The sequence below is a fragment of the Medicago sativa genome, chromosome 6, assembly GCF_051527215.1.
Source record: "Medicago sativa cultivar Bolivia chromosome 6, Bolivia_mono, whole genome shotgun sequence".
Classification (NCBI taxonomy): Eukaryota; Viridiplantae; Streptophyta; class Magnoliopsida; order Fabales; family Fabaceae; genus Medicago; species Medicago sativa.
In genome coordinates, this window is record NC_140754.1 from 7,915,114 (window position 1) to 7,986,556 (window position 71,443).

The 71,443-nt window shown below is 36.2% G+C and overlaps 5 protein-coding genes, 2 long non-coding RNA genes, 2 other non-coding genes and 1 pseudogene across 17 annotated transcripts; 4 read left to right on the forward strand and 6 right to left on the reverse strand.

The window, feature by feature from the left end:
• Positions 1-7,063: 7,063 nt before the first annotated feature.
• LOC146912502 (uncharacterized) lies at positions 7,064-16,878 on the reverse strand. The gene is made up of 4 exons (XM_085720737.1): positions 16,229-16,878; positions 14,977-16,120; positions 9,699-10,323; positions 7,064-9,518 (listed from the first exon to the last, which is right to left on the reverse strand). The coding sequence occupies exons 1-4, from the start codon at positions 16,876-16,878 to the stop codon at positions 7,174-7,176; spliced, it is 4,764 nt and encodes a 1,587-aa protein (XP_085576863.1). The 3' UTR covers positions 7,064-7,173.
• Positions 10,363-14,419, forward strand: LOC146912503 (uncharacterized). Of its 2 annotated transcripts, XR_015016524.1 has the most exons (3): positions 10,548-11,041; positions 12,187-12,272; positions 14,204-14,419. It is a non-coding gene; the product is annotated as an uncharacterized LOC146912503 (long non-coding RNA). The 2 variants fall into 2 exon arrangements; XR_015016523.1 differs by having other exon boundaries at positions 10,363-12,272.
• Positions 16,406-16,511, forward strand: LOC146912504 (small nucleolar RNA R71). The gene has a single exon (XR_015017222.1). It is a non-coding gene; the product is annotated as a small nucleolar RNA R71 (small nucleolar RNA).
• A 3,581-nt stretch (positions 16,879-20,459) lies between the features above and the next one.
• On the reverse strand, positions 20,460-20,565 carry LOC146912505 (small nucleolar RNA R71). Its single transcript, XR_015017253.1, has one exon. It is a non-coding gene; the product is annotated as a small nucleolar RNA R71 (small nucleolar RNA).
• A 3,492-nt stretch (positions 20,566-24,057) lies between these two features.
• On the forward strand, positions 24,058-25,362 carry LOC146912506 (uncharacterized). The gene is made up of 3 exons (XM_085720738.1): positions 24,058-24,109; positions 24,815-25,094; positions 25,164-25,362. The coding sequence occupies exons 1-3, from the start codon at positions 24,058-24,060 to the stop codon at positions 25,360-25,362; spliced, it is 531 nt and encodes a 176-aa protein (XP_085576864.1).
• A 17,696-nt stretch (positions 25,363-43,058) lies between these two features.
• On the reverse strand, positions 43,059-44,493 carry LOC146912507 (uncharacterized). The gene is made up of 2 exons (XM_085720739.1): positions 43,388-44,493; positions 43,059-43,341 (listed from the first exon to the last, which is right to left on the reverse strand). Exons 1-2 carry the CDS (start codon positions 44,491-44,493, stop codon positions 43,059-43,061), a joined length of 1,389 nt encoding a protein of 462 aa, XP_085576865.1.
• A 40-nt stretch (positions 44,494-44,533) lies between these two features.
• Positions 44,534-46,037, reverse strand: LOC146912508 (uncharacterized). Its single transcript, XM_085720741.1, has 2 exons — positions 45,761-46,037; positions 44,534-45,585 (listed from the first exon to the last, which is right to left on the reverse strand). Exons 1-2 carry the CDS (start codon positions 46,035-46,037, stop codon positions 44,534-44,536), a joined length of 1,329 nt encoding a protein of 442 aa, XP_085576867.1.
• Positions 46,038-48,892: 2,855 nt separating this feature from the next.
• LOC146912509 (uncharacterized) lies at positions 48,893-52,169 on the reverse strand. 2 transcript variants are annotated; one of them, XR_015016526.1, is made up of 4 exons: positions 51,662-52,169; positions 49,523-50,610; positions 49,349-49,432; positions 48,893-49,246 (listed from the first exon to the last, which is right to left on the reverse strand). It is a non-coding gene; the product is annotated as an uncharacterized LOC146912509 (long non-coding RNA). The 2 variants fall into 2 exon arrangements; XR_015016525.1 differs by having other exon boundaries at positions 49,523-52,169.
• A 9,275-nt stretch (positions 52,170-61,444) lies between these two features.
• LOC146912510 (putative serine/threonine-protein kinase WNK11 pseudogene) lies at positions 61,445-63,212 on the forward strand (annotated as a pseudogene).
• Positions 63,213-64,833: 1,621 nt separating this feature from the next.
• LOC146912511 (uncharacterized) lies at positions 64,834-69,125 on the reverse strand. 7 transcript variants are annotated; one of them, XM_085720672.1, is made up of 8 exons: positions 68,652-69,125; positions 68,342-68,368; positions 67,305-67,568; positions 67,181-67,213; positions 66,942-67,026; positions 66,708-66,843; positions 66,500-66,596; positions 64,834-64,914 (listed from the first exon to the last, which is right to left on the reverse strand). In XM_085720672.1, the coding sequence occupies exons 3-7, from the start codon at positions 67,474-67,476 to the stop codon at positions 66,561-66,563; spliced, it is 462 nt and encodes a 153-aa protein (XP_085576798.1). In that variant the 5' UTR covers positions 67,477-67,568; positions 68,342-68,368; positions 68,652-69,125; the 3' UTR covers positions 64,834-64,914; positions 66,500-66,560. The 7 variants fall into 7 exon arrangements, with proteins under 7 accessions (XP_085576798.1, XP_085576794.1, XP_085576800.1 ...); XM_085720668.1 differs by lacking the exon at positions 68,342-68,368 and having other exon boundaries at positions 68,665-69,125; XM_085720674.1 differs by lacking the exon at positions 68,342-68,368 and having other exon boundaries at positions 67,305-67,542.
• Between the last annotated feature and the right edge of the window lie 2,318 nt (positions 69,126-71,443).

Sequence of the window (71,443 nt, forward strand, 5' to 3'; positions counted from 1 at the left end):
CTTGTCGTACATCATAAGTGTCATGGCGGTCAAGGGAACCTAAGACCGCTATATCAAGATACGCTAAACGCATCAAGACCTAAACATAACTCATTCATGACACGATCCTAAACTGGACGAACGGGAAGATCCTAAGATCCTCAACGGTGTAACTTCATAGCCTTATCTTGATACATAATCTTACACGTGTCTCATAACATATCATAATAGTAACCATGTTCATTCATTATGTTAGGGGTTAGCGTGTAACAAACAATATTACCTGAGTTCATTTTACGGAGTGTATCGGGTGGAGTAACCTCGAGTACAATCCCATACATGACCGATTAAAACCTAGTTAAGGTACACCGGACTCCCCCAGTGTCGTGCGGGCCCACCTTGCGGAGCTTTTCCCGTTCCCCTGGCGTTAACCTCTTGTATCCCCCTGGCGTGGATAACAAGAGACATGACACCTACATCTTGCTTAAAATCGTGTTCATACATGATAACATATACTATTACTTGCTTACTTATTTACCACGGGTCCGCGATCTACCCGATTAACGGTAAATATACTTACATGGTCATAATCATATACATATCATATTCATGTTACGCTAGAGGCATGCTATCTTACATGAATGATCACCACGAATCCGTGATCTACTCGTTTAGCTGTGAGTCATTGCTTGCTTGCATAGTCATTCTTGTTCATGGTAAAAAGCTTATACTCATCAATTCATGTCTTGACATACTTAGGGATTCATGCTAACATTCTAGTTCTCGACGAACTACGTTGAGGCTCTATAGTCTTCCCATTCTTAGATTCATCGCTACCCGATAATGTTCGTATGCAAACTCTCATAAGCCTTCCTCATTGCACATGTTAAGATTAGCCATGGTTTTCATATTCAAGAATCGTTCAATGTAATGTGCATTGCTTAGATGATGTTTAGATGTTCTATCGTTGGAAAACATTGCGAGAAAAAGCATCGGACGGCACTACAGGCCCCAAGACAAGCCAACAAGTCAATGAAAAGTGGGAGATGGAAGAGCCAACTTGCCATAGGCGTGTTGCTTCTGGGGAAACTCGCTATAAGCGAGTTATTTCGCTTATGGCGAGTTTCTTCGGGTCTGTAGTGCAGAAATTGGGGTTTACTCCAAATTCGTCCAATTTTGATCCTGCAATGCACACTACATGTCCAACAACTTGTATAAACAATAAAACACATCTTGCATGACAATTTTAACACAACACAACAAGAAATAGCATTTGAGTACTAAAATCACATTATTCTAAACTTAACACATTTCATGGTTTTCTCACTAGGTTTGCAAAACCCAAGGAAGGAAATCTATCTATATAACTCACCAAGCATGATTCTTGCACTTGCTTCAAGCTCTAATCTTCAATCCATCTTCGCTCAAATCCAAACCCTAATCCTTGATCTTGCTCTAAGCACCAATTCCAAGCTAACATCCTCCTTAGATAAGCACCAATTCCACTTTGATCTTGCTTAACCATGATTTGCCAAAAAAGAAGGATGAATCCATGAAGAGAGATGGGGGGGGGGGGGGGGGGGGGGGGGGGGCTATGTGCTAGAGAGAGGAGGGAGCAAAATCTGAATTCTATTCTAGAGAGAGGATGTTCCAACAAGAATGAAGTGTTTTGAGACAAAATACACTTCTATACTCCTTACGTGTTATTACAATATTGCCCTTCGCCTTAGTCGTGTTTAGTCTGATACCGATAACTCAACCTGTGTTTAACTGACAATGCGTAAAAGTATCTTCCGTCTTACGATAACCTTTCTAGACATGCTCCTTCCGATACATCGACTGTTAAATTCTCGGACTTGGCAAGCGGGATATTACAAATGACATATATTATAAGATAGAAGAAGTAATATAAGTGGCATTCACAATCACTAAACAATATACGTGCTAACGATAAGTCTCCTGAAATGGCTTTTGTTTTGCATGGGTTCCAAAACAATTATCTTTGTTTAATTGAAATTTGTTACCACCGCCACATTGTTTCATGATAATACTACAACAAAAATAATCAAGTTTTATCCTATTAACTGAGATCGATTATATAGATGAAATTAGTACATAATGTTCAATTAAAAACTATATTTCGATCTAACTTGTTAATCTTTAAAAAAAAAAATTAAAGTGTTTTTAAGTCTTCTCTATATCTTTAGAAAAATATTATCATTTAGTTTCTCCGAATCTTTCTTAATTATTACATGATAATAAAAGGATAGATAGTTTAAGTGTGTGGAAACATTTGTTTCCCTAAGAAAAACTACCCAATCTCTGCCACCTCAAAAGTTTTCAAAAATGATAAATAAATATAGAAACACATAAACACTTTTCCTTTTTCTCTGAGGAGAAAACCATTTTGCCTTTTGTTGTGTGAAATTACATTCAATAAATTTCATCTAATGGTTCCTTACAATAATAAGCGAAAATTGCTTTTTTGACATAAAAAACTTCACAATGACACAAGTAAGATATCCCAAAGTTGCGATTTTAGGCCTCTAAATATCCCAAAGTTGCGATTTTGACCCCCTAAGAAAAAAAATACAAAACTGCCCCCTAAGTTTTGCATCTGTGGCAGTTTTGGCCCCCAAGGCCAATTTTGACTCGGTCTACGCTGACGTGGTTATTTCTTTTAACCAAAAATTGGTCTTGGGGGGCCAAAACTGCTACAGTTGCAAAACTTAGGGGGCGGTTTTGTAGTTTTTTTTCTTAGGGGGTCAAAATCGCAACTTCATGAAAGTTAAGGGCGAAAACTGCTATTAAGCCTATATTTAACCCATGATAGTATGATGAGGAATATGATGCTTTACAAATGGTAAATATTTGTTGTTAAAAAAAAGGTAAATATTTGAGATTTTTTTAACAAGCCAAAATGACATATATTACCAAAAAAAGAAGTGAATCACCCGGCACAAAGCGTACTGAAAGCGAAACACCCAAAGATAGTTACAAAGTCACTGGTGACAATATCTAAATGGCACCATCAAAACAAATAGTCAAGATGAATTACACATGAACACCCATACAAAGAAGCAGATATCGCCATCACTCATGATAACAATACGAAAACGTAACCTGGTTTGTTTTCATCCACAAAATGGAATTAAGCTTCACTTTGTCAAGGAGTGCGTAAGGTGAATATTTGAGTTACTTTATCATATGGGTAAAGGATTAATCCATAAAGCTTGTGTATGAAAAAAAAACATATACTCCCTCCGGTCCTTATTATAAAAAAAAAAAAATTTGCTCCTAATTATAATAAAATGTTACTACCTCCGTCCCGGTATAATTGACCTACTTTGGTTTTTCACACAGATTAAGAAAAGTGTATAAATAAAGGGGAAAGTGGAATATATTGTATTGGGAATGATAAAAGTAGTATTATTTAGTGTTATATTGTATTGGGAATGATGAAAGTTGTATTGAAAATTGAAATGGGTCAGTTATTTTGGGACACTTTTTTTTAGAAAATGGGTCAGTTATTCCGGGACGGAGGGAGTACAACTTTTAAGGTGTAGTTATTGTTTAAAAGTCTTTTCTACCCTTACTTAAGGTTTCTCTTTTTAATATTAGTGAGTGTATTTAATGTTTAACAATTTTTATGAGGATATATTTGTAAAAATATTCAAAAAGTTATATTAATTAATGATTGCATTAGTTTTTAAGTTTTTATTTTTATTTTGTTTCTTATATAAGGACGGATAGAGTATTAAAGAAGTTGATTTTTTAAAACGAACCTCAATCACATCCAATAATTAGCCTCTGTTGCTACACTCGAAGTATGGTGTGTAACATCCCAGACGACTTTCAAGATTGCTGACTGACCCTACAAACCAACACGACTCTTTTCAGCGTGCTTTATCCTCACTCGCACGCTTTCCGGGAAACATCCGGGAAGGTCACCTATCCTAAGACTGCTCCAAGTCAAGCACACTTAACTGTGGAGTTCTTATAGAACGGGCTACTGAAAAGAAGATACATCTTATCGGTATATGTAATACCAAACATGTAATATCCCGCCTGACGGTATCGGTATATTACATGTGGACCGTGTCAGATGAATTTAATTCATGGAAAGTAAGTTATTGGAAATATTTTATGACATGTCAGCTATTTACGGGAAAAGTATCAATGTCGGATTTAACCCGTTTAAAGGCAAGGGCATAATGGTAATTTCACGGAAAAAGGATATTTATATGTTTTTGGGTGGAAAATATCTCATTTTCCCTTATTCTTTCTCTCTCTAGGTTTTGGCATAAGCTTCTCTTCCTTCTCACCTCTCCATCGGCCTTATCTCTTCTTTCTCCACTTCACAAATTTATCAAATCTTCTTCCCTCAAGGCAAGGCTTTAACCTAAGTTCTTTAAGATCATGGAGAAGTATGCAAGCTAGGATTTTGTTGGAATCCCTCCTTTCCTCTCATCTTTCACGCCACTCTGATAGAGCCAAACCGCAAGCGCACGGCCTATCGAAGTAATAGTAGTAAGTAGAGTATCGTTCCGCTAGGGAGTTGGTCAATTTAATTAACTTTTAATGAATGATTAGAGGAGAGAAAGTTGATTAGAAAGGGTTTGATTGCTGAAGGTAAAAACAATAATAATAAAGGGGCCTTAGGATCATTGGTTCATCTTAATAACTAATCCTTCACTTGACAAAACCTAAACTTCTAATTTCATGGTTTACACACTAATTTCTAAAGACCGGTTTCCCTTAGCCCCTCACCTTTCCGATGAAAGTCCGGTGAGAGTTTACTTCTAGCAACCAAGCCTATTTCACTGACATGATTACTAGAAGATGCATAGAGGATTGAAACTACTCTTTGTCTCAATAGTTGCAAAGACTATTTCACTGTTTTGCAACTATTGTCTAGATTCACTTGTTCCAACATCAAAGCTCCGCTCTCGCTTTATGAATTGATGTTTGGGATGATGGATTAACGATTATCAAACCCTCCGCTTTCGCTTCCACAGTTTGATAATTGTTAATCCACGTTAAGACGGTGAATCTAGATTAGAAATTAGGGTTACATGGAAATTAGGGTTTAGACATGTTTTGTTTAGGATTGAGTCATTAGACTCCCCAATAATCCTAAGACTAAGAAGTCTACTCACTCATGTTCATCGTAGACATGGAGGAAGAAGAGAGAAATACGGTAAAATAAATTGCAAGGAAAGTAAAAGGAAAATAAAGACTTTTATTAAAATAATACTTGAAATAAACAAAGTAAAGGATGATTGTTCATGGTGGAGAGCTACTCTATTTATAGCTTTACAATCGACTTAGAAACTAAGCAACTAAAAGGGTAAAACAGTAAAGCTGCAACAGGGTAACTTGGCCTTGAAGAAAAAGCAGCAAAAGTGGCTCTGGAGGGTGGCACGGCCGTGCCACATGTTGGCACTGGCCGTGCCAAGCTTCTGACTTGGTGGGAACATATTTTTGTCCCGTATCTTCGTATTCTTGCGCTGTATTTGCTCCAGTCCTCTTTCTTTTGCTCCAAGACACCTTCCACCATATATTTATTCCTAAAATAAAATAAAACACAATTTGAAGTAAAATATTCTAAACTAAAATAAAATGCAATAAAATAAAATCAAATCTAAAATAAAACTAAACTAAATAAGGCAATAATTAATACTATCTATGACTCATCAAACTCCCCCACACTTGAATCTTTGCTTGTCCTCAAGCAAAAGGCAGCAAACATAGCAGCAACAAAGACTGATTTATGGCAATATTAAGAACATAAGTCTCTAGAGAAAGGCCTTGCCTCAAGTACACTAATTACAATTTCAAATACTTCTCATGAACCTATTCTACCCAACATCAAGTCTCAAGTGAGTGTGTGTGTGCAGTCCAACCCTTTTCTTGCTCCTGTATAAGACAGATATTATGAGGAATAGGTTCTATCCTTAGTGCTAAAGTAACCGAGAAAAGTCCTTTCTTCATTTCATATAAGAGTGATGGGAATTTGAGTTAAACATTAAATTAGATATAACAATTAAGCACAAGGGGCTGCATATGCTTAGGGGCTATCTATCCTCGTAGGGAGTCTTCTCGGATGTAATTGTCCTTTCCCCCTAGATTCAAAATCACCCTAAGTAGTGCTGCAAATTTATTGTTTGTTTCATCTCCGCGTAGGAAGTCTTTTTGGATGTAATTGTCCTTTCCCCCTAGCATTGATGAATTTGTTTCACTTTAGGTTCAAATTAGGGAGTCACCACCACAATTAGGAAGTTAGGGATTGTCCTTTCCCCCACATGTTGGTGCCATTCTCCCGCCCCATTTAACATTAACAAATTAATAAGAATATAACAATTAAGAACAATTTGATTAATTTTCCCACACAAACTTATACTACTTTTACTCTTAAGACTTTAAAGGGTCTAAGTTAACACTAAAGATAGAACGTGTTCCTTAAAATACCTATTCATACATTTACTCAAGGATTGCAACCGGGTGCTTTTCTCATTGGAGATTTTCACAATAAAACATGATATGGGTATAGCAAGAACATAAGAAACACAAGAAACTATTTTCATGTACCAGAGACAACCTTTAGAGAAGAGACAAAACAAAAATTTTATGCCATATTTACATTAAAAACAAGCTACTTAATCATGCCTCTTGCTATAAAAACAAAACAAAAGAATAAAGTTCAAGGGAGTTTGGGAACACTACGACTCTAGACACTTTATTAGGCCCCCCCCACACTTAGGAGAAGCATTGTCCTCAATGATTCAAAAGAAAAAGAAATTAAAAGAAGAAGAAGAAATAGAATGGAAGAAAGGGGTGCAGAAAGCTCACAATGTGCTTTAAATAGCAAAAATTGATGATTTTTGAGACCTGTAAGCTGGCACGGCCGTGCCAACCTCAGCACGGGCCGTGCCATCATTCTGTTTCCTTGCCCCCATTTTGTGTGAAAAACATGGCACGGCCGTGCCAATCTTAGCACGGGCCGTGCCAACCTTCTGATAAGGAGGCTTCAAAAATTTTCAATTTCTTGAATTCTTGTCGAATCATACTTGGACAATTACCTACAAAACAACTTAAAACAAAGAAAAACAAAACAAAAGCAGTTAAAGGCGTGGGTTGCCTCCCACGAAGCGCTCTTTTACCGTCATTAGCTTGACAAAAAGGAAAACAACTTTAAGGCGGGTCAATAAGTCTCCAAGCAGCCACTACTTCAGTCCCTTCCCCTACATTATAAACCTTTAGCCTATGTCCGTTAACTTTGAATGGTCCGGTTTTTTCAGAAAAGATTTCAATGGCCCCATAGGGATAGACTTTGCGGACTTGAAACGGACCAGACCACCTAGACCTTAGTTTTCCTGGAAAGAGCTTCATCCTAGAATTAAAGAGTAGTACAAGGTCACCTATTTTGAAGTCCTTTTTAAGGATATGTTTATCATGCCATTTTTTTGTTCTTTCTTTGTAAATGCGAGCATTCTCATAGGCATCTAACCTAAGTTCCTCTAACTCACTCAGTTGAAGTTTCCTTTTTTGACCGGCTAGTTTTGGGTCCAAGTTAAGGTTCCTAATTGCCCAATAAGCTTTGTGCTCAAGTTCAACCGGGAGGTGACAAGATTTCCCATAAATTAGCTTAAAAGGAGTCATTCCAATGGGAGTTTTGTAAGCTGTTCTATAGGCCCAAAGAGCATCATCAAGCTTACTTGACCAATCTTTCCTAGAGATAGAGACTGTCTTTTCAAGAATGGCCTTTATTTGTCTATTGGAGACCTCAACTTGTCCACTAGTTTGCGGGTGATAGGGTGTTGCGACTTTATGTTTCACTCCATATTTTTGTAAAAGTTTTTCAAAGTGTTTAGAAATGAAGTGAGACCCTCCATCGCTTATGACAACCCTTGGCACCCCAAACCTTGGAAAGATGACCTTTTTGAACAATTTCATAACTACATGTGCATCGTTGGTGGGGGAAGCAATGGCCTCAACCCATTTGGACACATAGTCAACAGCCACCAAGATGTATTGATTACCAAAAGAAGAAGGAAATGGCCCCATGAAATCAATACCCCATACATCGAAAATTTCAACTTCAAGGATGTTGTTTAAGGGCATTTCATTCCTTTTAGTAATATTACCGGTGCGTTGACAATTGTCACATTTAGAAACAAAGAGATGCACATCCTTAAAAAGTGATGGCCACCAGAAACCAGATTGAAGTATTTTAAAAGAAGTTTTTTGACTACTGGCGTGGCCACCATAGGAGGAGGAATGACAATGGTGAAGAATACTACTTACCTCGCTTTCAGGGATGCATCTTCTAAAAACTCCATCCGAGCCTCTTTTGAAGAGGTAAGGCTCATCCCAATAGTAGTGCTTGAGATCATGGAAGAATTTTTTCTTTTGCTGGTAGTTCAAGTTAGGTGGTAGTACTCCTGCTGCAAGAAAATTAACAAAATCTGCATACCACGGTGTGTTAGTTTGTGCCAATAAGAAGAGTTGGTCATCCGGGAAGGAATCATCCAAAGGCAACTCATCCTCATTGGGTTCCCTAAGGCGGGACAGGTGATCAGCTACAACATTTTCAGTACCCTTTTTATCTCTTATTTCAATGTCAAATTCTTGGAGGAGCAAAATCCATCGGATCAATCTAGGTTTGGCATCTTTCTTGTTTAGCAAATATTTTATTGCCGAGTGATCTGTGTAAATAATGATTTTTGATCCCACCAAGTATGGCCTGAATCTGTCAATAGCATAGACTACTGCTAATAGTTCCTTCTCAGTTGTAGCATAATTTACCTGTGCCTCATCAAGGGTCTTACTTGCATAATAAATGGCGTGCATCTTCTTATCTTTTCTTTGTCCCAACACGGCCCCAACTGCATAGTCACTTGCATCACACATTATTTCAAAGGGTAAGTTCCAATCTGGCGGTTGTATGATTGGGGCAGTGACCAAAGCTTCTTTTAACCTGCAAAATGCTTTTAGGCATGCATCATCAAACACAAAATCTGCATCCTTAAGGAGCAAACTGGTTAGTGGCTTAGTGATTGAAGAAAAGTCTTTGATGAAACGGCGGTAGAATCCGGCATGTCCTAGGAAACTTCTTACTTCCCTTACTGAGGTGGGAGGAGACATTTTTTCAATAATTTCGATTTTTGCTTTGTCTACCTCTATACCTCGTTCAGAAACTAAGTGTCCTAGGACGATTCCTTCTCTTACCATGAAGTGGCATTTCTCCCAATTCAGCACCAAGTTCACCTGTTCACATCTTTCTAAAACTTTTTCCAGGTTAGTTAAGCAATTATCAAAACTAGATCCATGCACAGAAAAGTCATCCATAAAAACTTCCATTATATCTTCAATAAAATCAGAAAAGATAGACATCATGCATCTTTGAAAAGTAGCGGGAGCATTGCAAAGACCAAAGGGCATTCTCCTATAGGCAAAAGTACCAAAAGGGCAAGTGAAGGTGGTTTTCTCTTGGTCATTAGGGTGGATGGGTATTTGGAAAAATCCGGAATAGCCATCTAAGTAACAAAAGTGTGAATGCTTTGCTAACCTTTCTAACATTTGGTCTATAAAAGGGAGTGGGAAGTGATCTTTACGGGTTGCTTTGTTAAGCTTCCTATAGTCAATACACATCCTCCAACCGGTGACGGTTCTAGTTGCAATGGATTCATTTTTATCATTTTTAATAACAGTGAGACCACCCTTTTTAGGTACAACTTGAACTGGACTAACCCATTTAGAATCAGAAATTGGATAAATAACACCTGCATCTAGGAGTTTTAAGACTTCCTTTTTCACAACTTCTTTCATGTTAGGATTTATCCTTCTTTGGTGCTCAACGGAGGGCTTATAGTCCTCTTCAAGTAGTATCCTATGTGTACACAATGAGGGGTTTATTCCCTTGATGTCATCAATGGTATAACCTATAGCCTTAGGGTATTTCTTGAGGACATAGAGTAATTTTTCAGTTTCTACCTCATTCAAGTTTGCATTCACAATAACAGGGTAGGTTGAGTTAGGGCCCAAGAATTCATACCTTAAGCTTGGTGGGAGTGGTTTGAGTTCCACCTTCGGTGCCTCTTTTGGTAGAGGGGCTGCTTCTTCTTTCATTAATTCTTCCATGCCCAAACCTCCCATGGGAGGGTTTTCATTCAATAACTCCTCGTAGGCTTTGGCATCTCCTTCTAACTTTGTACCTGCATCACTAACCAAGCATACCTCCAAACCATCATGTGTAGTTGATGCTAAGGAGCATTCTTTCACACAACGGTCAATTATATCTAACATGCAACAAGAGTCTTTAATGGAGGCACTACAAGAAAACTGCAGTTTAGCTTCAGAAATTTTAGCATCATACCATTTTGGATGCTAATAGCGTCTATTTAGCATCCACAAATTTTGATGCAAATGCATATTTTTCAATTCATTGTTTATATGCAATTTAGCTTCAGTCAGTTAGACACTATTTATTGATGCTAATATTTTTTAATTTAATTATTCAATTAGCATCCACAAATTTAGATGCTATTTTTTTTAATTTTTAATTTTACTACTAGTTCCCAAATGTTAACCTAATTTTCCACAACACCAATCGTTTCACAAAACACATTCAGTTTCTAAAGTATAAACTCGAATGCTTCATTATCATATCGATCCTAAAATTCTTCACATAATCATTCAAGGCAAATCCTCCACAAAATTGTTCCCTTCCGGTGTTAACCTAATAGATCTCGAAATCGTTCCAGCCAAATCATAAACATTCACAAATTTTCCCAAAATCTCAATGGTTCCCAATCATAACACAATCGATCCAAAACTATCAAGGTTCCCATCGTTCCCAATCTGTGAAGGTTTGCTGCTTCGCTCTCCCTCAAGATGGATCCCAAATTCAGTTCTCAATCATTTACTGATTCGTTCAAAATCTGTGAAGGTTTTGTGCTCGATCTCGCTCAAGATCGTTTTATGATTGCGGCTTCGCTATCGTTCGGTTATTGCAGTTCCAATCGTCTCAGATCTCGCCGTTTGCAGCTTCGCTTGTTCTGTTTAGTATCTCCCTTTTCTCCCTCAACTCCTCTGTTCTCTTCTATTATGGTTTTTAATAGTTTATTATGTTTCTTTTCGTTAGATCTTAGTGTTTGTTGTTTCTGAAGATCTTTGATTTTTTAGGACATTTTGTTTGCTGTGTATGGTTTATGATGGTATCTTATGGTTTCTAGGAATGGGGTTGGGTTTGTGGTTTGTGATTTTTTAGGGGATTTTGTGGTTTGGTTTCTGATGTGATATGGTAGGATGTTGTGTTAAGGATAGTATGCTATGTATATTTGTTTAACAATATGCTATGTTTTAGAAAATCATTTGTGCATCCAAAGAGAAGAACCAGCTAAAGATAATAATCTAAACTAGCTAATGAATGGTAGAAAAGAACAAGAAGTTAAAGAATTAACTAAGTACCTCCTCCTAGCATGATAATAAAAAAGATCGGAATGGAGCCAATCAAGTATTCGAACATCGTGGTGAGATTGCTAGCAATTGTGATATCAGAAACTAAATGGTGATAATGTTAAGCAAATTAGGAGGCACATTATATATAGCATGAACGTGTATGGAATTTAAAAAATTCCATAGAGTTTATCACTTTTCTTAATTATATGGAATTGGTATATTAAGAAAATTGCTGATGTCTTTCCTTGGGGGAAGCGTGTATCACTAATACGAGACAAATTAGTATAATGAGTCAAGATGACATGACTTTCTTAAACACTCAATTTGGCAGTCTACCATGTCCCGCATGTGAATGCTGCAATGAATAATGGATAATTTTTACTGAGTTTGGTTGTGATAATGCTAATGAGTTTAATTGTGATGATTGATTGTGTTTTTTGGTTGTGAGTGTAACTTTGATGACCTGGCTTCTACGAGTAAAGTGAAATACTATATGAATTATGGAGATTTTGACGGTTCCATTCGACATAGTATGTTACTTGTTATTGGAGATTATAAGTTGTAATGTTGTTGAAAATTTGAGTTATGTGTTATGACTTATGAGCATGTTGGAACACTTCATGATTAAATAACAGTTAAAATAAAATATTTGTAATTCCTTTTACATAGGCCTGACACCTTGACTTTTTGAATTTTTATCTTTCCTTTGGATAGTGTATCTTAATCCTATTTCATTTTACATAGGCCTGTGATACCTTTACTTATGGAGGCTCCACTTCACTGATCAATGCTTATTCAATAGACCAGTTCAGTCGTGCTCTCTGTTAAAGGTATGTTTATGTTTCTTGACCTGAATTGTTCTTTCATCTGATTCTGATTAAAATACAACTTTGTTGTACTCTTCCCATTTTCTTTTGGCTTGATGTATACACATGATTATGCCTTACCGCGGTTAGTGTGGATGGTAGTGGAGTTATGTGAGAGAATTAACCATAATAGGCGATAACCTTGCGGCCATATATGAATTAACTATATTTGTATCTTCTAGTAGTAATATTTAAGTTTTTTTTTGTTGTTGAACAATTCATGCTTTTACATTTTCAAATTACTATTGAAGAATGGTCATGGTTGTTCTTAAACAAGGATTTTCAGATTGCGGAGGTCAGTTTATTTTTGTTTATTTCCAAATATACATTTGTACGTTCTGCCTATAATTTTGAATCTGGACAGTTTATTCTTCTTGCAATTTTGGATATAGTTTTGACAGTCTTGCCTATAGTTTTGAATCTGGACAGGTTTTCCTATATCAAATAGATATTTGAACTTTAAGTTTATGCTATAAAACATTATTTATTTACAGTTTTTAGATACAGCATTCAACTATGTGAACCTATCATTGTTTTACTTATCTGAATGAAGTTTACACTATTTGCTTGGCTTATCTTTTCCCATTAGAAGTCTGTGAATTCATAACTTAATTTTGAACTCACTGTTATTACTATGCAGCTTAGTAGCTTCCTAATTAGTTTGTTATAATTTTGACTTTACTGTTATGACTAAGCAGATTACATCTCTCTGTCTCTGAAAGTAATATCAATCAAATTTTGCAATCCTTGTACCTATTTAAAGGGGCATATATATGCTAGTGTAATTGATAAAAACTCCACTAGCGCTAGAAAACTATTACTGCCATGGCTTGCAACAAGCTTTAATGAAATGGAAGAAGATGTTAAATTATCCTAGGATTTCTAGAATATATTTCTTTCTTAGTTCACCCATGGATTTACTTCTCATTGATACTTTCTGGAAAGATCACTACTAGAATAATTACTTTGTGCAATGCCTTTGCTATTTCAGTTTCCGTTCAATTAAATTGATAGTTTCTGGACAGTTCCCCAATAGAATAAATATTTTGTAGGATAACCTAATTCTGTATAGAGCTTTAATTGTTCATCTTGCTTGAATTGTTCTTTTAATTTTTCATATTGTGGGTGTGATTAAAAATGTTGGAGTTATCATCTTGAAACTTATCTATATGGTGGATTATTAAATGATGATTTGAACTTTTGGCAGCACATTGTATAACTAGAAAAATGGCAAGAATAAACTTGTTAATGTAATTATGATCAGGAATTCGTGTCAAGGAGTTGGTTTATTTTAAGTTATGTAATGATGCATACCCTCGTGTTACAAACACATGTTATATGACCATTCACTTATATGGTTTACTCACTTCCATATTGAGAGGTTCATTTAATTAGTCATGAGTTTATTTCTTTTCTTACTTAACTAATGAAACAAATTGTGAGAAATCTACATAATATTTTCCATAAAATTTGGGACATAATGGCATTGGAAGAATAATTGGTCGTTCACTCTTATTCTCATATGCTCCTCTTCACGAATATTCTTCTTTCTGGTTTTGAATTGGAACTGGCTCACCTGAAGAAACGATAATGTCCATGGTCCTATTCACGAATATTCTTGTTCAAGGATTTTACCCGTTTTTCTTTTTCTTGTACTGATTATTGAGTAAAAAATGCATTAATTTTCTGTGAAATGAAATACCATGGTACATAATTTAAGATTATGAAAATCTGCTGACCCTCGATATCTGCAAATTTACCATGTCACATTCTGGTATTTGCATCCTGCATTGTAATTTGAGACTACGCATGTTGCTTTTTGGAATAGGCATGAAAACTGCATTATACATGTGCTTGGTGATTTGTTTCTATAAAAAGTTGTGTTTTTTTACCAGGATAACTATCAAGAGCGTCTGACTAAGCTAACAAAGATTGATAAGCACTCTGCTGGTGATACGCAAGAGGTGGCTGGAGAGACAAGACTTCGATTATGGGTAGATGTTCTTTATACTAAGTTGATGGATTATGTTTAGTTTCTACTAATTTAACTCTTGGATTATGTTTAGTTTCTACTAATTTTATGGTTAAGACTTCATTATGTGAGTTATTTATAATTGGATGTCGTAGTTTCATGTCTTATTTTAATTTCTATAATATTATATTATTAAGTCATAAATATTATTTTGCAAGTCTGATTAGGGGTAGTTAACCAACAAAAAATAGTCAGTCATATGTATCCAGGATAATTAGTGTACGTGAACTAAATTTATATGCATACACTAATTTTAGCATCCACAATTTCGAACTCTAATTTTGAAAGAATTTAGTTTTTTCAATTTGATCTTAGCATCCACATATGCTAATGCTAAATTTTACCCAACTTTTAGCGTCCACTTCTATAGATGCTAAGTAGCGTCTGCGTAATATGCACTTGTAAAATGCCTTTAGCTTCAATTTTAGCGTCCATTTTTGTAGATGCTATTTTAGCGTCAGTTGGATGCTAGTGTTTAGCATCCAAGCTTTTACTGTCGTCAATTTTTTGGACTCTATACTGATGCTAAAAGGTTGTTAGCATCCACAATTAGCCTTTTAGCATCCATTTTTCTGCTGAATCTAAAACACCATTTTCTTGTAGTGAGGGATTTTTCATAAGTTTAGCAAGTTCAAATTCAACAGTATTTTCACCAACATTAAATTCCAATTTCCCATGTTTAACATCAATTATAGCCCCAGCGGTAGCAAGGAAGGGCCTTCCCAAAAGTATGGGTACTTGGTTATCCTCCTCTATTTCCATCACAACAAAGTCCGTAGGGACATAGATCTCTCCTACCTTGACAGGGACATCTTCTATGATTCCAGCCGGATACTTAAGGGAACGGTCTGCTAATTGTAGGGTCATCCTAGTTGACTTAAGCTCCCCCAATCCCAATCTCTCGTAAAGAGATAAAGGCATCAAACTGACACTAGCTCCTAAGTCACACATTGCCCTCTTTACTATTTCAGACCCTATGACACAAGGTATTGAGAAACTTCCTGGATCCTTAAGCTTGGGTGGCAACTTATTTTGGATAATGGCACTACATTCCTCCGTAAGGTTCACCGTTTCACTTTCCTCAATTTTTCTTTTTTTTGAAAGAATTTCTTTTAAAAATTTAGCATAGGTGGGCATTTGAGTTAGGACATCGGTGAAGGGAACGTCAATGTAGATTTTATTCATCATTTCAATGAACTTTTTAAATTGCTCATCAAGCTTAGACTTGGCAAATCTTTGAGGGAAAGGAATCTTTGGTTTGAAGGGAGGTGGTGCAACTTCCTCACTTTGTGGTTTCTCACTCTCTTCTTTATCCATCTCACCTTGCGGTTCACTAGTCTCTTCCTCACTAGGCTTGACTCTTAAGGGGTCTTCTAATTGCTTACCACTCCTAAGTGTAACGGCGTTCATCCTAGGTTGGCAAAATTGAACAACTAGAGAGAGCTGAGCCTCTAAGACCTTATTGTGAGAGGAGATAGAGTCAACTTTTGATGTAAGTGAAACCAAAGAGTCATTCAAAAGTCTAGTTTGATTTGCAAGCTCTTTGAGCTGCTCGGATTGGTTAAGAAGATAATTTTCCATTAAAAGTTCAAGATTAGACTTTTGAATAACCTTTTGGTTATTAGCATAACTTGGTGGTGTTGTTCTTTGAACCAAGGGATTTTCATTAGGGCTTTGGTCAAAACTTACCCCTTGGTTGTTTTGAATAAAGTTTATTTGTTCAACACTACCTAGTTTGCATTCACTACATGTTTTACAAGGGGATGTAGGAGTAGTAGCACTAACATTAAGTTTTTCAAATTTGTGGGTTAGTGCATCAATCCTAGAAGCAAGGTGGTCATAATTAGAGACTTCGTACATACCTGCCCTCTTTTTGGAGGGTGAAGACTTTATAGCGAGTTCTTCATCAGTCCATAGAAAGAGATTTCGAGCCATGTCTTCAATCAATGCATAGGCTGTTTCGAAGTCTTTGTTCATTAGAGCACCACCTGCAGCTGTATCAACAAAGATTTTAGTACCATGAGATAAACCATTGTAAAAAGTGTGAATGATTAACCACTCCTCTAGTCCATGGAGGGGGCAAAGTTTAAGCATATCCTTAAAACGTCCCCATGAATCGTGAAGAGATTCCCCCTCTTTTTGAGTAAATTGAAAAAGCTTTGTCCTTAATTGGCCAATTCTTGATGGGGGAAGGAAACGGATGAGAAATTCACGCTTCAATTGGTCCCATGAGGTGATGGAACCAACTCTTAGGGAATGGAACCAATTGAGAGCTTTATCTTTTAGAGAAAAAGGGAAGAGATGTAGTCTCAAGGTTTCTTGGTTTTTCTTATATGTTACGGTGAGCCGCCAAAAAGTTGAGATATGGAGATTGGGATCCTCATCGGGGGATCCCGAAAAATAATTTTGTTGCACCATTTTAAGTTGGGCAGGCTTAATTTCAAAATCTTCATCTTCAACCGTTGGATACACAATAATAGCATATGGCTCTTCCATTGAAGGAGTCACGTATTCTTTAAGAGCACGTCTTTCAGCCATGTTTGGTATTATTTTTATGCTTTCCAAGAAGTTAATGATGAAGGAAAAGAAAAAGGTAAAAATAAAAATAAAAAGAAAAGAGAAAGAAGAAGAGAGAATTCTAATCACTAAGAAAAAGCTAATCAAATTAGTTAACTCCCCGGCAACGGCGCCAAAAACTTGATAGAGCCAAACCGCAAGCGCACGGCCTATCGAAGTAATAGTAGTAAGTAGAGTATCGTTCCGCTAGGGAGTTGGTCAATTTAATTAACTTTTAATGAATGATTAGAGGAGAGAAAGTTGATTAGAAAGGGTTTGATTGCTGAAGGTAAAAACAATAATAATAAAGGGGCCTTAGGATCATTGGTTCATCTTAATAACTAATCCTTCACTTGACAAAACCTAAACTTCTAATTTCATGGTTTACACACTAATTTCTAAAGACCGGTTTCCCTTAGCCCCTCACCTTTCCGATGAAAGTCCGGTGAGAGTTTACTTCTAGCAACCAAGCCTATTTCACTGACATGATTACTAGAAGATGCATAGAGGATTGAAACTACTCTTTGTCTCAATAGTTGCAAAGACTATTTCACTGTTTTGCAACTATTGTCTAGATTCACTTGTTCCAACATCAAAGCTCCGCTCTCGCTTTATGAATTGATGTTTGGGATGATGGATTAACGATTATCAAACCCTCCGCTTTCGCTTCCACAGTTTGATAATTGTTAATCCACGTTAAGACGGTGAATCTAGATTAGAAATTAGGGTTACATGGAAATTAGGGTTTAGACATGTTTTGTTTAGGATTGAGTCATTAGACTCCCCAATAATCCTAAGACTAAGAAGTCTACTCACTCATGTTCATCGTAGACATGGAGGAAGAAGAGAGAAATACGGTAAAATAAATTGCAAGGAAAGTAAAAGGAAAATAAAGACTTTTATTAAAATAATACTTGAAATAAACAAAGTAAAGGATGATTGTTCATGGTGGAGAGCTACTCTATTTATAGCTTTACAATCGACTTAGAAACTAAGCAACTAAAAGGGTAAAACAGTAAAGCTGCAACAGGGTAACTTGGCCTTGAAGAAAAAGCAGCAAAAGTGGCTCTGGAGGGTGGCACGGCCGTGCCACATGTTGGCACTGGCCGTGCCAAGCTTCTGACTTGGTGGGAACATATTTTTGTCCCGTATCTTCGTATTCTTGCGCTGTATTTGCTCCAGTCCTCTTTCTTTTGCTCCAAGACACCTTCCACCATATATTTATTCCTAAAATAAAATAAAACACAATTTGAAGTAAAATATTCTAAACTAAAATAAAATGCAATAAAATAAAATCAAATCTAAAATAAAACTAAACTAAATAAGGCAATAATTAATACTATCTATGACTCATCACACTCTCTCTCTTTTTCTCTTCACCAATCTTTCATGACATTCCATCCTCTTATGGTAAGCTTCCAAATTTGTTCCTTTATGGTCACTTAAGATTAAGGAAGTATGTATTATGTTTGATTCTTCTATTTTCTCCTCTTGAAGAAGTGATTGGGAAACTAGGGTTTGGTGTATGGTGAAGATGGATTCTAAATTGGTACAAGGAATGGTCTCTACATGATCAAGGTAAGAATATTGATGACAGTGCATCAACACTAGTTATTTAGTCATATTTAGGTCTTTACTATAGCATTTAGAGAGTCAACTGCAATGAATTCATGGTGAAATCAAGCCAAAACAGGAACAAGAGCTCAAGAGAAGAAACTTCAAGAAACCAAGGAAAATTGCCTAAAACTCAAAGCATCGTGCCACGTTTGGTTATGTTCGTGGCACGTTGAAGGAAGCGTGGGACAAAGATTCATCTCTGGAAATTTCGTGGCACGAATCAACATGCAACGTGCCACGATGGTTGATTTTGTCTGCTGCCACGTAGGATTAATGAAGCATCGTGCCACGACCAACCCGTAACGTGGCACGATGATGGGCTTTTCTGAAACCCTAATTTCTTTCTATAAATATCCAGCAGCTAGCAAGGGTTTTGGTACTGATTATTATTGCGATTTTGAGCACTAAGGATGACAGGAGACCAAGGAACGAGCCCTGAATCTCATACCAACACCCCGTTGGTTAGATTTATGTATGTTTTCTCTTGTTATTACTTATGATTGTTTAGCTATGAGTAGCTAAACCTTTAGTTTGGTTAAGCCATGATGAAACTTTTGTAATATATGATTTTGTAGTTGAACTCTCTCTATAATCAATGCTATTCAGTTTTTATTCAGAATTACTTGTGTTTATTGCTTTTCATGATTATTGTTTTGTATGACTACTAGCCCTAGCTTCTTCCAATCACATGAATCGATCTTAGGAATTGAATGACTACTAGCCCTAGCTTTTAATCCTGAAATAGTAATTTTGTTTAACTCAACACTAGGAGCCTAGAGATAGGAAATTGAGGGTTATGATACATGAATTAACGTTCCAATATTGCTTCCGCGGTTATTCAATCACGTTAAGAGATTAATAGGGTTATGACTTAGGAAAGGGCTTTGATGCGAGAGATTGATCAAAGTCACTTAGTTAATTTATCGTAAAAACTTAGTAGTAATTGAGAGTAGAGAGAGGGAGACTTTTTCATATAAAGCAATAGTGGATTCACCGGCTTAACCATTCATCTCAATATAATTTTCTTTCAAACTCTTTCTACTTTAATCAACTCTGATTAAAACCAAACTTTACTGCCGAGGGCAACCAAATACAAACTTTACACATCCTAACATATAACGCGATTGCTACAATTGAAATTAACACAGTCCTTGTGGATCGATATTTTTACTACTTCGATAGTTTTTGGTACACTTGCCAGATATCTATCAAGTTTTTGGCGCCGTTGCCGGGGACTGTTGATTTATTTCAACAAGGCAATTACGTTATAATTTAGGATTTCTGCAATTTTTTTTTTTTTTAGTTTTAATCTTTCTGTTTCAGTATTCATTTGATTACTTTGTATCGTGCAGTGCTACTAAGGTATTTGCTGTTTATGCGAGGTAAAGTGAGCTCCAAAGATCTCGAATTCAATCCGGAAATAGAAAGGACTGCTAGAGCACTCCGGAAAGCTGCCCGGTTGAAAAGGTTGTCTCATTCCGTTCCACCGGGTGTTCGAGAACAAATACCTGAGCCACTCTCACTTGAATCTGAAACATCTGCTTCTCCTCAATCTGCTATCATGGGAGAACCTGCACCAAGACCAAAGCTAGGGGACTACGGGTTAGCAACTCATCGCGGTCAACTGACCCACACTTTTCAACCAGCTAACCCCGTTGCTTTCGACATTAAGACAACTGTCCTCAACGGTTTGAGGGACAAGCAATTCGATGGGACTGAAGCTATGAGCCCTCATGAACACTTGAGCCGCTTTGCTGAAACTTGCGAATTTTGTGTGCAACCAGCCACCGTGACTGAAGCACAAAAGAAACTAAGGCTGTTTCCTTTCACCTTGACGGGAAGAGCGAAAGATTGGTTGCTAACAATTCCAAACGGGACTGTCCAAACATGGGAAGAGTTAGAGCTGAAGTTCTTGGAGAAATATTTCCCTATGTCTAAATATTGGGAAAAGAAGATGGAGATCTCTAACTTCAAGCAAGGAGAAGGTGAATCATTGTATGATGCTTGGGAGCGATTCAATTTGCTTCTGAAGAGATGCCCTAATCATGAGTTCACCGAGAAACAATACCTCCAAATCTTCACTGAGGGGGTGACACCAAACACTAGAATGTTCTTAGATGCTTCAGCGGGAGGAAGTCTTAAGAGCAAGACTGATCATGAAGTTCAAGCCTTAATTGAAAACATGGCGGACAATGAATATCGTGCTGAAGCTAAGAAGAAAGAAAGAGGAGTGTTTAGGGTGAGTGAACAAACAGCAATCCTAGCTAACCAAGTAGCCATGAACAAACAAATAGAGGCTCTAACTAAGGAGTTTCAAGGGTTTACTTTAGCTCATAAGCAACAACAGGTGGCTGCAATCAAATGTGACTTATGTGGTTAAGAACATCCCAATGGTGAATGTGTTCCAGAAGGATCAAGTGAGGAAGCTAACTTCATGGGAGGTTATCAAAGGCAAAATCAATACTACAACTCAGGTATCAACAAGCATCCAAATCTCAGTTACTCAAATAACAACGTTTTGAACTCACAGATGCTTAATCCTCCACAACAACAACAAAGAAAGCCTTCGGCTCTTGAGGAAACTATGATGAACTTTATGAAGATGACTCAAGGCAACTTTGAAGAGATGAAGAAGAGTCAAGATGCTGAGAGAAAGAACAATGAAGCCTCCAGGAAGATGCTTGAAACTCAACTTGGGCAATTAGCTAAGCAATTGGCTGAACAAAACAAAGGCGGATTCTCAGGTAACACACAAGACAACCCTAAAAATGAGTCTTGCAATGCTATTGAGTTGAGGAGCAAGAAAGTCTTGACACCTCCAGTTCCAAAAGTTCCAAAGAAAGCTGATGAAGTAGTAGTGGAGGAAGAAGAAGAAGGTGAAGTTGAAAAGAATAATGAGGTTGTAGTTGAAAATGAAAGGAAGAAAAAAATAGAGGGAGAAAAAAGTGAGAAATTGATTGATGAAGATTCAATCTTGAGGAAGTCTAAAAGTCAAATGTTGAAGGATGGAGATCAGCCACAAGTTGTTCCATCATATGTGAAGTTACCATACCCTCACTTAGCCAAGAAGAAGAAGAAGGAGGAAGGTCAATTCAAGAAATTCATGGAGCTTTTCTCACAACTTCAGGTGAACATTCCCTTTGGTGAAGCTCTTGATCAAATGCCTATGTATGCTAAGTTCATGAAAGACTTGCTGACTCGAAGAAGGAAACCAAAAGATGATGCAAACATTGCACTTTCAGAAAATTGTAGTGCAATTCTTCAAAAGAAACTTCCACCCAAATTAAAAGATCCAGGTGCTTTCACTATTCCTTGTTCTATTGGACCGGTAGACATTGGTAGAGCGTTGTGTGATTTAGGGGCAAGTATCAACTCGATGCCTCTTTCAATGATGAAGAAGCTTGGATGTGGGGAGCCAAAGCTAACAAGAATGACCATTACTCTAGCTGATCGGTCAATCTCTTACCCTTTTGGTATACTTGAAGATGTGCTAGTTAAGGTCAATGAGCTAGTATTTCCCGCTGATTTTGTAATCCTGGACATGGCTGAAGATGAAGACATGCCACTCATTCTTGGAAGACCTTTCCTTGCAACCGGTCGAGCTTTGATTGATGTTGAAATGGGCCAGCTTATGTTGAGATTCCACAACGAGCAAGTTGTGTTTAATATTTTTGAAGCCATGAAACATCAAGCTGAAAATCCTAAGTGCTACCGAATTGATGTTGTTGATGAGATAATTGAAGATGATTCTCGTAAGCCTCAACCAACACAACCTTTAGAAAGAACATTAGTTAATTCTATAGAGAATGATGAAGATACTGAAGATATTGAGGTAAAGGATTGTGTCAAGCAACTTGAGGCAAGCAAGCAACAAATGCACCACCCGCCACTTGAAAACATACTTGGTGAAAAATATGGGGGATCGGAAACATTGAACAATGAAAAAGAAAAAATCCAGAGTTAAAAGAACTCCCTCCACACTTGAAGTATGTCTTTCTGAGTGAGGATTTTTCCAAACCAACAATCATTAGTAATACATTGACACCTTTAGAGGAAGAAAAACTAATGAGGGTGTTGAAAAGTAATCAAGGCGCGTTGGGATGGAGCATTTCTGATCTAAAGGGTATTAGTCCAACCTATTGCATGCACAAAATACATATGGAGGCTGAATACAAACCTGTGGTTCAACCTCAAAGAAGACTAAACCCAACAATGAAGGAAGTTGTCAAGAAGGAAGTATTAAAATTGCTCGATGCAGGTATGATTTACCCTATTTCTGATAGCTCTTGGGTAAGTCCTGTTCATGTGGTGCCTAAGAAGGGAGGAATGACAGTAGTGGCTAATGAAAAGAATGAATTGATACCCACACGTACCGTCACTGGTTTGAGAATGTGCATAGACTACCGGAGGCTGAATTCTGCAACAAGGAAAGATCACTTTCCATTACCATTCATGGATCAAATGCTAGAAAGATTGGCTGGTCAAGCTTTCTACTGCTTCTTGGATGGGTATTCAGGGTATAATCAGATTGCAGTGGCTCCGGAAGATCAAGAAAAGACTGCTTTCACCTGTCCATTTGGTATATATGCTTATAGGAGAATGCCCTTTGGGCTGTGTAATGCGCCGGCGACCTTCCAAAGGTGTATGCTCTCCATCTTCTCTGACATGATAGAGAAGAACATTGAGGTATTCATGGACGACTTTTCTGTGTTTGGTAAGTCTTTCGACCAATGCTTGTTCCACTTAAATGCAGTACTAAAAAGATGCACCGAAACTAACCTTGTTTTAAATTGGGAAAAATGTCATTTTATGGTTACCGAAGGTATAGTTTTGGGACATAAAATAAGTGCTAAAGGCATAGAAGTGGATCAAGCAAAGATAGAGGTTATAGAGAAACTTCCACCACCTGTTAATGTTAAGGGAGTTAGGAGTTTCTTGGGGCATGCCGGTTTCTATCGGCGTTTTATAAAAGATTTTTCAAAAATTTCTAAGCCCCTTTGTAACCTCTTGGTCAAAGAAAATGATTTTGATTTTGATTCTGAGTGTTTAAATGCTTTTTCTTTGATTAAAACCAAATTGGTGACTGCACCAATAATCATTGCACCCGATTGGGATTTACCTTTTGAACTTATGTGTGATGCAAGTGATTATGCTGTTGGTGCAGTTTTAGGCCAACGAAAGAACAGATTTTTCCATGCAATTTACTATGCAAGCAAGGTTTTAAATGAAAATCAAGTTAACTATTCCACTACTGAAAAGGAGTTGCTTGCAGTAATATTTGCATTGGAGAAATTTCGTTCTTATCTAATAGGCTCCAAAGTCATTATTTTTTCAGATCATGCAGCTCTTAAATATCTCTTGACAAAAGGTGATTCAAAGCCTCGGTTGTTGAGGTGGATCCTACTATTGCAAGAATTTGATCTAGAGATTCGTGACAAGAAAGGAGTGGAGAATGTAGTAGCTGATCACCTTTCAAGGTTGGAAAATGAGGAGGTGACGAAAAAAGAGAAGGCTATCACAGCCGAATTCCCAGATGAATAGCTGATGGCGATTGAAGAAAGGCCTTGGTTTGCCGACATGGCGAATTTTAAGGCCGGTAATATAATTCCGGATGCCATGGAATAGCACCAGAGGAAAAAGTTTTTCACGGATGCAAACCACTATCTGTGGGATGATCCTTATTTATTTAAGGTAAGTGCTGACGGTTTGATTAGATGTTGTGTTGCAGGTACGGAAGCTAATAGTATCATGTGGCACTGCCATAGCTCAGCTTATGGGGGCCACCATAGTGGAGAAAGAACCGCTGTGAAAATCTTGCAAAGTGGCTTCTGGTGGCCCACTCTCTTCAAGGATTTCCAAGAGTTCGTAAAAAGGTGTGATGAATGCCAAAGAACAGGTAGTATCTCAAAGAGGAATGAAATGCCCCTAACTGGAATCATTGAAGCTGAACCTTTTGATTGTTGGGGCATAGATTTTATGGGACCATTTCCCTCCTCTTGCTCTTATCTCCATATACTTGTGTGTGTTGACTATGTTACCAAATGGGTTGAAGCGATACCATGTGTTGCTAATGATGCTAAAACTGTGGTTAATTTCTTGAAGAAAAATATTTTCACTAGGTTCGGAACCCCTAGAGTTTTGATCAGTGATGGGGGGAAGCACTTTTGCAACAATCTTCTTGAAACTGTGCTTAAAAAGTTTAATATCAAACATAAAGTTGCAACTCCCTATCATCCTTAAACTAGTGGTCAAGCGGAGGTTTCAAACCGTCAGTTGAAACAAATTTTGGAGAAAACTGTAGCGTCTTCTAGGAAAGATTGGTCTAGGAAGTTAGATGACGCTCTTTGGGCATATAGAACTGCGTTTAAAACGCACCTTGGCATGTCCCCTTATCAGTTGGTTTATGGAAAGGCTTGTCATCTCCCAGTTGAATTGGAACATAAAGCTTACTGGGCTATCAAAGCCCTAAATTTTGATCAAACTTTAGCTGGAAAGAAAAGGTTATTAAAACTTAATGGGCTAGAAGAGATGAGATTGCGTGCGTATGAGAACGCCGTAATCTACAAAGAGAGAACTAAGAGGTATCATGACAAGGGGTTGGTGAGGAGGGAATTTTATATTGGACAACTTGTTTTGCTGTTTAATTCCAGGTTGAAGTTATTTCCCGGGAAGTTAAAATCCAAGTGGTCTGGACCATTCGTGATTGTAGATATGTCTCCTTATGGAGCAGTGGAGCTGAGTAAGCCTGGTGAGCAAGAAACTTTCAAGGTAAACGCACAAAGGCTGAAACCATACCTTGGAGGTGAACTCCCAAAGAATAGAGCGGGAGTGGTGTTGAATGATCCTTAGGGGTCATCATAAGTCAAGCTAGTGACGGTAAAGAAGCGCTGGATGGGAGGCAACCCATCGGATTTAAATCCACTCAGGTATTGTTTTTATTTAGTTATTTATTGCATTTTCATAAAACAAAAACAGCAAAAATATTTTTAGAAAGTTGAAAAGAAATTTTTTGAAAACCTAGACCAACGTGGCACGATGGTTCTTCATCGTGGCACGTTTTGAGAATTGCTCCAACGTTGTTCGCCACTGGAAATTTCGTGGCACGAACACTCTCAAAACGTGGCACGTTTGCTGGAAGAACTATGAACGTGGCACGATGGTTCTATGATCGTGGCACGTTGCTACCCAGAACGATGATCGTGCCACGTTTTCCTGCATCGTGGCACGTGAGTGGGAAGTTTTGAAATAATTTGACTGTTACAGACCGCTTCGTGGCACGATCCTGACCCAACGTGGCACGAAAGACCATTGTCTATATAAACTTCTCTCACAAATTTCTCACCATTTCATTTTCCCTTAACAAAACTCTGCCCAAATTTCGTCTCACCCATTCTCTACCTCTAAAAATCGCACCTAACCACCATTCATACACCTTCATCACTCTCACAAACATTCCAACCCATTACTTTATCAAACACATCAATTTTCTCCCACAAATTTGACCTAACCCTTATTTCACAAACCCTAACCACCCAATCTTCATCTTCCGCAATCCCAAAACATCCAAACAATCTGACCTAACTCCACAAATGGCCTCAGCATCCAACAAACGCTCCAGAACAACCCGCAACACCCAATCAACCCAACCACCACAACAACCCGACTATGAGAAATTTCAGGATGACGAACATGCCGAGAGGTTTGAAAAGATCAAGGGGTTTAAGTTTTCTGGTGGAAGGAGGTTTGATTTCATCAACCTTCAGAGGTATCCTCAATTTGAAACAACTGTAAGAACGCTTGGGTGGAAGAAATTGAACGACATGGTTGAAAAAGAAAGCAATCGCACCATTGCTCTTGAGTTCTTTGCTAATGCCTTTGGAGATGAGGATAATGTGGTTTATGTCCGTGGAAAGCAGATAGATTATAGCCCTAGAGCCATCAATGCATTTCTAGGGCTAAAGCCTCCAAGACAATGTCACGTAGAAATGAGGAGGTCAAGGAGCTCGAATAATTTTCCTTCCGATGATGTGCTTCAGCAGATTTTGCAGGAAATTGGCGAAGAGGGTGTTGATTATGTTAGGTCCAAAGCTACTGGGTTTCCTACTAGGATGGATGTGGTGGACCTCAAGCCACAATACAAAGCTTGGGCTTCATTCATTCATTCTACCTTGGAAAGTGTTTCTGCTACATCTGAGTTGCCTATGGAGAGGCTGTATATTCTGGAGGCCATTATTTTTGGCTATGGGATAAATGTGGGGCGACTGATCAATTTGAGTCTTAAGGAAATGGCAAATTGCGGGACTTCGGTGCATTTGGGGCACGTTTGCTTGATTAATGCTTTGTGTAAGAAGGAAGGTGTCCCGGAGGAGCTTGGAGACATCATGCTTAAGTCAAAGGGAGCTACTGATGATACTGCTATGGTGAAGTTTGAGAAGAAGAAAGGTCGTGAAGGACCACCGGTTCAGCGAGAGCGTGGAGGACCATCTCAGGCACAGCCCATGCAGGAGGATGCGCCTCAATACCCACCACTACACCCGATGATGCTTGATTACTTAGGAGGTATGGCTTGCTGGGCCTAGGATACATCATCACAGCTGTATGTGGACGGTCCTTACTTTGGAGCGGAGCTTTCTCTTGCTGCTGATCAGCACCGTCAGAGGTCCCTTCAGAGCAATACTTTTGATAGGTTTGGCACTGAGGCCAACATGGAGGACTACTTTGTGGAGCAGAGGAGACGTGCTGGTGAGAGAGAGGGCCGTCTTCGATCCGACTTTGCTCGTGGGAAGGCAGCTAGTGATCAGAGCGTGAATGAATTTTATGCTGGCTTGCAGGGTGACCCAGAGGCCACTGATGATGAGCAATGATGGACTTGCAGTCCAAATTTCTTTTTCAGTTTTCTATCTTTTGTTTCTTTTATTTTGATGTACTTTTTATTCCGTTTGAACATTATGTTGGTGTGTCGTTGTTTGACTTTAATCCCCACCGTTTGTGATGCTTTCCTTTGTTTATTATTAATGAATCTGTTTGCCTGTGGAAATTTATCAGTCTCTTAACAATGCTATACCAATGATATGCCAAAGAGTTCAAGGAGGATGATGCCTAATTGATTCAAAGGGAAGTGTACGACAAAGGAAGTACGTAGCCACAACTCCCAGATATCTCAACTTGTAAGGTCCATAGCCAAATTTTTATTTTTCCAATTTTACATATATGAGTGTTCCATGCAACTGCTGTTTCTAGAACTTGCGATATTTCTCTATTTGTTGATTGGTCTTGTTTTGTACACACTAAGGCAAAGTGCTTGGTACCTTGAGCCTTTTTGAGCCTACCTTGATTTATGAATTATTTATCCTTTGTGAAGCCAATTTGAGCCATTAGGTATAGATCACTTTTGTTCGGTGACTAGCCACATTACAAACCTAGAAGACCTTAGGAATGAATTTCCCAATTATTTGTTTGAAGCTCTTTAGGTTGTGAAATGTTCAAGTTTGGGGTTGCTTTTGGAATTAGCAACTTACTAAGTTTGGGGTGGGGGTACTAGAGAACTAAGAAAAGAGAAATGATTCAATTTTATATGTTATCTCTTGAAAATAAAAAGCACTTGAAATGGTGCAGAAAAAAAATTATGAATGAAAAGAAAAGAATCTTGTGTATGAGACCAACAATGTTTATATGTCTCAGAAAAAAATAATAAGTTCTCTAGTACTCTTTGTGTTAAATTTGAAAGGAAGGATTGGTTTTCTGTGTGTTATCAAGGATACCCAAGTAGTATGAGCTTAACTTCATTGTTTTATAACACTACTTCCCAAATTATATCCACCTTTCACCTAAGCCCCGTTATAACCCTGAAAGACCTTAAAGTGTGTACTTGACTCTGACTTTGATTGACAGTTTAGAAATTTTTTAAGCTTATGGTAATACAGCAGACCTGCATGATGATTGTGTGACCCTATTCAAACAATTGCGTGGAGTTGTGGATTTGGAGGAAAGAGCTTGGCATCCGGTACATCATTACACCGGAAGGGAGTGAACTTTTTAAGCATATCATTGGTTGGTAAGTTGTTATCTCACTGCGATTTTTCCATTTGCAAATTGATTCCTTGAGGACAAGGAATGGTTTAAGTTTGGGGTTGTGATGACAGTGCATCAACACTAGTTATTTAGTCATATTTAGGTCTTTACTATAGCATTTAGAGAGTCAACTGCAATGAATTCATGGTGAAATCAAGCCAAAACAGGAACAAGAGCTCAAGAGAAGAAACTTCAAGAAACCAAGGAAAATTGCCTAAAACTCAAAGCATCGTGCCACGTTTGGTTATGTTCGTGGCACGTTGAAGGAAGCGTGGGACAAAGATTCATCTCTGGAAATTTCGTGGCACGAATCAACATGCAACGTGCCACGATGGTTGATTTTGTCTGCTGCCACGTAGGATTAATGAAGCATCGTGCCACGACCAACCCGTAACGTGGCACGATGATGGGCTTTTCTGAAACCCTAATTTCTTTCTATAAATATCCAGTTGCTAGCAAGGGTTTTGGTACTGATTATTATTGCGATTTTGAGCACTAAGGACGACAGGAGACCAAGGAACGAGCCCTGAATCTCATACCAACACCCCGTTGGTTAGATTTATGTATGTTTTCTCTTGTTATTACTTATGATTGTTTAGCTATGAGTAGCTAAACCTTTAGTTTGGTTAAGCCATGATGAAACTTTTGTAATATATGATTTTGTAGTTGAACTCTCTCTATAATCAATGCTATTTAGTTTTTATTCAGAATTACTTGTGTTTATTGCTTTTCATGATTATTGTTTTGTATGACTACTAGCCCTAGCTTCTTGCAATCACATGAATCGATCTTAGGAATTGAATGACTACTAGCCCTAGCTTTTAATCCTGAAATAGTAATTTTGTTTAACTCAACACTAGGAGCCTAGAGATAGGAAATTGAGGGTTATGATACATGAATTAACGTTCCAATATTGCTTCCGGGGTTATTCAATCACGTTAAGAGATTAATAGGGTTATGACTTAGGAAAGGGCTTTGATGCGAGAGATTGATCAAAGTCACTTAGTTAAGTTATCGTAAAAACTGAGTAGTAATTGTGAGTAGAGAGAGGGAGACTTTTTCATATAAAGCAATAGTGGATTCACCGGCTTAACCATTCATCTCAATATAATTTTCTTTCAAACTCTTTCTACTTTAATCAACTCTGATTAAAACCAAACTTTACTGCCGAGGGCAACCAAATACAAACTTTACACATCCTAACATATAACGTGCTTGCTACAATTGAAATTAACACAGTCCTTGTGGATCGATATTTTTACTACTTCGATAGTTTTTGGTACACTTGCCAGATATCTATCAAATATTAAGTTTGAATGGATTGATATCTTTATCCTTCCTCACAAAGAATTCCTCTTGATTTTAAGGTTTGAATATGTGTTTTAAGGATGATGTTTGAAGTATGGTTTTGAGCTTGAAAAGGTGTCTAGGTTTGCAAGGGAATGATGACAAATTTGAATGGCATGGGTTAAGATATCAAAAGAATCAAGTTAGGGTTTTGATGCTTGGGCTTGAAAGCTTGAATATGTCTCAAGAAACTTGTTAGGTGAGTTCCATAGATAAAATTCCCACCCTTTGGGATTATGATTATGCCATGTATGTTTAGTATGAATAACATGAAATTCTAGGGTTTATGTATTAGTCTAGTTGCCCCTTTTTATGTCATGCATGCTATACATGTTAATACTCGCCATATGCATGTTTTATAAGTTTCCTATGATCAAATATGTTCCAAAACTCATAGAGACACTTGTTTTGAGGTTTTTGGGTCAAAAATACCATTTTTAAGTGTTCTGAACTGTCCTAACTCGCCACGGCGAGCTAATACTCGCCATGGCGAGCTAGAACTGCGAATGGGGGGTCCTGCTCGCCCCCAACTCGCCATGGCGAGCTACCACTCGCCTCCCCAGCAAATCTACTCGCCTAGGCAAGTAAGACAGTGAGAAATCTCACTGTTTTGCTTGCTTCAGGCAGGCATGGGGATTCGCGACGCGGTTTTCTCCGTGGTGACTTTTTTACGAATGTAAACCCCTCAAACCAAGGTCCCAAATGATGATCAAGGAAAGCAAGATTCTTATGTTAAAGAGGCAAGTATTATGCATGTTAGTAAGGCATGGTATACGAGAGAATCATGTCAGGAATCGGGTAGTAAGTTATTCATTAAGCAAGGGAAAACTAGAGCCTCGACATAGTCGTCGAGAACTAGCAAGTTAGCAAGATTCCTAGAATGCTAAGACGCGAAGTGTAAACTCTTCGCATATGTGTAAGAGTGTTTAGCAAGCTTGTTAAGTCGTGGTTTGATTAGTTAATCACTCCACCATGATTAAGAATGTACAAGCATGAACAAGTATAAGTTTACCGTTATTCGGATCGACTCAAGGGTCCGAGGTAATAAGCAAGCATGTATGTATAAGTTTATTTTATATGAACGACAAGACTATGACTAATATAAGTAGGTGGCATGTCTCTTGTTATCCACATCAGGGGGATACAAGAGGTTCTCGATCTAAGGGGAACGATTCAAGCCGTAAGGGACCCGCATGTCACTGAAATAAGAAAGACGTAGGTGCTCGTGTCTCTTGTTATCCACGCTAGGGGAATACGGGAGGTTCTCGACCTAAGGGGAACGGTTTAAGCCGCAAGGGACCCGCACGACACCGAGGGAGTCCGATGTACGTACATCGGTCATGTATGGGATTGATCTCGGGGTTACTCCACCCGGGACTATCCGTAAAATGAATCAAGATAATAACTGTTTGTTCAACGCTAACCTAATGAATGAACTTAGCTACGATTATGTTTCTTATGTTCATGATTATGCAAGAGTGAATCCATGCAAGTTTATGTTTAAGAATAAGAGCATTAGATGCTACATGACAAGAACAAGAGCATGGAATGCTATTAGACGAGAGCAAGATATGTATAGAACAAGTAAAGAATGCTATGCCCGTGACGACCTTAGGTTTCCCTAATCGTCCGGTTTAGAATCATGTCATGAATATGCTATGTTATTTATGTTTAGGCCTTTTTACGTAAAGCGTACACTTGGCAATGCGGTTTAGGTTCCCTCATCCGCCATGACATGTATAGATGAGAAACCTATAACAAGTAAGATAAGATTGTGACGGCTCTAGTATGCACCACCGTCTAAGTATGCAAGTCCCCACAAACGTATAATCAACCGCCAGGTTGTAATGTAGACATGTGGTGACCGTAGGTTTCCCCTTGAGGTTGCCTATAGCCTAGGATTTAGGGGAACTCACTGAGACATTATGTCTCATCCCAATCCTTATTAGTTTCAGATATCAGGATGGACGTCAAGGTAGTAGCTGGATGGATTTTTCAGCAAGAGCTCGTTCGTACCCGAAGCACGAAGATTATGGACATCAAGGATGTATTTTTATGTATGGATGAGATGTATTGTATTATTATTTATACGAACGTGACTTGTTGTAAATATTATTCATTCGAAAATTTTATGTTGTATATTTTTAATGTATCCAGTACTAAAAATAACGCACGTGCTAGACTTTCTAGATACGTCTAGTATGGGTGTTACATTTGGTATCAGAGCAGGTCGATTCAGACCGTGCCTTGGGTCGTTAAATTACAACTAAGGAAGTGGGGCCATTGGGTTCCAGGTAAATGTTCTAGTTGTTGTTGTTAGTTGAGCCTGATCAACTCAATTTAGCATTCAACGATTGGAATAGGTACCTGAGAGCTGAATAGGACCCAGGAGGAACGAAGTATGTGATGAAGAAGTTTGATCGTGCCAAAAGGTGGCCGGTGAACTAATCAAGTAGAAGTGTGAATCCTCCGGGAATGTAAGACACGTTAAGAAGGAACGTTCCAACCATGTCGGGTAAGATGTTAGCAATACTTCATGTACCCGTAAGTAGCGAAGTTGGATATATATATATAATCATGACCGAAAGATTCGGTAAGAGTTGTTGTTGGAATGGGTTTATGATATTCTGGAATGTTAGTACAAGGTTACAAGATAGTGAGAAGTCGATATGTGTTGACGGAGTCAGCAGGCTCTCAGGAATAGCAACATGTGAATGAAGTTAAGGATTCAAGAGAAAGATTTATGTTATCAGGATTAAGGCGTTGATTTCCGACGTCCAAGAACTGTATCGAAAAAGGTTGAGGATTGCCATGCATATGTTATAAAATATTTCACGATGATAGGAATAAATGATGTGCATTGGATACTTGAGAATAAGAATTTCATGCAAGGAATGTTTCTGAAAAATAGAGTTGGAGAAGCTCACCAATAGCAAGCCTGGGACGAAACTTTCCGTTTTTATGAAAACTATCATTTCGTTCCTATGGTTTGCAATGACTATTGGCGAGATGTCTTCACAATAAACTTTTATGTAAAGAAAATCTTTTATGACGTCAAGTAACGAATGCATATCATATCCTAAGATTTCCAAGGAATAGGCATGGGCAACCATCAATGAAATTGGTACGGTTTAAGGTAGCTTTGGAAGTTAATGTGTTAAGAGTCAAGAACGAGCCAAGATCAAGAATATAGAAGTTCCGGTATTTAGAAGGAAAGTCACGGATGTTTATGTACAAGGTATGAAGAAGAAGTTTTAAGCGGTGCAAAGTTATGGGAATTCACATGGTTCATGGATTATGTGAAATTATGGCGTATCTCTCGAACCTATGTTTTGCTTAATAGACTTGCTAAGGCTCGATATGATGTCGAATCATAAAGTTTAAATAATTTTAGAAAGATTTATGCGTGTGGGTGATGGAAGTTGACATTTTGAAAATTCACGAGATTTTCTAGGAACCGGTTTCTACGACACTCGTAGAGCGAGCTAGACTCATTAAAAATCTAGATTTGATGACACATATGTGTTATCAACTCGTTCTATGATTTTAGAGTAACAACCGGGGCCTAAACTCAATATTTATATATAAAGTAGAAAACTATCAACGTCAATGACCCGTGCGCTAGTTTACGAAGTTTTCTTTAAAAGAAAAATTAACGAGCGAGCATTGGTATGATTAAGCAAAATATAGTATGCGAGAATGCGAAGGTACAAGGTTAGATGTTCAAGAAAGATATGTTCAAGCGCAAGATGAGTTTGTCAAGGAATTCGAGGTTGCTTGGAAATGAGTTTAAGTATGATATGTATACCTTAATAGGCAAATTCAACCGTCAAGAATGTAAGGTTTACCCCCAAGTCAAGTATAAGGAGCATAAGATAAATGATCATGAGTTTTGATCTTACAAGGCAGTGATAAGGACAAATGTAAAGTTGTGACGATGGTTGCAACATGGAAGTTCTCAAGAAGTAAGTAATCAAGTGATAAGCATGAAATGAAGCCTCAATGGCTTAATGGATTATAGCATTGATTTAAGCCAACCGGAGGGAATCAGAGTAGCGCCATGAAAGTTAATCGGTAATCATGAAATATGGAAAACTTGTAAGATTCAGAAGGTTTGACTTGCGACTCAAGTAAAGAATCAAAGCATCAAGAATGATGACCAGTTTCCGGAAAAGGTATTAACGCTCAAGCGTTAACCGAATGAGATGATGTGGAGAATCAAGTTTATTGCTCCAAAGAAGAGAAACAATGTTAATGTCAAGAGGTTCGAGGATTTCCTACGGATATGTAAGCAAGTTATCATGAGAGAGAAGCAACTTTTAAGTGATGTGCAGTGAGACTCATACTCTTGTATGAAATACTTGTTGAGTGAAAACGATACTTGTTAAGACATGTCAAGCCATGATTTTATAACTTTTAAAGCTAAGATTGGCATTTAGGAACTTGGGAACGATACTTATTTTTTTTTAACTCATGAAATTATACATTTTTTTAAAACTGATAAGATACGTCGTAAGTAAACATACTTAAGACGTACAAACTTCAGGACCAACTTGTCATGGACAAGCTTTGGGCAAGTTGTAAAATCTTTTTAGTCATGTACCAGTTCGTTCCAAGGACCCGAATACTAAAGTTTAAGAAAAATTTCTTCAAGAAAGATTTTAGAACACGTATCGTTATCATTTAACAAGAGACGCCACTTGAAAATATGCACATGCTATTGAAACGGCAATGTTCGTATGAAGCCAATATCTTACAGGAAACACGGAAATGTGTTAAGAATGTTTGATGTATGTGCAAGTAGATTTGCTAGAAAGTTTCAAGAACATGTTAACCACAACATTGGTTATTAGATTGTCAGATGACGTGGCTAGTTGATTTCACATTCTCATGTCAAGCTATGTAAATACCCTTTAATTCAGGTGCAAATAAATTGCATGAAGACGGAGTATTCTTAAGACTCGGAAAGATATACGTGATTTGTGGAAATTGTCTATATGAGTAAATGGAAGTAAGAGACATGTGTTTCAAAAGATAGTAAGTAAACTGATGTATGAATTATATGTTTACCCAATAAGATTATGTATGCTTGAGAAGATGTTTTAATGTTACAAGTAAGCACTGCAGGGCAAACCTGGTTTTCGGTAGGATTCCAGTTAAAAGGAAAATCCTGAGTGTTCATGTTTATGATAAGATAACTCTAGGTATGAGTGATATTCAGATCAAGTAAGTTATGTTCAGTTACATGTGGGTTAAGAGATAAGATGAAGACATGATACGCCGAGTCCTTTGAATATGTATGAATATAAATGTATGGTTCAGACCAAAGATGGTAAGTTTTGACATGATGATTGGTAGACGGTCTCTAAATTTCGAGGACGAAATTTTTTTAAGGGGGGTAGAATGTAATATCCCGCCTGACGGTATCAGTATATTACCTGTGGACCGTGTCAGATGAATTTAATTCATGGAAAGTAAGTTATTGGAAATATTTTATGACATGTCAGCTATTTACGGGAAAAGTATCAGTGTCGGATTTAACCCGTTTAAAGGCAAGGGCATAATGGTAATTTCACGGAAAAAGGATATTTATATGTTTTTGGGTGGAAAATATCTCATTTTCCCTTATTCTTTCTCTCTCTAGGTTTTGGCATAAGCTTCTCTTCCTTCTCACCTCTCCATCGGCCTTCTCTCTTCTTTCTCCACTTCACAAATTTATCAAATCTTCTTCCCTCTAGCAAGGCTTTAACCTAAGTTCTTTAAGATCATGGAGAAGTATGCAAGCTAGGATTTTGTTGGAATCCCTCCTTTCCTCTCATCTTTCACGCCACTCTCTCTCTTTTTCTCTTCACCAATCTTTCATGACATTCCATCCTCATATGGTAAGCTTCCAAATTTGTTCCTTTATGGTCACTTAAGATTAAGGAAGTATGTATTATGTTTGATTCTTCTATTTTCTCCTCTTGAAGAAGTGATTGGGAAACTAGGGTTTGGTGTATGGTGAAGATGGATTCTAAATTGGTACAAGGAATGGTCTCTACATGATCAAGGTAAGAATATTAAGTTTGAATGGATTGATATCTTTATCCTTCCTCACAAAGAATTCCTCTTGATTTTAAGGTTTGAATATGTGTTTTAAGGATGATGTTTGGAGTATGGTTTTGAGCTTGAAAAGGTGTCTTGGTTTGCAAGGGAAGGATGACAAATTTGAATGGCATGGGTTAAGATATCAAAAGAATCAAGTTAGGGTTTTGATGCTTGGGCTTGAAAGCTTGAATATGTCTCAAGAAACTTGTTAGGTGAGTTCCATAGATAGAATTCCCACCCTTTGGGATTATGATTATGCCATGTATGTTTAGTATGAATAACATGAAATTCTAGGGTTTATGTATTAGTCTAGTTGCCCCTTTTTATGACATGCATGCTATACATGTTAATACTCGCCATATGCATGTTTTATAAGTTTCCTATGATCAAATATGTTCCAAAACTCATAGAGACACTTGTTTTGAGGTTTTTGGGTCAAAAATACCATTTTTAAGTGTTCTGAACTGTCCTAACTCGCCACGGCGAGCTAATACTCGCCATGGCGAGCTAGAACTGCGAATGGGGGGTCCTGCTCGCCCCCAACTCGCCATGGCGAGCTACCACTCGCCTCCCCAGCAAATCTACTCGCCTAGGCGAGTAAGACAGTGAGAAATCTCACTGTTTTGCTTGCTTCAGGCAGGCATGGGGATTCGCGACGCGGTTTTCTCCGTGGTGACTTTTTTACGAATGTAAACCCCTCAAACCAAGGTCCCAAATGATGATCAAGGAAAGCAAGATTCTTATGTTAAAGAGGCAAGTATTATGCATGTTAGTAAGGCATGGTATACGAGAGAATCATGTCAGGAATCGGGTAGTAAGTTATTCATTAAGCAAGGGAAAACTAGAGCCTCGACATAGTCGTCGAGAACTAGCAAGTTAGCAAGATTCCTAGAATGCTAAGACGCGAAGTATAAACTCTTCGCATATGTTTAAGAGTGTTTAGCAAGCATGTTAAGTCGTGGTTTGATTAGTTAATCACTCCACCATGATTAAGAATGTACAAGCATGAACAAGTATAAGTTTACCGTTATTCGGATCGACTCAAGGGTCCGAGGTAATAAGCAAGCATGTATGTATAAGTTTATTTTATATGAACGACAAGACTATGACTATATTGTAGGTGGCATGTCTCTTGTTATCCACATCAGGGGGATACAAGAGGTTCTCGATCTAAGGGGAACGATTCAAGCCATAAGGGACCCGCATGTCACTGAAATAAGCAAGACGTAGGTGCTCGTGTCTCTTGTTATCCACGCTAGGGGGATACGGGAGGTTCTCGACCTAAGGGGAACGGTTTAAGCCGCAAGGGACCCGCGCGACACCGAGGGAGTCCGATGTACGTACATCGGTCATGTATGGGATTGATCTCGGGGTTACTCCACCCGGGACTATCCGTAAAATGAATCAAGATAATAACTGTTTGTTCAACGCTAACCTAATGAATGAACTTAGCTACGATTATGTTTCTTATGTTCATGATTATGCAAGAGTGAATCCATGCAAGTTTATGTTTAAGAATAAGAGCATTAGATGCTACATGACAAGAACAAGAGCATGGAATGCTATTAGACGAGAGCAAGATATGTATAGAACAAGTAAAGAATGCTATGCCCGTGACGACCTTAGGTTTCCCTAATCGTCCGGTTTAGAAACATGTCATGAATATGCTATGTTATTTATGTTTAGGCCTTGTTACGTAAAGCGTACACTTGGCAATGCGGTTTAGGTTCCCTCAACCGCCATGACATGTATAGATGAGAAACCTATAACAAGTAAGATAAGATTGTGACGGCTCTAGTATGCACCACCGTCTAAGTATGCAAGTCCCCACACACGTATAATCAACCGCCAGGTTGTAATGTAGATATGTGGTGACCGTAGGTTTCCCCTTGAGGTTGCCTATAGCCTAGGATTTAGGGGAACTCACTGAGACATTATATCTCATCCCAATCCTTATTTGTTTCAGATATCAGGATGGACGTCAAGGTAGTAGCCGGATGGATTTTTCAGCAAGAGCTCGTTCGTACCCGAAGCACGAAGATTATGGACATCAAGGATGTATTTTTATGTATGGATGAGATGTATTGTATTATTATTTATACGAACGTGACTTGTTGTAAATATTATTCATTCAGAAATTTTATGTTGTATATTTTTAATGTATCCAGTACTAAAAATAACACACGTGCTAGACTTTCTAGATACGTCTAGTATGGGTGTTACAAAACAATTCTTATAAGCATTAATTCAACCATTTATTTAACATTTTTTTTAGGGATTTTATTATTTTACTTGTATATCATCAAATTAACATTTATACATTGATAATATAAGATGTTTTATACATACATTCAATCATATTGTAGTATCACTTTCATATTTTATCGCTCCGAAAATATCTATATGATGTTAATTTGATTGAATGCATATGTAAAAATATTTCACTCTATCAATATATACAAATTAAATTATTTATTTATTTCCCTAATAAAGCACTAAATCAGTTATTTACTCCCTTCATCCTTAATTATAAGACCGTTTAAAAAAAAGAATTTTGTGCTTAGATATAACATCATCTACACATTTATAGATGTATTTAATACTCTTTTTTCAAATATACCCCTTATTAATATTGTCAATTTATCTTAAAATTTAATAAGTTAACATTGAATATATCTATAGACTAAGAACAATTTAATAGTAGTTGTTTATTTATTTATTTATTTATTTATTTTTTACATAAAACAAACGACATTCATTCATTCAAATTGATAGAGTACATCGATGCAATACAAATTCGCTAGAAACAAAAAAGATGAATCTGTGAAGAAACTCACAACATCCATGTTAATAACATAAAACGGCAAAGTACATAAGCCTATAAATATGACTATATTAAAAACTCCGGAATAGTCATGCCTCAGGATCTGCAACGTTGATGACGTCAAAGTCATTGGTTGGATCTTCACTGGATCGAAGTTGATCTGACAATCTGAATCGAACAAACACCCGAACAAGGGAAAAGACAAACAACGTCGCACAAAGACGACAAACAAAACAACGTCGCACTAAGACGACGATGAAATCACAAAAGGAGAACCTAATTCGATGTGAAAATCACTTATTTATATATAAGGGAAGGAGAAAAACGATTTAGAGGGGTGACTTGGGGTCAAAAATTTACCCTAAACTACCCCTCTTTGGTGGATGAAGAAGAAGAAATTAGGATTTCAACTGACGGCTCACAAAAGAGAGAGTGGGAGAGAGACAAATCGCCAATGTTTGTTGTTATTTAGTGGTAATAGTAGTTGTATATATTCGTGGTAAATTTATTACTTGGAAAACTTTTCATAATATTCAAGATTTTTGTAAAATAATCCGATAAAAAAGAAAGAGGAATTATATGTATTTTTTCAAAAGTAAAGGTCCTCACTCAACGAGTTAAGATCATTACCATTTGCTAAAAATAAAATGATAATATCATTTTGTGAGAGATAGATATACAAAAAAGTATGCAGTAGATCCTACCACTAAGTGGATCCCAGTACTACTAATTATTTAAAAAAAAAATTATATCTTTATCTCTTTAAATGGAAGAAATGAAAAGATTAAAAAATGGAGAAGATGTTGATTCTCACTCAACACCCAAAAGACAAAGGGATCAATCAATAAATGAGGGGCCTTATAAAATCATTGTTACATGAAATCAAATTAAATAATGAACAAAATAATAATAAAACATAATAATTTTATTTAAAGTTTTAAAAAAATAAAAAAATTCAGGGACGAATATCAAAGTGCAGGGACTAATGATATTTTTAAGTAAAAAATAACGAATAAAATAATAATTAAAAAGTTGGTATTTATTATTGTCTTTTAGTTGCCACATGGCATCGAATAATTGGTCCACATGGCACACCGTTAGTTTTGTTTTTTAGCTGAGACTTAACAGAAGGACCAAAGCAAAAAAAATTACAAGGTGCAAGGATCAATGTCAAACAAAAAAAAGTACAGGGACCAATGTCAAAATTTGGTGAAAGTGCAGGGACTTGTCACATTCACATATTTAAGCCTATAATTTATTGTCTTTCATAGTTTCATGTAATGTTGGACTAGTGCGATATCACGGGTCGGCGTTCTAGTCATGTATAAAAGAAGCTCATTTTTAGGCTCAAAAATATCAAACATCTTCGGTCATGGTGGTCATCGATCAAGTAGCAAAGAATTTTATTTAAAATAAATGTAGATTAACAGAATAGAGATCCACAAACAAGCACATAAAAAAATATAACAATCCAAACTTCATAGTATTTGATTTTTAACTTCCTAAGCAAATGGTGGGCATTTACAAGTCATGGCATGTTCAAATTACAAATTTGTAAACAACATTTGACCTTTGACATGCGCAGTGTCAGGAGCAAAACACCCAATATGCTAAATTGTTTTTTTGGCAGAAATGTAACATAATTGTCATTAGTTTTTGACAACGACGCTGTCATATGATGCAATACTCATCTTCTTCAACTAGACCATCTACAAAAATATAAATATCCATTAAATTTGATGTTTTCCTACCAAATACAGATATGAAATAAAAAATTGAGGCATGCTAATTAGATTGTTAACAATATCTTTTTCAAAAAGTTATCTAAATGAAAATATATCAATTGAAATAGAAAACCAAACACAAACCAAAGATGCTTTTCGGTTTCAAAGTAGTTTTAGTTGCAATTCTCAATAATTAGGAAATCAAACGGAAACTGAGAAAAGGTCTAACCTCCAAGATTGATAGCCTGTTTTGCTTGAGAATCAGCTGCAGTGTTAAATTCCTTAAACATTAAACCAAAAACATGTTAGATACTGTTAATGGCGTGACAAAAATATAAGAAGTTTGTAATCTAAAAAAATTGATCACATTGTAATTTTTACTCAAAAAAAAAGTTGCTAGGATCACATTACTTCTTTTATAGACATGCATTAGAGTTACAAAATGAGAAGAAAAAGATCAAAATTATTCTCAAATACTAAAGCAATCGTTTTCAACTCCATAAAGCAATAGCAAGTTGAGACAGGGTAACTTAAACATAAATAAATACCCTAGGAATGTGTTGGATGCTGAATGAGTGAAAGTTTTCCCTTAGCTGCAAAGCATCGTTACACAAGTTTCATAAACTCAGGTTGTTGATTTCCCGTGTACCTATAAACTGTTGCAAAACCAATAACAAATGATAGGAAAAATGTAAATTTTATTTCACAGGTTCTTTTTCTTGTTTATGCAAAAGGTGAGAGACTTAAAAAATATGTTTAATATAGTAATGCAAACTCTATAAAAGAACACAAACCTGGTTGATAACAATTTTGGAGTCTCCTTGAACACTTATGTTCCTAAATCCTTTATTGATCGCTTGTTCCAGTCCCAAAATCAAAGCGCGATACTCAGCAGCATTTTTTGTTTGATAACCCAGTGATTCACGGAATCGATAGAGCTGCGAAGAAAAGAAACATAACAGTCAGCTACAATATAAAATAAAAACCAATTGAATCGTTGCATTAATTTGATATCGGTGTTCCATCTTCCGCATACAGAACAGCTCCTGCACCAGCTGGTCCAGGATTTCCACTAGATGCGCACCATCAAATTCTAGGATACAAGAACGCTACAAATAAGGTATAAAACTTTAGAGTTAATATATCATATGACTGTCAAAACTTTCAACGGGATTTCAATTTGTAGAAGATTTCCAAAAATGTAAAAAAATAATAAAAAAACAAGCATGATATAGAGCAATTTTATATACCATGCAGAACTTTTATACATCGTTCAGGGGCGGATCTCCTTAGAATTTTGCTCTTCACCCATCACATTTTGCTCGCACCCTGCAGCCATTCCAAATTTACCCTTGCGCAAGTTAACTAACGCAAGTGTAATACTATGCGTTAGTTAAGTAACGTCGCGTGAATTAAGATGCGAAAGTGTAAAACTATGCGTTAGTTAACTAACGCATAGTCACGTATAGTATAAAGCACTATGTGAGTTAACTCACGCAATGTATTACACTTGCGCGAGTTAACTCACGCACTACTGATATATCAGTACAGCATTAAATGTTGTACTGATGTGCATTGAATGCAGTTTGGGTCCAAACCTTAATATGCTCGTAATTGAATCTACTTACGCCAGTTTAACAATATTATGGGATAATACGACACAATCGATCAAAATTACACTAAAACATCGTTTTTTTCACAATCACATAATCACACATAACGATCCAAACGGTCCTAATTAAACAAATTCGCCGGTAATGACCCGTAATCATTTAAACACACTTAATGACACGTAAACGATCCAAATTACACAAATTTGTCCATAAATTTATAAAATTACATAATCTCACATAAACGGTCAAACATTACACTATTAAACTTAAATAATGATTACACTTCAACGGATCGGACAAAAAGATACAAAGTATTATTCTCAACCATTACCCTAAACATGAAATCAACGTCGAGTTGTGGATAATACACGGTCTTCCAGAAGTCCTCTTCCTTATCCTCCCCCAAGTCCAGGCCTGACACATTTACTATCACATCACGTGTTCTATGATTTGAACCAATATGGATAAAGAAGTCGTCAAGCTTTGCCTTCAACTCGTCCAACTTGTCGGTGGGGTTTACAGTGAACCAAGCACTCTTTTTCACATCTACATAACGGACTTCAAGTTTAACCGGATCTTGTGCATCTTCAGACATGTTTCACCTGACAAACTTCACAAAAATATAATGAAAAACAAATATGAGATAAATGAGATAAAATAAATAGTTGAATAATTAGAGACAAAGTAAGTAATACAAGCAATAATTGGTGTGACATAACCGGCCACCAAAAAAATAATTCATTTCATTTAATATATATAATATTAGTTACATATTGACCACAAATATACAAATTACATAACTGGCCACCAAAACATACGTCGGGGTGTAATACCACCAAAAAATAGGACGAACATCGACCGACCTATAACTTTCCTAACCTATAATAACATATCTAAGAGGTCTAGTGACATTCCTAAATTGTCGTCGTCTTCCATGTCTTCCGTCCATTCAAATTCTTGTTCCTTTTTTTGTGGGGTAGGAGTATCATCACAAACAATTGGATTGTGCTCATTTGTTGGTTTCTTTGGCGGCTTAGGCTCCTTAGACATGAGTTCATTGAAAGCGTTTTGTCTATCCAAAAACGCAAAATGCCAATTCTCCGCCTCACCAATCTTGTTGTTCATCCACTCCTTACAACTCGGTGGTAACGGACAACCTTTCCTTCAAAATCACATGAAGATAGTGGTCGGGAATTAAGCAAACACACATGATGTTGGAATATGGATTAAGTGGAGGAGCACTTCGGATTGGGAAATATGTCTCACATACACCACCCGTTTCGGGCAAAGTCAATAGAACAACGGGTCTTTTGTAGCAAGAAGCAATAATGTGACCCATATCCGGAGTGGTCATCCACTTATCTGGAGGCGCAACACCAATTGTACGTTTAGGAGGGTATAAACCATTCAAGATTATGTTATAACGCTCCTCCGTGTCATATATCGGCATGTAGTCACTCTTATGATTTCTCAACTCTTGAATAAGTTCTTGACGAATCAATACATGATCTTCCTCATCCATCCCCAAGTGCCTAGCTATCACCCAGAATCCACAATGACCATCCCCTTTAACATTCACAATTTCTTCAACAAAAGGCCTCATGATATTTGGAATTTGTGAAATGTATGGGATATTCCAAAACGGTTTTGAAGTAGAGGATGAAGCTTGTGAGCGGGAGTAAGTGCCAAGGCGTGCATCTTTCCTCTTTGGAAGTGACCTCTTTGGTTGTGAAGGTTGACTATCCGGATTTTGAGAATCAATGGTCTCACACCTAGAGGGGATTCGACCCGTTGATGACACTTTGAGTGTGGTCCTCTTCCTTTTAGGTGCTCCCTTGGTTACCACCTTTTTCAAAGGCGGAGACAAAAACGTGGTTTCCAGAAATGCAATTTGATGCATCATCTCTTTGATGTGGAGCTTCATTTTGTAAGGGCTTTTCTTGAGAAGTTCTTGAATGCCATTCCACTCCTCCATCACGGAAAAATCATCATCAATCTTCTCTCCTTGTACACACAACCTTTTCCAATTAGGGTATATATCATCCAAGACAAGAGGCAATTTTTGCTTGCTCTTCATGGCAATAATACACGCACAAGGTAACCCGTAGGATGTCTTTTGAACACAACCACAATCTTCCTCACCAAATCCGAATGTTTTGGAGCGTTTCGATTCATCATAGATAAATATCAATGCTTTTCTAGAAACATAACCCTCCAACTCTTTCATCATCTTGATCTTTTTGTATTTGTGCTCAAAGACCGTTTTGTTCCTCCCGAAACTACCTTGTATCTCACCAAATTGCACCGCCAACATCTTGTGAATTTCATCCCAACATGATGCCAAATCACCCACGCTACTCCTCAAATATTTTTTTCAAAACTCCATGAGCGGATTCAACAATGTTGGTGGTTCTACACCCTATATGCAAGACTTTATCCGTCCATGCCCTCACAAATTTCTCCTTAAGGCTCAAAACCGTTTCTTCGACATATTTAATGAATTCCGGAAATATCATGCATGCCTCTTTGAATTTCAATAAATTACTTGCATATGATTCCTCCGTAGGAGATTCAACCAACTCTCTCCAAGCATTCACCACTTTCTCAACAACAACGCTATTCTTCATCTTGTTCTTCTTCAATTCTTTCTTGTCAAGTTTTGCACCCTTAGGAGGCTTTGCCACCACTTTACAATTCGTGATGCACTTAGACCTTACATTCTTCCCAATATGAAAATAACAAATCATGGTGTATGTCTCAGGGAAAACTGTGACAACGGCCTTCATCAAAGCACCATCCCTATCGGTGACAATCACCTTAGGCATGTTGTCTTTTGAGTACAAGAGACCTTTCGATATGGTAAGTGCCCAAGCAAAGTTATTCTCTAGTTCAAAGTGAAGAAAGGCGAAACCAACAGAATACGGCATTTTTGTAGAGGTGCAACCAACTATCTCAAACAACGGCATTCGATAGTTGTTGGTTTTGTATGTAGAGTCCATGACCAAAACGGTCGGAAAGGTGTTGAGCAATTTAATTGACTCCGGATGAGCAAAAAAGATGTCTTCAAGAGTGGTTTCCTCACTATTGCATCTTGTGTAATAGACGTACTTATGCTCCACCAACTTCGAAATCAAGAATTGCAACTCCGTCATGTCACCTCTTTCCCCCTTGCGCCATCTTGTTCGCACATTGTACACTTGCTTGATTGTTGTCACACTTTCGTTGTTGTTTTCCTTCAAATTCGTGAGAATATTTCGAGGCACCGTCAAGCTCTTTGTCATTTCAATAACTTTTTTCTTATCCTCCGCACGAAGTCTACCCGCAATTAGGTGTCCTTGTAACTTTCCCACCTCCAAGTCATGGTTGTGCATTCCACAAAGCATTGCAAGCCACGAATCATTTGTATCTTTATCAAAGAAACCTTTCAACCTAAACGGACAATTACATTTCCTTGAGCCAATGCCTTCAAGGTTCGGTTTATTCCTTGTCTTAAGTGGCTTGTATACCCCACTCCTTTCACATTGCATCGTCAAGTACGGCCTTTTTATAACAGATTTATCTATACAAACACCAAATCCGGCCTTTACCCCTTGTCCGCGAACCCAAGTAAGTAACTCTTCTCGCTCTCTCCATCTTGCATTTGTTGTAAAAAAATGAGGCGGTGTCACGAGCTTCACAAATAACACCGGTAGGTAACGGTTTAGGTTCTTCAATTTTACCAATTCGAGCTTGAATTGGAATTTGGACTTTAAATGGTTTCAAATTAAAGTTTGATTTGACATCGCCGGAACCTACACCGGAACCTTCTTTTTTGGCCGGTTTCGGTTCAACGTCATCATCCGCGACTTTGTCAACCATCTCCATATATATCTATTGAATAAAAAAATTTACAAAGGAAGAATAAATAAATTACTTGCGAAACAAGCTAACCAAGAACAAAAGTGGCGCTAAAAATTCAAAAAACATTACTGTACACTGGCGTGACTTAAGTCACACATGGCTTTAACACTTGCGACAGTTAATTCGCGCAAGTTAACATGCGTAACTAGCCCTAGTGCCTACGACAACCAGACGAACCAAGCTCAAAAACCAGCAAAATGAGATGAGTTTAGATGATACAATACCTGATATTTGATGCTTGATGAGCGTAGAAACTTGCTTCCTGACGATTTGCAATGATTTGAGATGATGATTTTGACCCAAAAAATCGCACTTTTTGGGTTTTTGAAGGTGGAGGGAAAGAAAATGGTGGTTGGAGTTCGGACTGATGGGTTTTGTTCAAAAACAGGAACATTGCGTGAGTTAACTTGCGCAGCGTGAGTTAACTTGCGTTGCGTGAGTTAACTTGCGTGGTGTGAGTTAACTTGCGCAAGGGTAAATTTGGCATGGCTGCAAGGTGCGAGCAAAATGTGCTGGGTGGAGAGCAACATTCATCTGCTTAAGGTAGGGTGTGGCAATAGCCACACCAGCCCAGCCCAGCCCAGCCCAGTCCAGCCCAATTTTTTTAAAAAATTGTCTATTTTTAATCAAAACCACACTCAACCAGCCCAATACTACCAACACCCTACATTTTCCTTACAAATTCCAAAACACACACCAAACACATTTCTTTCTATCTTCTCAATTTTCTACTATTAGATTTCTCTCACCCTCACCTCTCCTCTCAGCCAAGTTTTATCGTTTTCCTCTCCCAACATGGCCTCACTCTTTTCTTTTTTTTTTCTTTCCGTTTGGACACCGACACAGTCAAAAGATAATTTCACCACCATTTTGCTCTAAAACATTTAGATTGAAACTGAAATGGAATGGTTTATGATATCTCTTAGTAATTGGGTGAAAAAAAATTAGCCTCACTGATTTTTTATGTCCAGATCCACCCCTCATCGTTGGTCATGCAATTTTATAAGTATCTATTGAACTAAATCAACAGATATAAGACACTAATTAATATCTAGAAGTAACATTGATAAGAAACTAATTAACATCTAAGTAACAATATTGAACTAAATTAAAATCAAAATCTCATAATAACAACTACAGGTATCTATATCTATAAGTAAATAACTCTATTAACTGAGTAACATTTCTTAAATTCATTCTGAGACAACATTTTTTAATTTTGATACGGTTTTTTAATGAAATGAGTATTTGGAACTAGGGAGGAACGACCTCTAAATTTAAATGTATTGATGCACTTGTTAATTAATCTTTTTACATCACATATTGCATAGTAATCAAACATTTTAAAAATTCATACAATACATTACATTTTGGAAATCGGGGTTAACATTTTTCACCTGTTGATTTTTTGGTACAACTTGCGATTGAAGTGTGTTCAAGGCATTCGTGATTTCATTGACCTTGGCATTCATCCGTTGGAATACGGTTGCAGTGATCATTTCCAACCATTCCATATTTTGTTGCAACTTTTCCATTGTTTCTGTTAGTTGCTTCATTTCAATTATAGGTTCCGTTGTTCCCGTGTTTTCCATTGTGAGATGTAAGCACTAAACTGTAGTAAGCATAAGAAATGAACAACACAAACAAGGATTAGTAAAAAAAATTAATATCAAATATTTAACACTGTAAGTATCTACTAACATCAAAGAAACTAACAAAGACAAACTTAGAATAACAGAAAAAGGAAACCAACATAGATAAGAAACTAGTAACTTTTAATTGCTTCAATAATATAGAAGTAAAAAAAGGAAAGAAAAAAGATGACAAAATTGTACAGCAACTACGATAGAGTGTGATATGTGCAAAAGAGAAATAAGAAATCACAGGTTTTATTGCTATGTGAGGCTTGCAACAAGCATTATTTTCAACTACATGTAGTTTAGAAAAAACCATGCCAGAGGCATAATTAATTAATTATCAACCATAAGATCCCCACAGAGAAAGCATGGTATTTTAAGTTAATTAAGTAATACAAAAAACTAGAGAAATTTATAGAGTTGGATTTTACTGTTATATCTTGAATAAAAGGTCAATATGATGACAAGAGAGAAGAAGAAGGGGATAGGTAGTGTGAGTTGTGAAGTTAACCAAGAGGTCTATATATAAGGGATCCAGGGAGTTTTTATTTATTTATTTTTATTTTTTTGAAATGGGTGAAGTGTAAGCACACAAAAACCAAGCTATTATATACAAATTTCAAATATTCATGTTCGATGGAGTTTGTCCCATTTTGTTCCAAGACCAAAAGAAGTCAGTTGAAGATATATTTTAAAAGTTGTTGAGATATATGTTCTATTTTATGAGTGCAAGCAAACAACCAATCATTTGAGGAAAAATCAGCAAAATAAAAGATGAATAAAGTTAAGTAACCAACCAGGTTGACATGCCCTGTAGTATCACTACTACAGAAATGACATTTGACATCAGTTGAAATTGACTTTTCACATCGGGTCCCACCCGATGTGACTAAGGGTGAGGTTGTATGTCTGTAACATTTCACATCGGGTATGGAACTGATGTGAAAAGTTGTTTTCCACATCGGGCAACTAATCACAGATTTGAAATGTGATAATTAAATAGTACAAATAAGGTTTTCACATCGGGTGTACCATTGAAACTGATGGCAAATATGTATGTTTCACATCGGCTAACATGCCCACCGATGTGAAAAATACTGATAGTTTTTTTATAATTTTCATGCAAGCTTACTGCAGTACCAAATCTGTTTCATACAGTTGGAAACCAATTAGATATCCAATCAATAAAAATTATTATTAACAAACACAAAATCATAATAAAAGGTCCTGCATATAGCAAAAGCTTAATACAAAAATACCTATAGAGCCATACATACTAAAGCTTAGTTCAGAGGATCACTAAAGCTCCATACATATTAACTTTACTAGACTATTGTATTAGCACACATATTCTTTGAACTTTGTCTAGCCCTTACAATTGTATATTATTTCTTACCTAGATAGCTCAGAATTTTTGTATATCTCATGAAAATCAACACCTAATGCAACTTCTTGTGCTAGACTTGTCACTTCTAACATCCATGTTGCTGGGTTATATCCATCTTTTATTTTACTTACTCCTTCAATACTCTAGACAACAGAAAATATAAGAAAATGAGTAAAGGGTGATTCAAGAATTATGGTTGTTCACTTGTTGAAGTAAAATTGAATTTAAGTTGCATCAAATCGAACCTCAAAGTACTTGATCAATTGATTAGAATAACGACCTAATGACCCAGCATATATTTCTTGTCCTCTACTCTTCAACAAGAATAACTAGAATCACATGTAACATATATTAGATTTGAGTCCACATGAGCAAAGAAATTTTCATAAATACGTTCATTTCATTATATCATTTCTTACCTCATCAAAAGATTCAAATATAATTGTTCTTCCTGTGTCAACCGTGTTCCTAACGGTTCGCATCAATATAACGACTAGTTTTCCTACCAGCCAAAACAGCCATCAAAGTAGTTTTACCAGCTCCACTAACACCCATCAAAGCTGTGAGAACACCAGGTATAAATGCACCACTAACTCCCTTCAAAAGCACTAGCCCATCCTCCATTACAAACACAGCTAACTCTTTAAACAATCCTCAGGATCCCAACACCATTCATAATAGAGGCAAGGAGGATTTTTAAGCCTATGTAATGACCAAATCCACGAGAGAATTTCGACCTCCTTTATCAAGTAAAACAAACAAAAAAACATTCAACACAACAAGGAACAAAATCTGTCACTTAAAATCCACAAAATACATATATGACATTGCTTTCAATGTTACTAATATTCATATTTAACATTACACGTGACTCAGTGGATGGTCACGTTACAATACTCATATTTAACAAACTTCAAGTTATTAAAATCATTTTATCACTAGTCACTAATATCACACGTGGTTTCTTTATCTCTTCATTAGTACATTTAAACATTAAAAAATTCAATTAAGTAAAAACAAAACTAAAATGGCAATCCCTTAACAATATAATAAGCCTTTAAATTGATAATGTTTTATAGATCTCACTCAAATACATAATTAAATTAAATCACAACGAAAACCATAAAATATATAGACATTATTTTAAAGTCATTGTTAGTAATATACACATAACCAATGACAATAATCAAACAAAAATCAGAGACAAAGCAGATTTATAAAGATAGATGATATACCAAGTGGCTGGAAGGGATGGCTTCAAATATAACAATAACCTTGTGAGTAGCTTCAAATTCTTTGATTAGTTGATAAAGAGAAGAAATTTAAGAAGAGGATCTCAGCATTCCCAATATTAATTAAATAGATAGGAAAATGGTGAGGCTAGAGCATACATATCTTGTTTGATTCATTTAATGAACAATTTGACGGTTCAAATGATAAAAATAACATAAAATTGAAGAAGAAATATACAATACCTCATTACTTCACCTACCAATCTCCCATGAAGCTGCATAATCAATGAAACACAAAAAAATGGAAAATATTGAAACACAAAACTCAATGGATTCAATTATGAATTAAGTAGAGAAAGTGAAGGACAAAGAACACAAACGAAAGGAGGTGTGGCTTTCGGTGAGGTAACGAATTTATATACCTTCACAGTGGCATTATGAGTATCATCTAGAATAGCCACATCAAACATTAATTTAATCCATTTTCAGTTCAAAGTTCTTTTGAAGTATTTTGACTTTTAAAATGTTTGATTATCAAATAGTCTGTAGCCTACACTATGACATAATCAGTCTTTTTTTTTGAACGGTTCAATATATATAAAAGAGATCCACCTACAAAGCAAAGTGGGGGACTCAACAAAACAGGGGCGTGCCTACCCATTCCAAAACAGGACCGTGCAGCACCAATCAAGACAAAAACTAAATATAAAACCCCCGACCCTTCCTATAAAACACCAGTACGAAATAACAGAAGCACACCTAACCCGCCTCAAACAAAGCAAGCAACACCAATTAACGATTCAAGAACTCCCAGGGTTTCCAACACCACTCATAAATAAACAGGACACCAAGACCAATCTATTCAAACTCCATTGCCACGCTAAACTCTTAATTTGTTCCACCTTTTCGTCGACACCACAAATTTTATTATTAAAGATCCGATCATTAGAAGCACCAAAAAACCCATTTGAATGCATTAATGAAAAAAAAACTAACACAAATTAAAAAAATATAGTAAATTTTTTTTTTAAAAAAAAGTAGTTAATCCAAGTTCAAACACAGATTCATAGTATAGTTATAAAGAAAAGCATATGAGAGGGTAATGACTTAAAATTTGTTTTTGCTAAACAATAAAAGTAGATGCTAACATACCCAAAACATCAATTTCAATCTCAAACATCATTAAACACAAAATTCACCAAATATGGTGACTAAATAATCAGATTTAACATAAAAAAATAAAAAAATAAAAGAAAATAAAATAAAATAAAAAAGGGTTTCAAAAGAGAAAACGTGAATTGAAATGAGGAACTGAGAAATGCATACGAGCTGATTCTTACACCTCCACTGCTGCAGAGAAGAAAGCATCTTTTGGCCATAGAACTAAACTATTAATCACCAAAATCTTCAACCTGCAAAGAAATAAACAAAAATAAACTTTCAATAACAGTCTAATATTATACCCATTATAATGAGATTGAAAGAGGATAGGAGATTTGGGGTTTTTAGAATTTGACGAGAGGGCCAACGAAGGAGGAGGAATAGTAGTGACTATCTATGAAATCACTGAAGTTGTTGTCGTATATGTGCTTGACAGATTCTTCTTCGAAGAAATGAACTGGGCAGAGTAGATGAAGTGTTGTAGATCTAGGGTTTTGCTCCAACGAGAGGGAAGTGAACTCAATCGATCCTTCCAACACACTTGAAGGAAATTGGAAAAAAAAAACCTCAATTGAAGGGTATTTGTGGTGGTGGGAACGAATTTGGGACTGAATTTGGTGGTGGAGAATACAAGGTTTTGGTACTGGGTTGAGAAGAGAGAAAGAACGTGAGTGAAAAGAATGAGCTAGAATTTGGTATTTGTTTATTTTTTATGTTTTCCCTTCAGGTGACTATATCCACTGATGTGGAAAATTTTAGATGTAAATTTCACCAGTATTACGAAATTGCCACCGTGTCTATCTTTTCCCTCATGCATTAGTTCCACTGATGTGAAAACCCTTTGGTATCTATTTTCCCCCTCAGGCATTCCCTCAGCTGATGTGATAACCTTTCCTCAGGCATTTTCCCCTCAGGCATTTTCCCACTGATGTGAAAGCTCTGATGTCAAATGTATATTTTCTAGTAGTGTATGCAGGTTGCATTTGTTCTTTTGTCTCAGCTCGGCATTGGAGGGTATCTCTTTTTATATCTCTTGGAACCTTGGTCTTGTTGCTTCATGGTACCTTTGGTGTGAAGTTTGTTCAACATATGACCTCCTTCCATTGTAGATTTTGGCCCTTCCTTGCGCTTCTTTTTCTTTTGGATATCATCATTGATTTTTGATATCCTTGTTTTTCTTGTCTTGTGCTTCTGTTCATGATGGATCAGCCATGTTGATAAGCTTCCGTCATGAATAGTTAAGTGTTGTGCCTTAATTGGCTTTGTTGATGATTGCTTCTACCGGATGGTGGTTAATCGTTGCTTTGATACTTCTTCCTTCAATTGGTTCAACCTTGAGTTGTGGTTGCTTCTTGTTGGATAAGCACTTGTTTGATGACTATGTTTTTAGCCGATGTGTTTCCGGCATCTTTCCCTGTATTTTCTCATTTCAAGTTGGAAGTGTTTTCAGCACCTTCCAACTTGAGGGGGACTATTAGAGATATATGTTAGATACTAGTTTGTAGTAGTATATATACTTGTAGGCATCTCTTATCATTGTAATATACACTTTTATCATCAATAGAAAATATTCTTTGAGTTTTCTCTCATTCCTTCATTGGATGTCATGTTTCCTAACAGAGAATTAATATTAACCTCCTTCAAGTTAGAGGAATGCCAAAACTCCAACCTCTTAAGTCGAACACTTGAAATATCAATCTAGGCATTTTACAAGAATTTAATTTCACACTCTCAAGAAAAGGGAATTTCGGAAACAATTCAAGAAACCACTTGTTTGTTGAAGTACTCGCCACAGACCACAAGTATAACTCCTTAAAATTTCCAACCTATCAAAATCAATCTTCGATGGTGCACCGTAATTAGGATTGTAACAAAAATTCTCAAGACTCGAGGCATCAATAGAAACATATTTTATTCCTGAAACATCAACGCTCTTGAGCTTTTGTAGACCACTAATGCTCAAAGACTTCATATCCCTTGAGCCACCATCAGAACTTAACACCTTACATTTGTCCAAAGTTATATATTCAATCAAATGACAAAAAGAGATGAGGTGGTTAATTGCATGTTCATCTCCCAAAAGTACACGCCTTAGTGACAATACCCTCAATGAGAAAAACTTGATTGAATAATTCATGATTATTGGATCAATGTTGATAAACCCGTCCAACACCAACTTTGTAAGTGATTTGGCTTCAATGACACTTATAGGAAAGACATGGTATTGCTTCTGACCTATCAGTACCTTTTGGTAATACTCTATTACCTTAACACCACATTCACGAGCCAACACTACAAGAAATTTAGCATTTTGCGACACTTCATCTGCGACCCTTGCTTCAAAACTGCCTCAAAGTACAAATTTGCGACTGTTGCTGGTATAATCATGTGAAAAAGCTTCTCACACGCAAGAGCTACTATTGTGAATAGAATTGTAATGCACCTTCAGAGACTTAAATTTCCACTAGTGTTTTGGTTTTTGAATGTTTAAACCATGTACTTTATCTCTTGTTTTGATTGTTACTATTAAAAGAATTATATTTATGGGATTTAGAAATTTTTAGTTATATATTTATGTATTGTAAGTATTTATTAATATATTCATTTAAATTGTCAACAAAAATTGCCCCATTCAATTTTTTTTTTTTAAAAAAACTAAACATTTGCGACTGTTGTGAAGGGTCGCAATTGCACCATTCAATTTTTTTTTTAAAAAAACTTAACATTTGCGACTGTTGTGAAGGGTCGCAATTGCACCATTCATTTATTTTTAAAAAAAAAACTAAACATTTGCGACTGTTAGGAACTGTCGCAATAACATTTGCGACGATTGGAACGGCTGTTCTACGAAGGGTCGCAGATGACTGTTGCGACCCCAACATTAGCGCCTGTTGGGGAAAATTCGCAAATGTACATTTGCGACCCTTCTAACAGTCCCAATTGTCAATTTTAAAGGTCGCAAAACGCGTTTTTTCTTGTAGTGCAATTTCAACCAAATATCAACATCCTTTGACATATAGATAAGTACAAAACCGTATATATAGAGCTTAAATTCTTTGATAGCCAAACTTTGGTCACAAAACTTTAGCATTCTTCTCTTCACATAATTACCAAATTCTAAGATATATCTCTTCCTCACACTATCTTCCATTGGTTCTTCTACAGGCATTCCTAATATCACTATCACAAAAAGACAAGATAGGAAAAGTATACCATGTGTCTAAGTTTTTCATTAGGTTTTATTTTGGTATTTTAAGTTTTTCATTTTATTTGTATCCCTTAACTTATAAATAATACATACTTTGGTCTTTTGTATAATTTTGGTTCTATTTTTATAAGTAAAATTTTGAAAAATTGAGAGTTGCATGTGAACATCCTAAATTATATGTGGGTTCACTCTATAGGGAGTTAAGAAGGAAAGGGTAATGATTTATTTGTTTCACATTGAATGCAATTAAGTGGTCTTGTGAGCTTCTCTGTAATAAATAGCTAATGGTTATTCCATTGTGGTTATTTTTGACAACTTGTTTTGATTTTGGTGTTGTTTGATTACATAATATATATGTTGAGTATTAATTATTGTTACGTGGCACTATTGATCTTTATATTGATGTAAGAGTAGTAGTGTTGAATTGATTTAGTTATGTCCTCTTTTTTCCACTTTTTGCTAGGGGGTATATTTTTTGTTGAGAAAACATAAGCCGATGTTATCGGGTTTCAGTAGTCCTTAATTAGCACTTTGAGTTGACATAGTTTATCACTTTGAGTTGACATAATTTATCTGAGCTTAACTCTGTTACAAGGTACCATAGACCTTGTAAACCTATCTGATTTAACAGTCAAAAACAAGTCAAAAAGAAAAGCCTATTACATTGCAACTTGGAACCAAAGGTAGGTTTTGTTTTGTGAATTAGATTCTTGTCTTATCTTTTTTTCTTTCGAATGGAACACAAACTAGAGGATTGTGTTAGGTGTTGTGTTGTGTTGTGCTACAGCTGCTGCCTGTTGTGTTGGAGATTTTGCGGGTTTTTGTGGGTCTGCTGACTGCATTATTCCTTGATGTGCAGTGCATTTTTTTCTTTGTTGCGTCGGGGCTGTCATATATAGGTCCAGCAGGTTGTGGGGTGATCAATAGGCGTAATTACAGTGGCGCAATCTAGAGGTGTTAATCCGGATTGCAGGGCTATAACTTGTATTCTGTTTAGGCTGGCTGCATTTTGCTTTATTTTTTGGGTCTGTGCTACTTCTGTGTTCAGAAACAAACAATAGAAATAAAAATAGATGTAAAATATTCATGGATCTATGGCTATTAGTATTACTAAGAGTTATATGTCTTTAGGCAATATGTTCAATGTGTTTCATATCAGTTGATTGGAATTTCATATTGATTTATAAAGATGATAGAAATGATGACCATTGATTGATTAAATAAGGTGTTTTTTTGTAGGTTATATTGTTGGATTACAACGGTTGAGTATTAGTCTATTTTGCTACAAGTTTGCAAATAAGGTTCATGTAGCAGTGTGTATGGCAAAAACTCTCTCGAAGTTAGGATACTCAACTGATGAAAATCTTAAAGATGGGAGTCTGTTTCATAAACTCTTATGTTTTCCTTGTTTGATTTTGTAACATTTTTGTGGATTCATATGAATGAGATTTAAATATCTTTAGTTATATATTTCTGTATTTTAAGTATTCATTAATATATTTATCTAAATCGTCAACAAAAATTGCACCATTTAATTTTTTTTTTAAAAATAAACATTTGCGACTGTTGTGAGGGGTCGCAAGCCCATTTAAATTAAATTAAAGTGCCAACTTTGCGACAGTTGTGAAGGGTCGCAAGTCCCTTCAAAACCATGTGTAAGCTCTACATTTGCGACTGTTGGGAACTGTCGCAATACCTTTTGCGGCAGTTGGTGCGTTTGTTCTATGAAAGGTCACAAATGACTGTTGCGACCCCAACATTAACGTCTGTTGGGGAACAGTCGCAAATGTACATTTGCGACCCTTCTAACAGTCGCAATCAACAATTTTAAAAGTCGCAAAACGCGTTTTTTCTTGTAGTGCTAGTTGTACTACTTGTAAGGAAAAGGGAAAATGCAAAATAGAAAAATAAATAGCCATGAGGATATTCTCAAAATAAAGGCACCATTTTGGTTTTCCAATTTCCCTAAATTATACATAAAGGCACAAAGAGGGAGAAAATATGGGTGAAGCAAACAACCAAAGCATTAAACCACCAAAGTATCAACTTAAACATAAGGTAAAGACGTGACACAATATGTGTGCCTTTGATTTTACAACCACAAAAATTGATTTTAAGTAAAAATAAGTTGAAATCAATATGATTTATGTTTGATAGATTTGCATAATTTATAACAAAAGTGACGATATAAAATGTGCCCCTTAGAAAAAAGAATTATTGGAGATATTGATGTAGGTAGAGAGTTTGATAAACATGGGAGAAAAATGTTAATGGTGTGAGGTTCGAAAATTTTATTGCAACGTAAGTATGATTTTGTTCAATTGATCTTACAACTACTTGGACATGTGAAGAATAGGTGAACACTATCCTCGTCAATTGTGAAAGATAAGAGAGTTAAATCACAACGTTTGGATGAATATTAATGGTACAGATTAATTTTATATAAAAAATTAAAGAGAGGAGATCTAGAATGCAAAATATGAAAGAGAGTATTATGGTGTGTCACATGATCGAGGGTATACCCATTGTAATAATAAACATATACCAAATGAGATGAAATATAATATAATTAATGAAGTGACCTGGGTGTTTCTCTGTTTAAATAAATTAAAATAAGATGGAATGAAATAGATACTCCATTTGATGGTATCCGTTTCCATCATATTCCATTATGTGATGGAATCCTTGATCAAGTTCAATTACAATTTTATTCTTATTTGTCCTTCAACACACATATAGCCATCCATTGGAATTCAAGAAAGCAAGACAACAAGAACAATATTTTTAATAAACTAGCGTGAAACCCTGCATCTGCATGGCGCGTAGGGCTGACAATGAACCGAACCAACTCGAAAATAGTTCAAAACTCGATTCGACAATTAACTCGTTGAACTTGGTTCATGAACCAAATGAGCTGAACTTGAGCAGAAAATTAAGTTCGTTAACTAAATGAGCTGAACATGAACTATGTATAGTTCGGCTCGTTTGGTTCATGAACTAACTCGATTATATATATACCTTAAACTTTACTTTTAATTTTAAAAAAGAAAAATATATATCAACTTTTTTCCAATGTTACTTAAATTTATTCCTTCTTGACTCGTTGACTTTCCTTTTAAAAAAATAAAAATTACTTTAAAATTTAGTATTTAGTATACCATACACCTCTTTCCAACGTGTAGAAATTTTCATTAAGATGTTAACTTTGAAGCTTTACTTTACTCTCATTATCTCTTTGTATATCCTTTAGAATCATCAACTAAATTACTTTTGTAATTAGAGGATCAACTTTATTTCTTCTTCATTTTATGGTTTCCATCACGTAATTAGAGGATCAACTTTATTTCTTCTTCATTTTATGGTTTCCATCACTCAACTTTATGGATAATTTTTTTTTCTACCTATAATTTATAATCTATTCATAGTTTTTGTTCTTCATTTTGTTTCGAATGATCTAGGATCATCATTGATGTTCGATCAAAAGAGGGCAGGAATAATATTGGTGGAAATAATTAATGGTTCTTGTTGAAATGGAATAATATGGCTTTGTAGAAAATATGCTTGTTTGCTGTACTCCTTTTTCTAATCTATGTAACAATGTTGTGTGTTTGCTCAAAATGTTGTGCTGGTGTGAAACTTGTTCCGTCTAAGATCTATACTTTTTTACCTTTCTTTGACAAAACAAAAAAATGACTTTTGAGTTATGGATTTGAACAAACGAACTGAACCTAACGAGTCGAACCGGACTATTCGTGAACTTTAAACGGGCCGAACTCGAGCTGAAAAAAGAGTTCGTGTCGAACTCGAGCCGAGTTTCGAGCTGAACCGATCCTTATCGAGTCGAGCTCAGACAGGTTCGACTCGACTCATTTCCAGCCCTAGTGGCGCATGTAAAACATAGTAATTAATCTCAAGCCCCAACATAAATACTTCATTATTATTACATGAACAAACAACATAAAAAATTGATAAAAATGAACTACAGTAGTTTTTAGTTAAGTTTCGGACTATTTTCATCATTAACATTAGTGATGCCTTTACCAATTCCAATTCCTGGAGTGGAATTAAAGCAAACAACAATGTCATGTACTTTGCCTGCAAAAATTGAAGTTTTCAAAGGTCATCAAATGAGCCAACGATGTAATATGTATGCTATTTTTTTTGTTCTTTCTAATTTACATAAACAAGTAATGCACATATCTTTGTACATATATCATAGTCATGGACCCTAGGTTTAAAGTAGGTTTGTATTTTTGACAGAAACTGAAGTAAGTAAAAGATATATTTTAAAAGTTGTTGCGATATGTTCTATTCTTAGAGTTCCAAGCAAATTAAACAACTAAAGTAGTAAATGATATAAAGAATCAGCAAAATAAAAGATGCACCAACAAAAAAAAAAATTTCATAGCTCAAACATTAAGCAAGAAAAGTCATGACCAATGTTTTAACCTTCTTGAATAGAATTGCATTAAAAAATTTCTTCAAAAAAGAATTGCATTAAATTATTAAAGATAAGTTCTCTCTTAAAGAAAAACCAAAAACCTAATTATTCCACGAGAAATGGTGCATAATTTTCCTTGTTTCATTTGATCCAAATATGTAGGAAAATACCAAACATGTGGGTAGAAAAGGAAATGGCACGGCCCATAAGCTTGCCCAACAATCTCTTATAGGGCCCAATACTGTATGGCTTAATGAGACCACCCCTTGTATTATAACTAATGTCCTAATGGACAAATATCATCAATAATATATGTCGTCTTTTATTCAAAAAAAAAAAAATAATATGTAGGAAAATACAAAAAAGAAAGAGTTAACTTAGCAAATAAGCATAATTTGTCACAATCCTAAATCTTACTTACTAAAGCTTATCCCCAAAGCTATCCTTAACCCTAATTTTTCCCCCTCATTTTTCCCTCCACTTTGCAAGCATTAACTCCTCCCAAATGCTAATCCTAATCAGCATTCCACTATCTATTCCTATTTTCCCTCCCGCAATTCATAATACGCGATTTGTTATTTCCAACAACTATTTTGCTATTCCAACGCATATTGCAGTCGTCAATTTGGGATTGTGTTTGTGTTTCCAAAATCCTCATTCTCACCTTTTCAACTTCTTACGTTTCCAACACTGAAATCCTCCTTCCCACATTTTGCTATTCTCTCTTTCTCATTCGCTCTCTCTGCCAATGAACCATCTATTTGCTGTGCGGCCATTTTCAAAGGGTTTGGTCATGTAGATCGGTGGTTTTGTGGAAAATCCAACTATTGAAGGGTCCATGTAGGCGTTTCTTGGTTCAGCTTGCTGATTGAATTGTAGGGTCGTTGCGCCGACTCCTTTTCTTAGTTGCAGTGTGTCTTTTGTCCATTTGTTCCAGCTATTTTGTCAGTGGCTCTGGTAGAGAGGATAAAAATTGTAAGAAGAAGAGGTTGAGAACGTTAACGATCTGATTGAAGAAGAGGACGAAGAAGAACTCGATGCTGTTGCTCGCTCCGCTGATTCCGACGATGAGGATGCGCCAGATGATCCCGCCGCAGATGATGCCGGCGTCGACGACGAGGACGAAAATCAGGTAAAAGTTAATTTAGAATCAGTATTTTGTTAATTTGATAATTTTATTTAATTTATTTTACGTGTATTCATTTTTATTTTTACAATGTTAATTGTAGCATGAAAGTGTTAATCCTGAGATTAGTAAGCGTGAGAAAGCTAGGTTAAATGAATTTGGAACGGTTGAAGAAACGGAAGGTTCAGGAGATTGGATGCGCAAAATGCATCTATTAATGCTAAGTCTCTTATATACATTTTAATTGATCACTTACATGCCATGTTGATTTTCAATTATGTTTCACATATGCATCTTTGAACAACCATAATCTATTTCGTAGAAGTTGTTTCCATGGCGGACAATTGATGTCGACGACCATACTTCGTAACCTCGCTGACAAGCTTTACGAGAAGCGCAAAATGCTGCTCATGATGTTTAGTTCTCTCTCACTCTCTATTTCATCATGTGTTTTTTAATTTGTTTTTATTGTTATTGCAGTTTGTTTGTTTTCATTAATGTCACATTTCGCCGAAATTGCAAGAGCGTGTGTGGCATCAACTAGATTTTTATCTGATGCATTATGTTATTTAATTTATTTCTATATTAGCCTTATTCTCTTCATATTTAAGAACTTTAGTTTTTAAAACTCAGGTTATACGAGTAAAATAAAATTGTAACCAAATGCTTATGCTTATTAGATATTAATATGAAGAAATTGAGTTGAAGTATAGTCTGTCTCGATGAACCTTAAATATTTTGCTTATATCAGACCTGTTAAATATTATAGCAAACTGATTACTTGAAACTAACAAGACAAGAGGATAATGCTTCTTTTAGCTCCGTAAGAGATGTAGCTTGCAAAGAAACTTAGTTCAAGTGGTAGTATAAGTTAATAAAAAGAAAGAGATTTGGGTAATTTCTGTCACTGTTGTAAGTAAGTAGATGCTTTAATATTCTTCTTCTATTCTTTTGTTATTACTAAAATTGAAGTAGATGATATGTTTATAGTTGATGCCAAAGTATGAATGTGTTGCTGCACAATGAATACAGTAAAGAATATTAACAGATTTAATTCTAGAAATAATTGAAGTAGATGATATGTTTATAGTGGATGCCAAAGTATGAATGCGTTGCTGCACAATGAATACGGTAAAGAATATTAACAGATTTAATTCTAGAAATATAGTTTCTAATAAAGAAAATTAGTTGATGTTTTTGCAAGGCTTTCTTTTGGATTATGGTTAATTGTTGTCGACTTTTTAGTTAGTTGTCTATTTTTAATGAAGATGATGAGTCATGTATGTCATGTATATCAACCTAAAAAGGTCCCCTAAAATTGAACTTGGTGAAAATAGGTGATAGGTTTTTTTATATCTCATCTCCATTAAAGGCTAATTGCCTTAATTGCTTTGATTTTTTTGAAGAAATTTTGCTTCCTACGATGATATAACCTTGGTAGTGAAATTTTCTATATGGAACAAGTGAGTTGCTAAATAACAAGAACAATGAAAACTTTCCAATTTCTAAATTTCATCGATTGTTTTCAATGTAAATTGAATATGATTTCTCCATATTTTTCTTTTCAACATGTTTCTATAAATTGATTTCTGTGACCAGAAATTAGCGAGTAGTGAATTTAGAAAACAAGCAACCACAAAGCTAAACAGTATAGTTTGTTTTTTCCATAGGCCATAGGAGCAACTAGATGATAAGCTTAGCAATCTAACACAATTGGGGCTGACTTTGATTTTGCCATCATAGTGTTTGAATCTCAGAACAGTGCAATTGTGGGAGCTCAGGCAACACCGGAACAAATAGGATGGCGGCGAGTGACGACAACTGATATTATTAGGTGATGATTTTACTATATTTCCTTTGGCTTTTCGTATAGGTTATGATTTGGTCCACTAAAATGCATTTGATTTGACATAGAAATAACTTACTAATTTGCACCCAACCCGCTACCAATGGAGGACATCCATGCTGTTTTTCTTGCATGCACTTTACTAATTTTTATGCATATTTGTAACGTGTAACAACCTAAAAAAGTCAATGTTATATATATGCATATTGATTTAACTTAAAAGTAATTTAATCTGATCCTATACTTTAACCCTGTGGCCAAGACAATTATTGATTTGATTTTGTTGTTTACTTTTTATTGTTGTTGGTGATTTGTACATTCAGATCAGCTTAGTTTGTTTATAAGAACTAATATATTAGGATGTTCATAACTAACTTTATATGATCATTGTGGCAATAGATGCCGAGTGTTCACTCCGGTTCATTCGACAAAGACTCTGAGGCATTTGCGGAAACTGATCAAACTGGTAGGTATGGTAGATATCCCGAACTATTAGGATGTGGTGCTCTGAAGAAAGTGTACCGTGCATTCGAACAAGAAGAAGGAATTGAGGTAGCATGGAACCAAGTGAAGTTAAGGAACTTCTGTGATGAACCTGCTATGATAGAGAGGCTTTATTCTGAAGTGAGGTTATTGAGAAGCTTGACAAACTAAAACATCATTGAACTTTATAGTGTTTAGAGCGATGATCGAAACAACACGCTGAATTTCATCACTGAGGTTTGTACAAGTGGGAATTTGAGAGAGTATAGGAAGAAACATAGACATGTTTCTATGAAGGCATTGAAGAAATGGTCAAGGCAGATTTTGAAGGGGTTGAATTATTTGCACACTCATGAGTCTTGCATCATTCATAGAGATCTGAATTGCAGTAATGTGTTTGTTAATGGGAATGTTGGCCAGGTAATTTACTTTTCCAATTCTGTTTTTCTTTCGGTCATAGCTTGCTTGATTGATAAGTTGAAAATTGATATGTTATTTCAAACTCCTTATAGTTTTTGTTTCTGTGAGATCTAAGCTAGGCAAAATAACCAAATTAATAGATTTATATTATTGTTTATAAAATAAAAAACTTGATAGCTCTATGTTTTTTTTTTATTTGTTTGTTGTATTACTCTACCAATTTTCAACATCAACGACCTATTTGATGCCAACACTTTAGATTGAATGTGTGTTTGAGTGTCCGAAACCCCTACTACAAACACATTCTATTCGAAGATTGAATACAGGCCCGACCTTGGGGGTGCGCAAGCAGCTCAACCAAGCCGGGCCTCCAAAAGCTACGGGCCTCAAAAAAATAATTAAGTCTAATATTCATATCCCACTTAAATAAATAAAAATATGTTACTTCTTTTTCTTTCTTCGTTACACGTTTGCTTTTTTTTTTCTAGACTCTAATTCTCCTTTCTGGACATAAATCTGATGCTATCAAACCGCCCCCAATTTGTATAATCACTTAATCAGTCGATTTGGAAAGCTATTTCATTACAAGAATCACAACAATCATTTCTTTTTCGCTCATACCATTCGTTTTTCCATTTCCCACAATGGAGGAGTGACAAATCCAAACGACACCGTTAGGTAAATTTCACATTTCTTTCATTTAATTTTTTTTATTATGTTTCATGTTTAGAAGTTCTTTTGATTCTGATTTTTCAATGAAGCTTAGCTATAAAAAAAATTGTGTTTTTATTTTATTAGGGGCCTATTTTAAAAAGAGAGTTGAGCCTCCTATTTCATAGGAATGGCCTTGATTGAATATAAAAATAAAAATTAATATGTTTTTTTGTCTGGTGTGTACAATGTGGTCATGAGTCTTTTGTGAGCCAAACTCCGACGTCCTATAACCTCATCCTCTCCTCAATGCCTGACGTAAGTTGTGCTTTCTAAATCTTGGTTGTGCTATGTGGACATTCTTTTTCAATAAGAACCATGTGGTCAAATTAGTTGTATTAAGCTACTTTCATTATTTTCTTATTTGAAATCAATGTTGTATTAGGTGTTTAACCGAATATTTTATTGTTCTACAATAAACCAACTCTGCTTTTAGGCTATGATGTAAGTTTTTGTCCATCACACACACAAAGGAATTATGGGAAAGATTGAGAAAGTACAAGCTGCGGTTGAATCCTAACAAATGTACATTCGGTGTAAGGTCTGGAAAGTTGCTAGGTTTCATTGTCAGCCAAAGAGGCATTGAAGTTGATCCTGACAAAGTCCGAGCCATCAGAGAGATGCCAGCCCCTCAAACTGAAAAGCAAGTCAGAGGTTTCCTCGGACGCCTGAATTATATTTCAAGATTCATATCTCACATGACTACTACCTGCGGACCAATCTTCAAATTGCTCAGAAAGAATCAGCCTGTTGTATGGAATGATGAATGCCAGGAAGCTTTTGATAGCATTAAAGAATACTTGTTGGAACCACCTATCCTTGACCCGCCAGTGGAAGGAAGGCCTTTGATTATGTACCTGTCAGTGTTAGATGATTCAGTGGGTTGTGTACTCGGTCAACAAGACGAGACTGGAAAGAAAGAACATGCTATCTACTATCTGAGCAAGAAGTTCACCGACTGTGAGACTCGGTATACAATGCTTGAAAAAACTTGTTGTGCTTTAGCTTGGGCTGCCAAACGCCTGCGTCATTATATGGTGAACCATACAACTTGGTTAATATCCCGAATGGATCCAATCAAGTACAAGCTTCTCGTAAATTAATCTTACACATCAACTTTGAACAACATTCGTTTGTCAACAAACATTTTGAGCTCAAGAGGACATTCAGCAGAAGTGTTTGCCTACACAAAATATAATGAAGGTGAGAAAAACACAAGAAGGGGGGTTGAATTGTGTTTTGAAAAATTCTTCGTTTCTCCTAAAAACTGAACACACTGATCAGAAGCTAAGTGAGACAGCTTCTGAAGTGATGATCAGAATCTAAATGCAGCGGAATAAAACAGAGAGAGAGAAGAAGAACGACACAAAGCAATTATACTGGTTCCTTCCACAATCCGGAAGTAGTCCAGTCCCCCTTGCACTTCCAAGGAGATTTCACTAAGAGTAATATCTGATTACAATTGCTCAAGCACACAAGAAAGAGACTTCCTTTGCTCAAGCACACAAGCTAGAGACTTCCTTTGCTCAAGAACACAATCAAGAGACTTCCTGCTCAAGCACAACTGCAAGAGACTTCCTAACTAAACAAAATTACACAGAAAATTGTTTAAGGTTGAACACTTGATATACAATCAGAGGTGCTCACAATATAAATCAGATACAGACTCGATGGACTTAAGAATTTCTAAGATATGACTTTGAGACACAGAAATTCTAAGTGAATGCAGAACAATTTCAGCAGAGGTTTGGCACTTGTAAAAATGTTGTGAGTCTTTCGTTCAGCGTTCTTGCATTACCAAATCTCTAGGTCTTCACTCCTTTATATAGAGGTGTGAAAGAGACGTTGTGAAATTGACAGCACACCAAAGAGTCGTTGTTGAAGCTTGATCTTTCACCAATGATCTTTTGCCTGATTTGGTTGTTGTCCTATGAAGAACCAATTTGAAATCCATTCCTTATCCAAAGGAACATATATGCAGGCGAAACCGTATTCTGGAGCTGTTTTCTTGTCTTGTAGCGTGGACACAAAACAGAGTAGTGGAGAACGTGGTTGTACAATTCGTACAAAGTACAATGTCAACGCTTTCGTCCAAATTGCAAGCACATGCCTTCAAACACCTTTGAAATGACCGTTGCAATGTTCCACTGATTTTCTGCTGTGTTTTCGAATCCAATAGACAGCTTTTGCAATGTAGATTCTTCAATCTTTGAATGTTCTGCAAATCCAGTTGATCTTCAGCTTCTGGTGAAATGACTTCTGATGAGGCAGCTTCTGATGATGCAGCTTCTGCAGCTTCTGATGGTGCAGCTTCTGTAGCTTCTGATGGTGCAGCTTCTCCAACTTCTGATGATGCAGCTTCTGATGATACAGCTTCTGATAATGTGGCTTCTGGACCTCTTGTCTTCAGGAGCACTATTCTTCAGGAGCACTACTTCTTCAGGAGCAGCTTGACTTCAGGAGCGCTTTTACTTTCAGGAGCGTATTGCCTTCAGAATCATCTAAGCTTCATTTTCTTTTGCTCTTTATTTGCTCATTCAGAACCAATTAATGATGTAACTCTTTAACTGTGGTCCTGTACACTTGAACAAATATTAGCTAGTCCAATTTACAATTTTTAATACCTTGTTATCATCAAAACTCTTTAAGGTTCATTGTTAAACACATTTTGTTCCAACATATAACACATTGTCAAGTAAAAAGTATAGTTTGAGAAAAATTATGCAGCTATTTTGAAGGTCCTATCTGTTGAGTTTCATGAATCTAACCTCACTTATGGCATCAAGGAAGGATTGTGACCATCTTCCCACAGCTCGAGACACAACACGATCAAACTTGACAAATGACTTTGGATTCAAACCTCCACTTCAATTTATAAAACTCGATTAATAATCAGATAATTCATATTTAGATTCAATCTCAATAATCAGATAATTCATATTTAAATTCATTTTTAATTAATATAGCATGGTTCACCTCGGTCGACTCAATCAAACCGTCAATGATCATGGTCATCCTCTGAGTTTGAAGTAAATCATCAGCCAATGATACTACAGTTGGACCAATCATCTGACTAACAGCTTGTGTGAGCTCAACATTTGCACCATTCATCCTGCCATACTTCATGGCATTAATAATCTAATCAATACTTCATCGTATAACAGTGAAAATATTGAGACTAACTACACATTTAAAACACATGTGTCATACCTCTCTATGTAATCAGACACTTCAGGTATGTTAGGATTCACCATCATTTTCATGCCATAAAATGCATTAGAAATACCCATGACACCTGAAATTTAATAACAAATTTTCTAGAATTCATTAGACTATAATGCTTGGTATTACTTCACAACATTATCTTAAAGCTTTATACTCGATAAAAATGATTATCTAACCCTATCACCAATTAAAAGTAGACATAGTACCCAACAAATTTGGCTTACCGTAATACTTCTCAACCACATGACCAATAACATCTGAAGTTTCAAAATATTTATAAGATAAATATATGAGTTTTCTAAAAGTGCATCAAAGTTAAAACCATTGAATGCTATGCAAAAAATTTACCCAGCAAACGATCCTCCTTGTGAGTAGCCAAGATATCCAGGAAAAGAACAAACTTGAAAAGTCGTTTTGGGATTTCAGTAGCATTGACCTTAAAAACATTTGTTCCTCCCATGAAGTCCAACTTATACTTCTGAGCAATTGTTTTGAACGTAGGGTCATTCTGAGCAACCATAAATCTCTCCAAAACATAAGTCGAACCTTTTCTATTTGATCCTTGAAGATTGGCAGGAGGTTTTTCCTGATAGTTGCATGAACCATACCACACTACTCAATCAAAAAAATAAAAAATACATCAGTTTGACAAATATGAACTAATCTTCAAAACTGAATTTAAAAAATATATTTAGCTGCTCATTGGCTCAATATTGATTACCATACTTATAATCATCATTTTGAATGTTACTGACCCATACTATCATTATCACCAATAAATTAAAAATTATAATTTCTTTGTATGACATGATCTCAATTATGATGAAGATAGCAAATCAACCTAATATATAATATAAATAGCAAAATCCTACGGTTGTTACATCCATCAACTAACACGTTATTCCAAAGGTTATTACAACCAATTCCTAAGCCAAACTACTAAAATAGTTAATAAGCACACCAAAGATTATTTTTCAGATATATATATCTGTACATGAAATCAGCCTGCAAGTTCGAATTAAAAATTAAAATCATACGTTTTCATCAATTAAGATCATGTGACGTGCTTAAGCTATTTTCAGGTAATGGTGAACTCAAAGTCTAGTGTACATGTATATATATAGCGACTCTGACATGATGACTATAAAAGACATGCCACGAACATGATTAGCTGAACTTATACGGCAACATGACAGAAATATAACAGAAATTATACGACAACATGACCGAAGCCATTCCACGCATATATAAGAAATTATATGGCAGCTGATGTATAAGAAAACACAAAACATGTCTGCAAGGATAAAATAGAATGCAAGCCTTAATAATCAAGTACTATTTCAATGTTTAAATAGCTGCTACCAAAAAAGGTTCAATACAATTACCAAAAAAGGTTCATCATTTTGCTCGTTCTGCACATCAAGAATCAGTTTGTTATACAACTGACAAATTTGTATTTAGTTTGTAATCTTACTCACAAAATTAATCCTCACGACTCTATAATTGTTTCTTAAAAAATTCAACAAAATCAAATAGAAACTAAAACTGAGAATGGGTGTTGGTTTCTGACATTACTATTAAGGTTATAACCATTTTTTTTCTCATCTTCTCCTTACACCTGCAAAATTAAAATTCAATGGCCCAACACAAAAAACCCTAAAAATTAGAAATGGTTAAAGGAAGAACAAAACAAACCTATCACAATTACCAATAGGCATTCAATTTCGCAACGGAGAGGAGATAGTGGGAAGGGTGCCGTTGATTTTTGATTCACAACGGGAGATGCAAACTCGACAGAGAAAGAAATGAAGAGATGTCGAACCCTAGAAGTCAATAAGCAAGAGACGGCAGCGAGGTTGACGGCGGCGAAAGAAAGGTTGATAGTGACGGGAGGTTAGGGTTGCGGTGAAGAAGGTGAAAGGAATAGATGAACAATTTTGGGAAAAGAGAAATTGAAACATCTCAAGAGTTAGAGAGGGAGAGAAACTGAGAATCAATGAAGAATAAATCGATTCCAAAAGAAGAAGAATGAATCAGTGAAAAGGGTTGTGGGTTTGAGAGTGAAATTGAGAACAAATTGAGGTGTTCATTCATTTGGCTTTGATGTGTGTCTTGGAAAATACACGTGAGAAAGGAAGAGAAATAGCTCACGTTACCAATGCAGTTGTGACTTGACACCACATTCACGAGCCAACACTACAAGAAATTTAGCATTTTGCGACACTTCATCTGCGACCCTTGCTTCAAAACTGCCTCAAAGTACACATTTGCGACTGTTGCTGGTATAATCATGTGAAAAAGCTTCTCACACGCAAGAGCTACTATTGTGAATAGAATTGTAATGCACCTTCAGAGACTTAAATTTCCACTAGTGTTTTGGTTTTTGAATGTTTAAACCATGTACTTTATCTCTTGTTTTGATTGTTACTATTAAAAGAATTATATTTATGGGATTTAGAAATTTTTAGTTATATATTTATGTATTGTAAGTATTTATTAATATATTCATTTAAATTGTCAACAAAAATTGCCCCATTCAATTTTTTTTTAAAAAAAAACTAAACATTTGCGACTGTTGTGAAGGGTCGCAATTGCACCATTCAATTTTTTTAAAAAAAAAACTTAACATTTGCGACTGTTGTGAAGGGTCGCAATTGCACCATTCATTTATTTTTTAAAAAAAACTAAACATTTGCGACTGTTAGGAACTGTCGCAATAACATTTGTGACGGTTGGAACGGTTGTTCTACGAAGGGTCGCAGATGACTGTTGCGACCCCAACATTAGCGCCTGTTGGGGAACATTCGCAAATGTACATTTGCGACCCTTCTAACAGTCGCAATTGTCAATTTTAAAGGTCGCAAAACGCGTTTTTTCTTGTAGTGCAATTTCAACCAAATATCAACATCCTTTGACATATAGCTAAGTACAAAACCGTATATATAGAGCTTAAATTCTTTGATAGCCAAACTTTGGTCACGAAACTTTAGCATTCTTCTCTTCACATAATTACCAAATTCTAAGATATATCTCTTCCTCACACTATCTTCCATTGGTTCTTCTACAGGCATTCCTAATATCACTATCACAAAAAGACAAGATAGGAAAAGTATACCATGTGTCTAAGTTTTTCATTAGGTTTTATTTTGGTATTTTAAGTTTTTCATTTTATTTGTATCCCTTAACTTATAAATAATACATACTTTGGTCTTTTGTATAATTTTGGTTCTATTTTTATAAGTAAAATTTTGAAAAATTGAGGGTTGCATGTACAAAAGTGTATAATTTATGTTCAAAATGAACTATTTCTAATATGAAATATGAATAACATGAAATATGATTTATGTTCATGTCTTGTGCTTCAAACATTACATGAAATAATACATACTTTCAAGCATTACAAAAGTGGCGCTAAAAATTCAAAAAACATTACTGTACACTGGCGTGACTTAAGTCACGCATGGCTTTAACACTTGCGACAGTTGATTCGCGCAAGTTAACTTGCGTAACTAGCCCTAGTGCCTACGAAAACCAGACGAACCAAGCTCAAAAACCAGCAAAATGAGATGAGTTTAGATGATACAATACCTGATATTTGATGCTTGATGAGCGTAGAAACTTGCTTCCTGACGATTTGCAATGATTTGAGATGATGATTTTGACCCAAAAAATAGCACTTTTTGGGTTTTTGAAGGTGGAGGGAAAGAAAATGGTGGTTGGAGTTCGGACTGATGGGTTTTGTTCAAAAACAAGAACATTGCGTGAGTTAACTTGCGCAGCGTGAGTTAACTTGCGTTGCGTGAGTTAACTTGCGTGGCGTGAGTTAACTTGCGCAAGGGTAAATTTGGCATGGCTGCAAGGTGCGAGCAAAATGTGCTGGGTGGAGAGCAACATTCATCTGCTTAAGGCAGGGTGTGGCAATAGCCACACCAGCCCAGCCCAGCCAGTTTTTATCAATTTTTGATCGATTGTGTCGTATTATCCCATAATATTGTTAAACTGGCGTAAGTAGATTCAATTACGAGCATATTAAGGTTTGGACCCAAACTGCATTCAATGCACATCAGTACAGCATTTAATGCTGTACTGATATATCAGTAGTGCGTGAGTTAACTCGCGCAAGTGTAATACATTGCGTGAGTTAACTCACGTAGTGCTTTATACTATACGTGACTATGCGTCAGTTAACTAACGCATAGTTTTACACTTTCGCATCTTAATTCACGCGACGTTACTTAACTAACGCATAGTATTACACTTGCGTTAGTTAACTTGCGCAAGGGTAAATTTGGAATGGCTGCAGGGTGCGAGCAAAATGTGATGGGTGAAGAGCAAAATTCTAAGCAGATCCGCCCCTGAACGATGTATAAAAGTTCTGCATGGTATATAAAATTGCTCTATATCATGCTTGTTTTTTTATTATTTTTTTACATTTTTGGAAATCTTCTACAAATTGAAATCCCGTTGAAAGTTTTGACAGTCATATG

Bases quoted from the DNA above. Each gene is read 5' to 3' on its own strand.
- LOC146912502 (XM_085720737.1), bottom strand. From the start codon at position 16,878: ATGGCTGAAAGACGTGCTCTTAAAGAATACGTGACTCCTTCAATGGAA. The intron at 16,121-16,228 runs GTCTTCACCCTC...ACTTAATGTTAG, and splicing joins GATGAAGAACTCGCTATAAA to TGCTACTACTCCTACATCCC. The intron at 9,519-9,698 runs GTCTCACTGTTA...TTTGTTACTTAG, and splicing joins AGTTGTACCTAAAAAGGGTG to ATGGCTATTCCGGATTTTTC.
- LOC146912506 (XM_085720738.1), top strand. From the start codon at position 24,058: ATGGCGATTGAAGAAAGGCCTTGGTTTGCCGACATGGCGAATTTTAAG. The intron at 24,110-24,814 runs GTAATATAATTC...AGAAAACTGTAG, and splicing joins CATGGCGAATTTTAAGGCCG to CGTCTTCTAGGAAAGATTGG. The intron at 25,095-25,163 runs GTATCATGACAA...GTTTAATTCCAG, and splicing joins TACAAAGAGAGAACTAAGAG to GTTGAAGTTATTTCCCGGGA.
- LOC146912511 (XM_085720668.1), bottom strand. The intron at 67,027-67,180 runs GTAAGCCAAATT...ATTAAATTTCAG, and splicing joins TGTGGTTGAGAAGTATTACG to GTGTCATGGGTATTTCTAAT. The intron at 66,597-66,707 runs GTGAACCATGCT...TATAAATTGAAG, and splicing joins GTTTGATTGAGTCGACCGAG to TGGAGGTTTGAATCCAAAGT.
- LOC146912507 (XM_085720739.1), bottom strand. From the start codon at position 44,493: ATGTTGGCGGTGCAATTTGGTGAGATACAAGGTAGTTTCGGGAGGAAC. The intron at 43,342-43,387 runs GTGTGTTTGCTT...GTGATTTTGAAG, and splicing joins AATCCATATTCCAACATCAT to GAAAGGTTGTCCGTTACCAC.
- LOC146912508 (XM_085720741.1), bottom strand. From the start codon at position 46,037: ATGGTTGACAAAGTCGCGGATGATGACGTTGAACCGAAACCGGCCAAA. The intron at 45,586-45,760 runs GCCGGATTTGGT...TCTTTGATAAAG, and splicing joins TTCGCGGACAAGGGGTAAAG to ATACAAATGATTCGTGGCTT.